This window comes from Oncorhynchus masou, chromosome 2 (genome assembly GCF_036934945.1).
Source record: "Oncorhynchus masou masou isolate Uvic2021 chromosome 2, UVic_Omas_1.1, whole genome shotgun sequence".
Classification (NCBI taxonomy): Eukaryota; Metazoa; Chordata; class Actinopteri; order Salmoniformes; family Salmonidae; genus Oncorhynchus; species Oncorhynchus masou.
The window spans coordinates 26,133,399-26,205,487 of NC_088213.1; the positions used below are offsets into that span (position 1 = coordinate 26,133,399).

The 72,089-nt window shown below is 43.7% G+C and overlaps 3 protein-coding genes across 4 annotated transcripts in view; all 3 read right to left on the bottom strand.

Annotated features, from left to right (window-relative positions):
• Positions 1-12,483: 12,483 nt before the first annotated feature.
• Positions 12,484-32,240, bottom strand: LOC135557602 (collagen and calcium-binding EGF domain-containing protein 1-like). Its single transcript, XM_064991027.1, has 11 exons — positions 31,844-32,240; positions 30,572-30,652; positions 17,838-17,890; positions 17,360-17,491; positions 17,016-17,153; positions 16,623-16,756; positions 16,294-16,414; positions 16,011-16,150; positions 15,807-15,842; positions 15,552-15,587; positions 12,484-15,343 (listed from the first exon to the last, which is right to left on the bottom strand). Exons 1-11 carry the CDS (start codon positions 31,957-31,959, stop codon positions 15,155-15,157), a joined length of 1,176 nt encoding a protein of 391 aa, XP_064847099.1. The 5' UTR covers positions 31,960-32,240; the 3' UTR covers positions 12,484-15,154.
• Positions 32,241-42,567: 10,327 nt separating this feature from the next.
• Positions 42,568-69,535, bottom strand: LOC135557606 (switch-associated protein 70-like). 2 transcript variants are annotated; one of them, XM_064991043.1, is made up of 12 exons: positions 69,374-69,535; positions 67,691-67,831; positions 65,761-65,934; positions 65,405-65,632; positions 64,992-65,138; positions 63,537-63,645; positions 63,146-63,327; positions 47,042-47,149; positions 46,526-46,692; positions 44,673-44,871; positions 44,149-44,245; positions 42,568-43,969 (listed from the first exon to the last, which is right to left on the bottom strand). In XM_064991043.1, the coding sequence occupies exons 1-12, from the start codon at positions 69,470-69,472 to the stop codon at positions 43,851-43,853; spliced, it is 1,770 nt and encodes a 589-aa protein (XP_064847115.1). In that variant the 5' UTR covers positions 69,473-69,535; the 3' UTR covers positions 42,568-43,850. The 2 variants fall into 2 exon arrangements, with proteins under 2 accessions (XP_064847115.1, XP_064847123.1); XM_064991051.1 differs by lacking the exon at positions 67,691-67,831.
• A 370-nt stretch (positions 69,536-69,905) lies between these two features.
• LOC135557618 (wee1-like protein kinase 1-A) overlaps positions 69,906-72,089 on the bottom strand; it is a 5,390-nt gene continuing 3,206 nt past the window's right edge. Inside the window, exons 8-10 of the mRNA XM_064991061.1 lie at positions 71,844-72,014; positions 71,483-71,628; positions 69,906-71,255 (exon numbers count right to left, since the gene is read on the bottom strand). Coding sequence (XP_064847133.1) covers positions 71,102-71,255; positions 71,483-71,628; positions 71,844-72,014 — 471 coding nt within the window. The 3' untranslated portion in view covers positions 69,906-71,101. The remainder of the gene's footprint in view (positions 71,256-71,482; positions 71,629-71,843; positions 72,015-72,089) is intronic.

The following is a 72,089-nucleotide window of genomic DNA, read 5'->3' on the forward strand; positions in this document are numbered from 1 at the left end:
TTGTGCTGGTCAAGGGCAATCTGGAGTGAACCAAGGACTATATCTGTTCTTAGTTCTGCATTTTTTGAATGGGGCATGCTTATTTATGATGGTGAGGAAAGCACTTTTAAAGAATAACCAGGCATCCTCTACTGACGGAATGAGGTCAATATCCTTCCAGGACTGTGAATTAATTGCCCCCCATTTAGCTTCAGAGTTTGTACTGTTAGGTGACCTAAACTGGGATATGCTTAACACCCCGGTCGTCCTACAATATTAACTAGATGCCCTCAATCTCACACAAATTATCACGGAACCTACCAAGTACAACCCTAAATCCATAAACACAGGCACCCTCATAGATATCATCCTGACCAACCTGCCCTCTAAATACACCTCTGCTGTCTTCAACCAGGATCTCAGCGATCACTGCCTCATTGCCTGCGTCCGTAATGGGTCCGTGGGCAAACGACCACCACCCCTCATCACTGTCAAATGCTCCCTAAAACACTTCAGGTCGATTAGAAAAGCCTGCTCACTGAAATGTTTTAGGGTATGGTGGGATGTGAGTACAGTGGAGGTAAACCTAGGCGTTGAGTGACAATGAGAGAGGTTTCGTCTCTGCAGGCACCAGTTCAGCCAGATGAGGTCTCAGCATGTGTGTGGGGTGGGATAAACGAGCTATCTAAGGCATTTTGAGCTGGACTGAGGGCTCTACAGTGAAATAAAACAATTAGAACTAGCCAAGACAGCAGTAGACAAGGCAGTGTAGCCTAGTGGTTAGAGCATTGGACTAGTAACCGAAAGGTTGTAAGTTCAAATCCCCGAGCTGACAAGGTACCAAATCTGTCGTTCTGCCCCTGAACAGGCAGTTAACCCACTGTTCCTAGGCCGTCATTGAAAATAAGAATTTGTTCTTAACTGACTTGCCTAGTAAAACAAAGGTAAAATAAATATTGACATTAGAGAGAGGCATAAGGCAATCACAGGTGTTGATCAAGAGAGCTAAGACAACAATGGGCAAATGGTGATGAAGGGGCAGAGTAGGTCAGTTAGATACATACAGGACCTGAGTTTGAGGCTGGGGCTGACGGGTAATCAAAATGAAGTACCGTGTTATTGAAACAGTCCGGGGGGCATCAGCTGTGTAGCCGAGTGATCATAGGGTCAAAAGAGCAGCAATAGTTGAGTCAGGGTGCCGTTCGGTAGTCACTACTACGCTAGGCGAGCAGGGGACACAGCCTTCAGAAAAGCTAGCGTGCCAGGGCTCATAGATGGTTCTTCAGCGACATTTTAACAGAATAGCCTTTTGAGACCACATCGGGCGATCACGTCGGCAGTCCAGTCGTGATGGATCGGTGGGGCTCTGTGTCGACAATAAAGGGTCCAGGCCAATTGGCAAAGGAGATATTGTAGCCCTAAAATTAGCTGGCATATGGGCCTAGCTCAAGGCTAGCTGGTGCTTGCTTCGGGATAACAGTGGCCACTCGTTTGCAGCTAGCTAGCTGCGATGATACAGTGTAATGATCCAGAGCAGCAGGAATCCGGTGATATGGTAGAGAGAAGCAGTCCGATATGCTCTGGGTTGATATCACGCTGTGCAGACTGGCAGGTGTTGTCCAAGCTAAGCCTGGCTGATGACAGAGAAAAAGGTGAAGACCGCTAGCCATGGCTAACAAAGACTAGTAGCTAGTTAGCTGGCTAGCTCCTGATGGAAGTTCCAGTTATAAGGAATAAAAATAGCAGATCCGTACCACATTGGGTGAGGCGGGTTGCAGGATAGTATGTTTAGTTCGTAGATAGAAAGTAAGATTAAGATATATATGAAAAATACTGTCTATTTACATGGGATAAGACACGGGATAAGGCAAAGACAAATACACGTCCTACTGCTACGCCATCTTGGATCCCACAGGTGAAGAAGGCGGATGTGGAGATCCTGGGCTGGCATGGTTACAGGTGGTCTGCGGTTGTGAGGCCAGGTGGATGTACTGCCAAATTCTCAAAAACAATGTTGGAGTCGGCTTATGGTAGATACATTAACATTACATTCTCTGGCAACAGTGGACATTCCTGCAGTCAGCATGCCAATTGCACACTCCCTCTAAACTTCAGACATCTGTGGCATTGTATTATGTGACAAAACTGCACATTTTAGATTGGCCTTTTATTGTCCCCGGCACAAGGTGCACCTGTGTAATGATCATGCTGTTTAGTCAGCTTCTTGATATGCCACACCTATCAGGTGGATGGATTATCTTGGCGAATGAGAAATGCTAACAGGGATTTAACAAATTTGTGCACAACATTTTAGAGAAATAAGCTTTTTGTGCATATGGAAAATTACTGGGATATCTTATTTCCTCTCATGAAACCTGGGAGGAACACTTTACATGATGCGTTTATATTTTTGTTCAGTGTATATCTGTGTTAGAAAGGCCAGCGGGTTGACATGTGTTTTGACTGCCTGAGTTTACCTGCTAGCTGGCCTGGGCTGCTGTACTGTTTGAACAGGGCAACTGAACAGAGAGACACTCAAAATGCCTGCCGCTCAGCCCTCGGCCATAATTCAATTACACTGAGCGGGGCCCGGCAGTGGGAGCCAAGGGGATAATACACACATCCAGCTCCACTTACACCCCCCTGGTCTGCACGACTCATTATGAACCAGTCTGCTAGAGCATGAACACACACAAACACACAGACGCACACGCACTCGCACAAACACACACAGAACAGGGGCAACTGGGAATGGCACCAGTTGCATTATACAACTTATTCAGTATAATGAGGGGCCCTGTGACGGTATGACTGCATCAAGAGCCTGGAAACTCCATGAACTTGGCTAACTTTATTTAGTGGCATAGATAGTGGTTCTCAGGCATGTCACCACTGCATGTCATTCACCTGACTGTGGCTTGGCCCAAAAATAACAACAATTTTATATGACAGGTACTGGAATTGTGTGATCTCTATAGACAATATGGGAGAGTGGGGTAAGTTGAGTCATTACATTCAGCATCACTCTGTCAATAGAAATATAGTATTATTTGCCTGCTTATACACAGACAGCCCAATTCTGATATATTTTCCACTAATTGGTCTTTTGACCAATCACATTAAATATTTTTCAGAGCTTATCTGATTGGTCAAAAGTGAAGAAATATCAGAATTGCCTTGCCTGTGTAAATGCAGCAATACTAACAAAGATATCTACATATATTTCAGGATGTTGTGTATCCCTGGAAGTAATCAGAATTAATGTAAACATTACAATTTTGAAAACATAGCTTGTCCAAAAAAGTTGTCTCTTTGCATAACGCAAGACAGGGTAAGTTAAGACACCTACAAATTTCTGTACTAAATGAAATATTACTGCTACCTTTTTAAAACCATGGTTAAACACTTTTAACATAGGCCAGGCCCTGTTGTTGTCGCATATCCCAGTGATAATGCCTTGCATTATGACTGGGAAGAAAACACTTACATTTTGTCAACCTGCCATTGGCTCAACCATTAACTCAACTTACCCCAAGTCAAAGTTTTGTACTTCATTTGCCCATTCAGCTACAATGATGCACTTTCATGCTAGTTTTAGGTCCTCATATAGAAGCTGATTGAGAGCCTTACGGATGCATAGAACAATATTAAATGATCTACTTTGATTGAAATACAAGCATTGTGAGACCTCTAACACAATAAATTCATTTGACTTGGTGACAATCTGTTTTTTGGACCGAACTTTCTTACCACTTATTTGCATGTGGTTTCTCCATGAAATGATGACCTCTCCCTAAATATTTGGTCAAACGTTTCCTAGAAACAAGGGTGGGTCGACTTCCCTCTTTGGCTCAACATCCCTCTCTCCCCTACATGTTGCAACTTGTGTTTGCTATATTGAATGTCAGGACAGTTGGGGGATACTCATCAAAGTGCTTATTTATATTAGACTACAGTACCACTATTTAACACATGGAAGTTGTCCTCTTATTTAGCCTACACAGGAAAACACTTGACTCAGTAGACAGAGCCATTGTGCAGATGGATGATTTTAAAGCTTAGTGTGAGAACACAATCAATTTCTAAACTTGGCAAAAGTCAAACTAGTGCATTTATGTAAAGGACAAAGTGTAGAGGCCTCGGCTACTGCAGATCAGCAACAGCTGTGTAACAATATGAAATGGACAACTTGTGTGATATTGACCTTTTGTTTGTGTAGGCTACTTGTTTGATATGTCAAGGCAAATTCTTTCACTAATAATGTGTTTTTTTCACAATTAGACATAACCTGTCTACTTCATGACAGTGTTTGTGTTACATAACCTGGGCTAGGCTATTCATGAAAAATGAATTTATTCAAAAATATATCACAAGTAGGCCCATGTCTGTGCTTCAGAATCTAGGCCAGAGGCATATGGACCACAAGCATATGTTCAACATGGGGACTGCACAAAGAGCAACAACAGCGCAGTGAAGGACAGCCAATTATTACCTGTCATAATCAATAGGTTGTTTGCGGGCCAATGAGAAGGTGGGTAGAAAAAAGAAAGTCTTAAAAATGCCGCCGCCAAAGGCCAGGTTGAGAGGTCGTAGGGAATGAAAAGATAAAGCAGTTGTCCTCACGCAGACCAAGCAATTTCGGAACCAGAGGCAACACACTTTTCCTAAAAACTGAGATGCCCCAGACCTGTCCTGCCGGTTCCTGGTTCTTGGCTGCAAATGTGCATGCGAACAGCTTGTAAATGACAGAGGAAGCCGAGGTGTAGAGAAGAAGGGCCCGGGGCTAGGGGAGTTTACACAACGCCTTAACATTTATCCGCCCTCTCTGATTTTTCTATCCGACCTAACATAACGATGGCAATAAAGCGCAACCTTCCTGAGAAAATATTCAAAGGTTCTTGGCCCTGATTCCTTTTTCGCATAGCCTACACCCTTGACAGATTAGATATATTCTGTTGCTGTTATTGTGCTTTTGACAAGAATAACTGGCGTGCAGAATTAAAGATTGGATTGCAAATGCATAATTTAGCATACATTGTATATAATGCATATAGGCCTACAATCATGTTTTTGTCACCCTATAATAATTATTCTTATCCCTATAATAATTATTTCTGATGAATTCTGATTACCTCCCCTGTCAATTTGTAAGGCCTGCTGCATGGGTGTAGACATAGGCCCACAATGTCCTCAGTTTGGGGTCATACAGCAGTTTATTTAATGAAGTAATAAGTAGCCTACTGTGTTATAAAAAGGCTTCATTAACCAACTTCAACATCTGTCTCCATCCAACACAACCTAATTATCATGAAACATTGTCCTTATTCAAACTTTAAATTTTACTTCCTGTATCATTGTCAAGTCAACTGTTGTGTAGCCATTCACAGACAGCGAATGATGACAGATGACCAAGGTGACATAGACTTACATGTAGTGTGTACAGGTATAACAGAACCACTGATTCACTAAACCTGTACAGGTAGGTCTCAGGCTTACAGTCCCTTCAATAGAGTGACAGTAGTACTATTGGAAGGGGTGTGGCAAGAGGAGGAGGAGGAGGGAGTCAGCTTCAGAGAGGAGCTGTGCTGTTTTCAGCCGGAGGCATGTATCTCAGATTTAAGAATGAGTTAGCGTGTCAAGATAGCGTGTCTTGCTACAGACCACGCCTGCACCTGTCAGGTGTTCAGTGGCATGCCTATGTTTCGTGCGGGAACTCTTGTGTGTACTGTGTGTGCGTGAGAGAGAGCATGTCTGTCTGTGTGTGCTTGTGTGTACTCTTTCTCTCATTTGCTGCACGCAGCTGCATACCCAAGCAGTTATGGACACCTTTGATTTACTTACAGATGTAGGATCTTAATTTGATCACCTTGTTGCAGAAGAACTTTCAAGTAATGTAGGAAATATAAAACTTGTAGTGAATTTGAGGTTCAAAAAGGCATCTGAAGTTTGTAATTTCTACGAAAAATGTACCAACCTCTACAAAAATGTACATTTATTATAATCCACATAATAATTCACATTTCCTGCTGTAGCAAACTAGCTCAAATTAAGATCCAACATCTGTAATGCCTCCAATGACTGTGCAGCCCTGGAAACACCTAAATATTGACAGAGTTATGCAGCACCTCAGTGGCTGAGCCGAGCTGAGGAGCTCTCTTCTTCCTCTATACCTCTACACACAGGTTGGGGCTGGTTATGTAAACAACACAGAGAGGAAGAGCAGGTTTAGTGTTTAGTATCATCTCAGAGCATCTCTCTCCCCTACCGAGCTGAGACACACAGGGGAAGTGTTGATAAACAGGGCAGACAGACCAAGACTAAGATCATTATAACAGCCTTTGACTTTGGACATTTCTCTTCCTCATCTCTAACCACTCATTAGCAAGGGGTAGATCTATGGACAGATGAAAGATGGCCGGTAGTTATATTTCCTCTCTGCCGCTACGGATTTCATTCACATTGGCAACAACACAATACTCAGGGCCAGGGTTTTGTACTGACCACATGAACCAACCTGGTCTCGGAGCATTTAATATTATTCTGTACGTAAATCCGAGACACTCCATTTAGTATGATATGTTACATTTTGCATGGTATGTATTCATTTGTGAATGTCCATCATCCATTTGTAGGATATGTTATGAATTACTTTGTTGTGGCTAATGTTAGCTAGGTGGCTAATGTTAATGTCAGCTAGCTGGCTAATGTTAGCTAGGCTAGGGGTTAAGGTTTAGGGTTAGGGGAAGGGTTAGCTAACGTGCTAAGTAGTTGAAAAGTAGCTAAAAATTAATAAGTAGTTAAAGTTGCTAATCAGCTAAAATGCTAAAACTGTCAGTGATGAGATCCGAAGACACAACCTTTGGGTTCCTAGATGTTCACGTAATAAGCCTACCCCTCTACCCTGACCAACCACCCTCCTTTTGTTTTTACCTCCTTTCGTTTTTACCTTAAAGTAACCATACCAAATGTATCTTATCATACTAATTTGAGTGTTCCGGATTTATGTTAACTATGGCGGCATGAACTGAACAGGGAAACTCTGGACTGAGTTGAGTTGAACTGGGCTGCTTAGTGTTATGACCACTGACAACCTGCTGACATAAAAGCAGCTGGCATGCATTCAGTTAGCCCTTCCCCCTAGCTGAATACAGTTACTTTACCCATGGAGCACATCAAACAATGTCATAAATCCAGACCTTTCAGGTAGGCAGCCCCACCTGCCAAGATATAAAAGTCCCTTGGAGGATGTCAATGCAGAAATGACAGATGACAACAAGATAACCGGCATATTTGAGTTTCTCTTTTGAGGAGTGAACAGAGAGGATGTTAGCTATGCTGTTGGAATGCCAGGTGCCGTGTCTATTCCTGACTACAAGGCCACTGTGGGAATATAATTAAATATAACACTTTCATAGACCACTATCTATCTGGGTATGTCCAAACCTGCATCAGTGACCTCACTGCCTGGCCTGATGTCAGAGCCCTCTGCCTAGGCATGCGTTATGTGCCTTTGGTCACACGTGCGCGCACACACACACACACACACACACACACACACACACACACACACACACACACACAAATACACATGACATGTGTCTGGATGGGCATGGCGTGTCAGGGAGAGAATAGCTCTCCTATCTGAGGCTACCTGGAGAGCATTTCTGGAACAGCTTTATCTGCTACATCTTGGTGCTCAACTGCAGCTGCCAGTGTATAGCTGAGTTCTCAAGGCCATCAGACTGTTAAACAGCAACCACTAACATTGAGTGGCTGCTGCCAACACACTGACTCAACTCCAGCCACTTCAATAATGGGAATTGATGGGAAAGGATGTAAAATATATCACTAGCCACTTTAAACAATGCTACCTAATATAATGTTTACATACCCTACATTATTCATCTCATATGTATACGTATATACTGTACTCTATCATCTACTGCATCCTTATGTAATACATGTATCATGTATCACTAGCCACTTTAACTATGCCACTTTGTTTACATACTCATCTCATATGTATATACTGTACTCGATACCATCAACTGTATCTTGCCTATGCTGCTCTGCACCATCACTCATTCATATCTTTATGTACATATTCTTTATCCCCTTACACTGTGTATAAGAAATTAGTTTTGAAATTGTTAGTTAGATTACTTGTTGGTTATTACTGCATTGTCAGAACTGGAAGCACAAGCATTTCGCTACACTCGCATTAACATCTGCTAACCATGTGTATGTGACAAATAAAATTTGATTTGATTTGGAATTTGAGTTAGGGTGGCAACAACCTCGCCCAGTAGTGCAACAATGGTGGAGGTGCTGTATTGAAATAAAACCTTCAACACATAATAAATAGAATTGTTATTATTCTAAATACTTGGAATATACAATTTCTCTAAAAGTCATTGACATATGAGTGGTAGATGAAATGCATAGGAAGGAAAAGGTCATTGTATAGTTAGAATACTGCAGACCTAAGGAGAGAGAGAGGTAAGTACAGATTGTGGTACATCTTTCCTTTCCCGTCAGTATAATGACATTGTGCACAGTAGAGAGAACTTCTAAAGCCTAGACACAATGTTCATTAAGCATCTCCTGTATATGGCAATGGTAGGGTAGATAAGGGTGAGTACGGTATGCAATGCACATCTGAAGTGCACTTTGTTGACCCATTATAAACTCAGTTGAACTCCTCACTGCTGCCATCTACAGGCCTAAAGGGGGAAATACATTACAATTGCATGACAAGCAGTGAAGGAAATTAGATAATCTCTCACTCCCTCTTCTCTTTTCTCTCTGACATAGTTCTTAAATTGTTTCATGTTGTTTTTCCTGATCTTGGTTGCCGAGCGACGTCTTTACTGTGAGCCATGGCTGCACGGCAGGGGGCGGAGCTGGTAGATGAGAGGCTTGGAGGCTTGTCACGCACATGCGCATCCTCACGCGCACACACACACCTTTCCACCATGCACCCACGCACACACATAGCCTTCCACCTGTTCTATCACCACCAGAGAGCTGACAAGTGTACAACATGTCTGAATCAAAGAGACCAAAAAGGAGTTGTTCTTCACCACAGAACAAACATGATGTGCAGGGGATTTTCCCAGGCTGAACAGAACATACTTTTAACTCATCCATGTGGACTCTCATCACAGGCTAAGTTAGGGAACGAGTTGAGACTTGACAACACAGGGGGTCTGTAATTACCCATCCAGCTGTCTTTGCCAAAGCATTTGAACCCTGACCTCTGGTACTTACACCACTCATAATTACACTGAACCTCACTATGGTTCACCATCTTTACCTGCCAAGCCTGAGACATCATGTGTTACATATCACGTGCATATTGTTTACTCTGTGTCATATAGTGGTGTTAGCAACATACAGCTTGTTAGGTGATGCTGAACCCATCTGTGACTTAGCTCCTCCTTCTGGAGATGACACAGTACCTCTGGAGAGAGAATACCTGCAGAGACAGCAAGTGCTAATAGACTGGATGTCATAAGGTGAATTCACCAATTTGTAAGTCGCTCTGGATAAGAGCGTCTGCCAAATGACTTAAATGTAAATGTAAATGTAGACTGACTGAAAGGCAGGAAAGCAGACAGACAAACAAATAGTCTGGAGTTATTCCCATGAGTGATTGTAACTGGCTGTAGTGTGTAGACCCTGAGGAAAGGCAACCTGCATCTTCAACCAGGGCCAAGCAGCTGGCCTTTTATTCATTACATTTTTTGTGTAATGTTTTGATATTTTTGATTGTCTACAGTCCACACTCTTGGTATTTGTGATTTAATGGTGCATACCATTTGTGATTGGCAGATATTTCCAAGCCCTGCAGTGCTCTAAAATCTTGACTTCATTAGGGAATGTACTGGTGTGTACTATATACATACTTACACACAAGCAGAGACACACATAATGCTTTCGAAGGTGATCTAAGGTGTAGACCAATAAGTAGCATTAAGAGAGTCCACTCCACACCATATATGGACCTATCTTGAGTAGGGAAGTTCAACACTAACGACAACAAAAAAGAGTACGTTTACCAACACTCATATCCAAAGAACTTTCTGAAACTTTCAAATGGTTCCTTTTTTATTTACACTGAATATACAAAAGTATGTGGACACCCCTTCAAATTAGTGGATTCTGCTATTTCAGCCATACTCATTGCTGACAGGTGCAATCGCCATCGATAAACATTGGCAGTAAAATGGCCTTACTGAAGAGCTCAGTGACTTTCAACGTGGCACCGTCATAGGATGCCACCTTTCCAAACAAGTCAGTTTGTCAAATTTCTGCCCTGCTAGAACTGCCCCGGTCAACTGTAAGTGCTGTTATTGTGAAGTGGAAACGTCTAGGAGCAACAACGGCTCAGCCGCGAAGTGGTAGGCCACAAAAGCTCACAGAATGGGACTGCAGAGTGCTGAAGCGCCTAATGTGTAAAAATCATCTGTCTTCGGTTGGAACACTCACGACTAAGTTCCAAACTTCCAGTGGAACGCGTTCTCTGGAGTGATGAATCACACTTCACCACCAGGCAGTCCGAAGGACGAATCTGGGTTTGGCGGATGCCAGGAGAACGCCACCTGCCCAAATGCATAGTGCCAACTGTAAAGTTAGGTGGAGGAGGAATAATGGTCTAGGGCTGTTTTTCATGGTTTGGGCCCTGCCCCTTAGTTCCAGTGAAGGGAAATCTCTAGAGCATACAATGACATTCTAGATGATTCTGTGCTTGCAAATTTGTGGCAACAGTTTAGGAAATACCCTTTCCAGTTTCAGCATGACAATGCCCATGTGCACAAAGTGAGGTCCATACAGAAATGGTTTATCGAGATTGGTGTGGAAGAACTTGACTGGCCTGCAGAGAGCCCTGACCTCAACCCCATTGAACATCTTTGGGATGAATTGGAACGCCGACTGCGAGCCTGGCCTAATCGCCCGACATCATGAAGGCTCTTGTGGCTAAATGGAAGCGTTCCCGCAGCAATGTTCCACCATGTGGTGGAAAGCCTTGCCAGAAGAATTGAGGCTGTTATAGCAGCAAAGGGTGGACTAACCCCATATTAAAGTCCATTGTTTTAGTTTACAATGTTCCACTCTTCATACCTCTGATACCTCCTTTGTACCACCTCCCACACATGCGGTGACCTCACCCATTACAACCAGCATGTCCAGAGATACAACCTCTCTTATCACCCAGTGCCTGGGCTTACCTCCGCTGTACCCACACCCCATCATACCCCTGTCTGCGCATTATGCCCTAAATATATTCTACCACGCCCAGAAGTCTACTCCTTTTATTCTTTGTCCCCAACGCTCTAGGCGACCAGTTTTGATAGCTGGCTTAGGAAGGCCACCAAAAATTCTGAGTTTTCCATACACAACCATAACACTCTCCGTCAAGATAGATCTGCCAAAGGGGACGGAGTTGCAGTCTACTGCAGAGATAGCCTGCAAAGTAATGTCATACTTTCCAGGTGCATACCCAAACAGTTCGAACTACTAATTAAAAAAATTACTCTCTCCAGAAATAAGTCTCTCACTGTTGCCGCCTGCTACAGACCCCCCTCAGCTCCCAGCTGTGCCCTGGACACCATTTGTGAATTGATTGCCCCCCATCTAGCTTCAGAGTTTGTTCTGTTAGTTGACCTAAACTGGGATATGCTTAACACCCCAGCAGTCCTACAATCTAAGCTAGATGCCCTCAATCTCACACAAATAATCAAGGAACCCACCAGGTACAACCCTAAATCTGTAAACAAGGGCACCCTCATAGACGTTATCCTGACCAACTGGCCCTCCAAATACACCTCCGCTGTCTTCAATCAGGATCTCAGCGATCACTGCCTCATTGCCTGTATCCGCTACGAGTCCGCAGTCAAACGACCACCCCTCATCACTGTCAAACGCTCCCTAAAACACTTCTGCGAGCAGGCCTTTCTAATCGACCTGGCCCGGGTATCCTGGAAGGATATTGACCTCATCCCGTCAGTTGAGGATGCCTGGTCATTCTTTAAAAGTAACTTCCTCACCATCTTAGATAAGCATGCTCCGTTCAAAAAATGCAGAACTAAGAACAGATATAGCCCTTGGTTCACTCCAGACCTGACTGCCCTCAACCAGCACAAAATCATCCTGTGGCGGACTGCAATAGCATCAAATAGTCCCCGTGATATGCAACTGTTCAGGGAGGTCAGGAACCAATACATGCAGTCAGTCAGGAAAGCAAAGGCCAGCTTTTTCAAGCAGAAATTTGCATCCTGTAGCTCTAACTCCAAAAAGTTCTGGGACACTGTAAAGTCCATGGAGAACAAGAGCACTTCCTCCCAGCTGCCCACTGCACTGAGGCTAGGTAACACGGTCACCACTGATAAATCCATGATAATCGAAAACCTCGACAAGCATTTCTCAACGGCTGGCCATGCCTTCCTCCTGGCTACTCCAACCTAGGCCAACAGCCCCCCCCCCCCGCAGCTACTCGCCCAAGCCTCCCCAGCTTCTCCTTTACCCAAATCCAGATAGCAGATGTTCTGAAAGAGCTGCAAAACCTGGACCCGTACAAATCCGCTGGTCTTGACAATCTGGACCCTCTTCTGAAACTATCCGCCACCATTGTCGCAACCCCTATTACCAGCCTGTTCAACCTCTCTTTCATATCGTCTGAGATCCCCAAGGATTGGAAAGCTGCCGCAGTCATCCCGCTCTTCAAACGGGGAGACACCCTGGACCCAAACTGTTACAGACCTATATCCATCCTGCCCTGCCTATCTAAGGTCTTCGAAAGCCTATTCAACAAACAGATCACTGACCATCTCGAATCCCTCCGCTGTGCAATCTGGTTTCCGAGCCGGTCACGGGTGCACCTCAGCCACGCTCAAGATACTAAACGATATCATAACCGCCATCGATAAAAGACAGTACTGTGCAGCCGTCTTCATCGACCTGGCCAAGGCTTTCGACTCTGTCAATCACCATATTCTTATCGGCAGACTCAGTAGGCTCGGTTTTTCTAATGACTGCCTTGCCTGGTTCGCCAACTACTTTGCAGACAGAGTTCAGTGTGTCAAATCGGAGGGCATGTTGTCCGGTCCTCTGGCAGTCTCTATGGGGGTGCCACAGGGTTCAATTCTCGGGCCGACTCTTTTCTCTGTATATATCAATGATGTTGCTCTTGCTGCGGGCGATCGACTAATTCACCTCTACGCAGATGACACCATTCTGTATACTTCCGGCCCTTCCTTGGACACTGTGCTATCTAAACTCCAAACAAGCTTCAATGCCATACAACACTCCTTCCGTGGCCTCCAACTGCTCTTAAACGCTAGTAAAAACCAAATGCATGCTTTTCAACCGTTCGCTGCCTGCACCCACACGCCCGACCAGCATCACCACCCTGGATGGTTCCGACCTAGAATATGTGGACATCTATAAGTACCTAGGTGTCTGGCTAGACTGTACACTCTCCTTCCAGACTCATATCAAACATCTCCAGTCGAAAATCAAATCTAGAGTCGGCTTTCTATTCCGCAACAAAGCCTCCTTCACTCACGCCGCCAAACTTACCCTAGTAAAACTGACTATCCTACCGATCCTCGACTTCGGCGACATCATCTACAAAATAGCTTCCAATACTCTACTCAGCAAACTGGATGCAGTTTATCACAGTGCCATCCGTTTTGTTACTAAAGCACCTTATACCACCCACCACTGCGACCTGCATGCTCTAGTTGGCTGGTCCTCGCTACATATTCGTCGCCAGACCCATTGGCTCCAGGTCATCTACAAGTCCATGCTAGGTCAAGCTCCGCCATATCTCAGTTCACTGGTCACGATGGCAACACCCACCCGTAGCACGCGCTCCAGCAGGTGTATCTCACTGATCATCCCTAAAGCCAACACCTCATTTGGCCGCCTTTCCTTCCAGTTCTCTGCTGCCTGTGACTAGAACGAATTGCAAAAATCGCTGAAGTTGGAGACTTTTATCTCCCTCACCAACTTTAAACATCTGCTATCTGAGCAGCTAACCGATCACTGCAGCTGTACATAGTCCATCGGTAAATAGTCCACCCAATTTACCTACCTCATCCCCATACTGTTTTTATTTATTTACTTTTCTGCTCTTTTGCACACCAGTATATCTACCTGCACATGACCATCTGATCATTTATCACTCCAGTGTTAATCTGCTAAATTGTAATTATTCGCCTACCTCCTCATGCCTTTTGCACACAATGTAATATAGACTCTTTAAAAAAAAAATCTACTGTGTTATTGACTTGTTTATTGTTTACTCCATTAGTAACTCTGTGTTGTTGTCTGTTCATACTGCTATGCTTTATCTTGGCCAGGTCACAGTTGTAAATGAGAACTTGTTCTCAACTAGCCTACCTGGTTAAATAAAGGTGAAATGAAAAAATAAAAATGTTGGATGAGCAGGTATCCACATAGTTTTGCTAATATAGTATATGTACTGTATCTCTAAAGATGTTTCAGAGAGTCTGTAGTGTAGTGGCAGCGGTATAAAAGCTGTTGATTTGGGTTGTTGCATGAACAGGTGCAGTCTGGGGCCTGAGTCTGGTTCTAGGCCCTGCAGGGCAGGTAATCAGTGTCAGGCAGCAACCGACCGGCGTCTCCTCTCCTCGGACTGTACAGATTTGACAGGAACAGGAAGAGATGCAGACGATAAAGCCCTTGCTGTGTTTGAAGCTGTTCAGCTCAGAGCGCAAAAAGACACAGTCGCACAGGGCTACAACCATCACCCCCTTGTGCCTTGCACGCAAAGGCATACCCCCTCTCCTCAGACCAGTCAGACCTGGTCAGACCAGACCAGGCACGAAGGAAACATCAAGGCGGCAAGGCAAAGCTTGCAGTGGTTTGGTTTGGACGGTCAGTGGTTCCATCTTTGCCATTCTCTCTCTCTCCCCCCCTCTCTCTCTCTCTCCGTTTGTTTATAGTCTAGGTCTCTGACAGGAGAGAGCTGATCAGAGGTCTCCTCAACTCATACAGTCCTATTTGGGTTTTAGAGACAAGGTTTCACTGGAGGAAAGGAGTCAGTTCAGTCAGTTCAATGTCTCTGCTTTACAAGAGCCAGTTGATTAATTAGTTCCCTTTGGCTTATCGTTTTGAGTGACCGTTGCCGTGGGCAGGGTTATGGAGTTCAGGTATTGAGCATGAGCTCTCCTTGTCCGGAGCTCCACTCTCCGAACCCTGTCTCTCCGCTGGAGTGGGGCGGGTTGTCTAAGGAGAGGCCCCGCCTCTTCCCAAACACTTGCTCCTGCAGCTCGATGATGTCAATGCGAATGTCGGCCATCATGACCAGGAGGAAGTCAAAGGAGCCGGGAGGTCCCTGGGGAAAGATACGGAGGCTTTAATATCTCTGTCCACACATCAGTAAATTAGATTTCAACCTGTAAGACATGTTGCATGCTTTAGGGTGGATTTATTGTATGCTTGGAATCTGATAATACATAGAATAGATCAACAAGATGACTATGATGATAATGCATTTAAAAATACTTCAAAGCCTAGCTGGCAAATATAGAAAGCAGACTCACTGGTAGACCTCTGGGACCAGGTGTTCCCCTGTCACCCTAAAGAGAAGAAAACATCCAGAAAAGTCCAGTTACATATTTCCAACATTCACACAGACTTCTATAAGAGTTCACATCGGCAGCTCAGAGCTCTCAGAGTGGGGAGAAAAGTGTTGGTGTTCCAGTTAACAGCTTTGAAAAGTTTACAGGATAGTTTTAACACATACAGGACACACACAAGCATGTACTAAACACCCACAGACACATGGATAGACTGACCTTCAGTCCATCTCTGCCTGGTGCGCCAGGAGGTCCCTGTTGGAAAAAGGAGAGACAGAAATATGGTTTTAAATGTTTTTATTTGGGAGCTACAGCTCCTCCCATGCAACATTTATTGTAATGATGTATCTCTGCAGCTATGTAGGTGTTGCTTGGACTAATAGGCCCAACAACATGTTATCGTGGAAGCAATAATAAGATTACCACAGCTCCTCTGCGACCCCTCTTGATGTGCTCCAGGTCAGGCTCGGGGCCCATAGGGCCCATGTCTCCCCGTGGCCCCAAGGGGCCGGTCAGGCCTCTCTCTCCAGGCTCTCCCTTCTCCCCCGGCACTCCTGATTGGCCTGGGATCCAAGAATAAAGGGATGTAAGAGGAACCAAGGAGATAACCTGAATGTCAGCCAACAAACAGCTGACATAGGCAGTAAACAGAGAGATACAGAGAGAGAAAGATTAGAAATTCAGAGAAAGAGCAGACAACTCTTACCTGGGACCCCACGGGATCCTGGAGAGCCAGGAGGACCAGGGAGGGCGGGGGTGTCCTGACCTTTCCCCAACCTCCCAGCAGACGGCTTATCACTGTTGTCAGACAGGCCAGGAGACAACACCTACACACACACAGGTACACACACAGGTAGAATAATACAATAACCTGTCTCACTGTGGTCTGAATTTGGTCAGACTTCCATTGTGAGACATCAAGTCTGGCAAGGCTAGTTTACGGTTAGTGTATCTCTGGTTAGTGTATCTCTGTGTTTGTATGGAACAGCAGTGTAAGTAAAATGTGCAGTAGTTAGTGCTGTGATGTAGATATACCTGGTTAGGTGACTGAGTGCTGCCCAGCCTCAGTTTGAGCTGCAGCAGGCTGTTCCTCATGTTGACAAAGTCTTGACAGGTGAGGGAGCAGGAGCCAGCACTCATCAGAGTGTCAGACTTCCCTGACGAGCTCACTGACAGAAAGACACAGAGACAAAGAGACTCTCAGAGAGACAGGCTTGTCATAGAGTAAGTAACACAACAGAATAAGTAACACAAAAACAAAGTCTAGTAGTCTATGTTCACCCTCTCAAACACATGTACAGTACTGTACCCTCAGGCTGAAGACACACAGGAAGGTACTAGTGAGCTAAGCCCAGAGGTAGTGTAGCTGCGGTAGCCAGCCTCATGTAGACAGTAGGACTAAAGTATAGTAGTATACTCAACACCCACGGTTGTGACTGGGTATACAGGAGTGCTTGTCCGGTGCCAGGATGTAACCCCTGTGACAGCGACACAGGAAGCTGCCCACGGTGTTCTCGCAGCTGTGATCACAGACACTACCGTCAGACTCCACACACTCATCGATGTCTGTGGTGTGGGAGACACAACACCAGCTGTTACTTTACACCTGATAAAGGCTGCATTTAGGCTGCTCTAATCAGAGAGAGGGAGAGAGAGAGGTTGTTCTGATGCAGGATGTTAAATTAAGATTCATACAAAAGAAAACAGTGCTGATTGGCTGATAAACAGGCTGATAAAAAGCTGATTGGCAGATAAACAGGTAGTGGACTTACCTAAACAGTAGGTCTGCTGGTTGCGATGCCTCTCTCGATCAAAGCGGTATCCGGGGTAACAGGTGCAGACAACCCGTCCAAAGTTGTCAGTGCACTGCTGTTCACAGGGGGAGCCAGAACACACATCCACATCTGGAGCAGAGAGAGGAGAGGGATTGGTTCAATAGGGGCATGCACAGATAGGATCTTACATGTAAAGCTTACAGCTCCTTAATAACCCTGGATGTCCAATAATAATCCTCAAGGGTATTCCTGTGTAATGTTGCCCTCTATTGGTCATGTTGTGTCATTGTACAATATTGACAATTTATGGAATGAGATGCTATTTTACTTTTGAAACAATTTGCAGTTCAGTAATGAGTTAATTTGGCACCATAATGTGCATTCTGTCTGTGTACAGGTGCCCAGATGTAATTACAGGCACTGAGTAAAGTATCTGACTTGGGGTGAGTAGAACTGCTGTATTTCTTTAACCTACTTTCAGGTATGCACTGGCCCATCACGAACCTGAAGCCCTCACAGCATTTCCTCCTGTGGATAAACACACAGACAGACAGTAGCATGAGCCAATAACTCATTTCCCAGCTGCTTCACATAATGAACAGCTCTACACAGCCACTGAATGGGAGTCGTTGTCCCAAAGGCGGGAAGGCAGACGGTCTGCTTATCAGTCTGCTAATCGTGGACAGATTTTGACAGGAGTAAACCCTCTCGCTTCGCCTCTTCCTCTCTGGTAACACCCAGCCTGTCAATTGTCTTTAGGACCAAAGCTCCTCATTAGCACCAGGTCCCTTACCTCCATCCCCACTTCCTAGCAGCACTAGCCTAGATGGTCAAGAGACAGCTGAACAAAGAGCAGCATCCTCACACACAGCAAGCCAAAACACCACATGTTACAGGCATTAGGGATGGACCTGCGGAATAGGAAACGATGGAAAGGGATATTGGAACACTCATAGAATCACAGGACCCAAATAACACAGACCCTAGACAAGGAGGGGGGAACACAACTCCTGCCCCGAAAACGGCACGCTCTTGATGGAGGGAATTTAGCATGGAAGGTCACTGAAGGTCCCTCAAGACCACAACTTGCTTTTATTCTTCTCCAACCTCCATGCAACATAAACCTAAATCACTCCTCTAAGACCCTCCCCCACTCCCTCTTCTGAATGATAAATAACTTACAAAACTATGGGCCTGGCCAGGGCCTGATTAAAGCCACATGACGGACTGGCACTTTAATCTGTGGCTCATAGCTGGGATGTGCTGTGTTGAGCTGGGGATGGGATGGGACAGTACTGGGGGGCTGCTAGGGGGCTCTGGCCAGGGGCCCGAAGGACATCCCTCTCCAGGCCACCTCCTGTCCCTCCAGTCAGTGTGCCAGCAGAGGAGAGGGCCAGGCTGGGCTAATGGACAGCAGATGTGGGCCCTGTCTGTCTGGGTTGAAGATGTACAGCCAGCAAGGGGAGGCTATGGCTGGCAGCCTCTGGTCTCTCTGAGTGTCCACTCATAACATCAACACACAACCTCTGCTCTCATAGTCCACTGCTTCACTGCTCTACTCAAAACATCAACAGACAGCCTGTCAGTCACACAGTGACCTGACCCCACACTGCCCCTGATCTGATCTGGGACCTGCAAAAAAAAGAAAGAAAGCATTTTGTGAGCTAACTTTACTTTCCCCCACTTTCTTGCTCTCTTTGCTGATAGCTACTTTATTGAGGAAAACGGACTTACTATGACTGAGATATGTGGTTGCCCCACCTAGCCATCTTAAGATGACTGTACTAACTGTAAGTGGCTCTGGATAAGAGCGTCTGCTAAATGACTCAAATGTCAAATTAAATGCTAGAGGTGTCTCTGATTGATGATACATGCTCTTCAGTAGTCTGTATAAACTGGTCAGGTTAATAGTTACACCGTGTGATGACCTGTCTGTTGATGTTTGGGAATTTAGGGGTCTCTGTTGATTAACACTGTTCTCGGATCTAAAAGGGAAAAGACCAAACCATTAAAGCTACATCACTGTCCTCCACAGTGAGATAACCGCTTCTCATGCTCCCCTGCGTGCATGTGTGTGTGTGTGCGTGCGTGCGTGCGTGTGTGTGTGTCTGGGGACCAGAGCAGTCAGTAATTGGGTGCATCTTGTTAATGTCAGGAAACAAGGGCAGGGGTTATTAGTGAGAGTGATGTGTGACACTGACAGGACTGTTAAACACAGCCTTGAGGAGGAGAGCTCCCAGACCAGGCTCTTCCTTCAGTTCTCTGCTCACTTCACAATACAGACAAACATCAAGGTCAAGTGACTAACAAGGTTAGGACAGTACACTCTTTAAAAAAGTTGCTATCTAGAACCTCACAGAGTTTTAAGCTGTAAGGTATAACTCTTAGGTTCCATGTTGAACCCTTTCTACAGAGGGCTCTACCTGGAACCAAAAAGTGCTCTACCTGTAACCAAAAAGGGTTATCATATGCTGAAGAATCCGTTTGGAACCCTTTTTTTTCTAAGAGTGTATCTTTCTCTACTCCGAGGTTATCAACACTGATGGTCGGATTCTATGGTATTTTTGCCCATTCGATTCTTCTATGTTTCTACATTCTTTATCAACATGTCTTTTGCAAGCATATTGTCTGTTTAAGTTTCTTCAGAAGATGAGTGGAGTCCCTGTGTCACCCTGAGGGTATTCCTGCTGTTAGACACTGCTTCTCTTGATGCTCCACACTCTTAACATAGTGCCGACAGACCCCCCAGGTCTGTCTGACCATGCAAGTCACCATGCAAGTCACCTAAGACACGAGTCCGTCTTAGGAGAACCATGCCTGGGTATCCCTGTCCCTGTGTTCTCCCTGGTCCTCCTTTGTGCTGGTGGTGACCCAGTGACTACCTGCAGAGAGAGGGACGTACCAAGGGCCTACACAGGCTCTGCCAAAAACAGCACAGAGACGCTGGAGAAATAGCAAGACAGGATCCAGAGTACAGGCCAGAGCAGGATCACTTTACACTCCAGATTATGTACTTTAGCAAGGGTCTCCCTCCAGGGAGGAGAGCTCAATGTTATTGTTTTCCATCCAGGCTGGCGTGATTTATTTGTGCGTTCACGGCAGGAATGCGCTACAAAGACTGGATATTCATTATAGACCCCCCCAACTGTCTGCAGCCTGGACAGACAGCACTGAGGTTACACAGAGACAGCAGAGCAGAGACCAATCTGGAATGATGCTTTCCATAAACCAGACGGAAGTCACTATGTATTATCAGTTCCACTCACTCAGTACAGGATTGCTCCCTGGACCTCAGATAGTGTTTCTGTTTCTAGATATGAGGAAGATAGTGAACAGGGACAACAGTATCATTAGGTGTCTTGTGACGCAACGTTATGTATCATATTTACTCTGTCAATTCCCAGACTCATCAGAGAGAGAGAGGGGAGATGACTTAAGGGGGTTGTTATGGCGATGGAGGAGGAAACGCAGCGTGGAGGAAATGAGACAGGGAGATGTTGACACGTCGAGGAGAGGAAGAGAATGGACGGAGAGTGAAAAGGAGAGAAAAAGAGAGATGTAGCTTTTGTGTCATTTGTGCTTGATGGTCCTTCATGTGGTGCTCTGTGAGTCAGAAACACAGGATGTGGACCTCTGTGGAGGTCACAGACCCCTCGACACTTCAGGACAGAAGAGACCCTGTCTGTGTGTGTTTCTACTCTTACATATCTGTCATGTCTTTGTGTGGGTGTGTGTGTGCAGTGTGCTTTGCAGTTTTTTAATTAATGTTATACTTTTTATAAGTCTGCCTCTCTATGTATGGATGATTGTCTCAAATCAAATTAAATTGTATTAGTCACATGCGCCGAATGCAACAGGTGTGGACCTTACAGTGAAATGCTTACTTATGAGCCCCTAACAAACAACGCAGTTTTAAAAAATGAATACAAAAATACGAATGAGAATAAGAAATAAAAAGTAACAAGTAAATAAAGAGCAGCAGTAAAGTAACAATAACGAGACTATGTACAGGGGGCCCGGTACCGGTACAGAGTCAATGTGCAGGAGCGCCGGCTAGTTGAGGTAATATTTACATGTAGGTACAGTTATTAAAGTGACTATGCATAGATGATAACAGCAAAGAGTAGCAGCGTTGTAAAAGGGGGGGGGGGGGGGGCAATGCAAATAGTTTGGGTAGCCATTTGACTAGATGTTCAGGAGTCTTATGGCTTGGGGTAGAAGCTGTTTAGAAGCCTCTTGGACCAAGACTTGGTGCTCCGGTACCGCTTGCCGTGCGGTAGTAGAGAGAACAGTCTCTGACTGGGGTGGCTGGGGTCTTTGACAATTTTTAGGGCCTTCCTCTGACACCGCCTGGTATAGAGGTCCTGGATGGCAGGATGCTTGGCCCCAGTGATGTACTGGGCCGTTCGTACTACCCTCTGAAGTGCCTTGCAGTCGGAGGCCGAGCAGTTGCCATACCAGGCAGTGACGCAACCAGTCAGGATGCTCTCGATGATGCAGCTGTAGAACCTTTTGAAGATCTGAGGACTCATGCCAAATCTTTTCAGTCTCCTGAGGTGGAATAGGTTTTGTTGTGCCCTCTTCATCTGTCTCTGTCTTTGTGTTTAAGTAAAAGCGTCAGTCCTGTGTGTGTAATCGATTAGGGTGTTAGTTTTAAGAGGGTCTGTTGTTTCCTGTGTTTCCTCATATAGCAGGGTGTTAGGCTGTTATGTATAGGTGTGTGTGGGTATGTACGGGTGTTAGTGTATAAGAGGGTCTGTTGTTTCCTCTGTGTTTCCTCATATAGCAGGGTGTTAGGCTGTTATGTATAGGTGTGTGTGGGTATGTACGGGTGTTAGTGTATAAGAGGGTCTGTTGTTTCCTCTGTGTTTCCTCATATAGCAGGGTGTTAGGCTGTTATGTATAGGTCTGTTGTTTCCTCTGTGTTTCCTCATATGTTAGGGTATGTTACGGGTGTTAGTGTATAAGAGGGTCTGTTGTTTCCTCTGTGTTTCCTCATATAGCAGGGTGTTAGGCTGTTATGTATAGGTGTGTGTGGGTATGTACGGGTGTTAGTGTATAAGAGGGTCTGTTGTTTCCTCTGTGTTTCCTCATATAGCAGGGTGTTAGGCTGTTATGTATAGGTGTGTGTGGGTATGTACGGGTGTTAGTGTATAAGAGGGTCTGTTGTTTCCTCTGTGTTTCCTCTATAGCAGGGTGTTAGGCTGTTATGTATAGGTGTGTGTGGGTATGTACGGGTGTTAGTGTATAAGAGGGTCTGTTGTTTCCTCTGTGTTTCCTCATATAGCAGGGTGTTAGGCTGTTATGTATAGGTGTGTGTGGGTATGTACGGGTGTTAGTGTATAAGAGGGTCTGTTGTTTCCTCTGTGTTTCCTCATATAGCAGGGTGTTAGGCTGTTATGTATAGGTGTGTGTGGGTATGTACGGGTGTTAGTGTATAAGAGGGTCTGTTGTTTCCTCTGTGTTTCCTCATATAGCAGGGTGTTAGGCTGTTATGTATAGGTGTGTGTGGGTATGTACGGGTGTTAGTGTATAAGAGGGTCTGTTGTTTCCTCTGTGTTTCCTCATATAGCAGGGTGTTAGGCTGTTATGTATAGGTGTGTGTGGGTATGTACGGGTGTTAGTGTATAAGAGGGTCTGTTGTTTCCTCTGTGTTTCCTCATATAGCAGGGTGTTAGGCTGTTATGTATAGGTGTGTGTGGGTATGTACGGGTGTTAGTGTATAAGAGGGTCTGTTGTTTCCTCTGTGTTTCCTCATATAGCAGGGTGTTAGGCTGTTATGTATAGGTGTGTGTGGGTATGTACGGGTGTTAGTGTATAAGCGTCTTGTTCTTGTGCCGTGTGTGTATACACGTGAAGGTGTTAGTGTGCTGAGATGTGAGCACGTCCTCTCTCTGTTTATTTATCTGTCAGCACACTTCCAGCCTGCGGTCTCTCTGGGGACACATCAGAGTGGGGAAGGCTGTTAGTCAAACAGTGGACGCTTTCACTGAGAGCACAGGAGGTCTGCACCACTTCCACAAGCACAGCCACGCTACAGTTACCAAACAGCACCAACACTCCTCAGTCACCTCTACCACACCTCCTACCGCTTCTGTCTTCACAGGTCCTCACTCCATCACCAATGCCCGGTCTAAAATTCCAACAACCTATCTCTATTCCCTCGGCTGACCTGGTAAAACATCAACCATAATGGCTGGAAATGTGCTAGGAAGGACAATGTGAAAATAATATATCAGTGCCAGCCCAGCACAGTATGGTTCGTGTCTGCACAGTAGTGTGAAAAGGGTATAACACCACTCATAAAGCCATAGCCAGTTAATGTTGGGCCAGAGAATGACACAAATCGTCCCCTCTCTCACCCCCTATTCCTCTCTGTCACTCTCCATCTCTTTTATGACCCCTCTCATTACAGGCCCTAAAGCTCCCAGGTCTATTCCCAGTGCCAGTGCCTACCCTCGGTTCCCCCCAGGCAATATGAAGGGCCGCTGGCCTATGTGACCCAAGGTCAACCCAGGGCCGTGTGTCACCCCAGGAATGTGCCATCTCTGACCCTTCTGAGCTTCACAACCTCTCAACGACAGACATGTGAACTGGCCTGGAGCCTTACCTGACGACAGAGAGAGAGGGAGAATGGGAGGGAGTGAGGGATTGGAAGGAAAGAGGGGGAGGTGTAGGGTATGGAGAGAGAGAGAGAGAGAGAGAGAGAGAGAGAGAGAGAGAGAGAGAGAGAGAGAGAGGAGGGAAAGAGACAAGGGTAGAGGGAGAGTGACAGCAAGAGAAAGAATGGACCCTATGAGGACAACAAAGGGCCTAAGAGAGAGATGATGTCCAGATTACATGTAATGTAATGAAAGCAGCCAGTAACTGAGAAGGGAGTCTAAAGCCAAACTAATGATGGATCTGTCTTAATGACGTGTCTGTGAGTGCTCTACTGCCAGGAAAGGAAACCAGGCTACAGACTGGTCTTTTTTAAGGATTCTACGCTGAGATCACACCAAAGTCCTTAACCAGGGCTGAAAGTAATGGACTGATAAGACATGAAAGTCTTCCAGAACCTTCCAGGACTCAGAGGGAGATGACCTGGAGGTGGGAGGGTTGAAATGGCCCCACTGCATGGAGAGATTATGTTTGTTGTGTCCGACTGTGACTCCTCATCTTTACCACTGCAAACTTCCTTTATTTCATCTCTCCCTTTTCTTTCCTTCACCCCTCCCCCTTTTACAATTCTGTGATATAAAACATGTACTGTCTATACAGTACACAGCTGCTTCTCTGTGCTGTACTTCAAACAACATGCTGACGATGCCATTACAGACTTTAATCACCGAGTGGGTGATTTGTATTGTTGACATATTAGTGTTGACATCATAGCCATACAGATTTGTGCTTACCCGAGGGCCTCCCAGGTGGCGCAGTGGTTAAGGGCGCTGTACTGCAGCACCAGCTGTGCCACCAGAGACCCTGGGTTCGTGCCAGGCTCTGTCGTAACTGGCCGCGACCGGGAGGTCCGTGGGGCGACGCACAATTGGCCTAGCGTCGTCCGGGTTAGGGAGGGTTTGTCCGGTAGGGATTACCTTGTCTCATCGCACACCAGTGACTCCTGTGGCGGGCCGGGCACAGTGCACGCTAACCAAGGTTGCCAGGTGCACAGTGTTTCCTCAGACACATTGGTGTGGCTGCCTTCCGGGTTGGATGCGCGCTGTGTTAAGAAGCAGTGCGGCTTGGTTGGGTTGTGTATCAGAGGACGCATGACTTTCAACCTTCGTCTCTCCCGAGCCCGTATGGGAGTTGTAGCGATGAGACAAGATAGTAGCTACTAAAAAACAATTGGATACCACGAAATTGGGGAGAAAAAGGGGTAAAATTCAAGAAAAAGACATTTAAAAAAGAAATGTGCTGCTTTGTGGAACGGTAATGAATAACAGGCATTGTGTTTGTACAGAGCGCTGTTCAGGTGAATGTTAATTAGAAAAAGATGTACAATGATTACTTGATATTTACTGGAGTCCAACAATAATACCAATCTACGCAAATTATTAGACTTATTAGACTTTACCATTAAAGACAGGAAGTGAACCTCTTGTAAAAAAGCGTTTTGTGAGAAACAGAGAAATGGATAATATTTCCCCTGAAATGAAACAGTATTACGGCAGTACTCAGAACAGTGTTGCATTGCTAAGAGAGACACTTATGTCAACTACAAGTGTGAGACAAATTAAACAGTTTCATTTTCCCACAGCTTGATTGCCATTCAAAACACACTGAGGAAGAAATGCCAAATATAAAAAAGTATACTAGTTAGAATAGGACACCCCATGGAATTCCTCAATGCAATGTAAACAATGTGTGATAGATCCCAGTTTCACTATGTGTTTAGGGTGAATGAGCTGTCCTGATGTACTCTTGGCAAGAGAAGACATGTCTCTGTGAACCTTTTATAACCTAAGCTTGTACCATTGGGTGGAAGTGGTGGGATATTTCACTCCTCATTTCGTGGCTAACGTGCTGGTTGCTGTTGGTGTAGTGAGTCTGATGAGGCCTTGGCTGAAGATAGTAACCCTGTCAGAACCTTATTGGAGCACAGCGTTGGGTTCAGACCTGACTGGATACCACACACACACACACACACACACACACACACACACACACACACACACACACACACACACACACACACACACACACACACACACACACACACACACACACACACACACACCTGGTCCTCGTTACTGCTTCGGAGCCAATTGCTCCGGACTTAAATCAAATCGTCTCTGCCCATTCTTCACTATGTGTTTCCTGACCCTGACATGACTCGTTTTAGCACCTATTCTCTGTTTATTGTTGATCAATTTAGTGTCAGTGGTTGACTGACAGACAGGGCTTACCAGGGTAGGTATGATGTATGTGTTATATAGTCCCTTGTTTTATGGCTTGTAGGGGGGAGACCTCTTAGTTTCCTGGACAGCGAATCACAGGGGGGCTTAGTAGAGTTCAGCTCTGCACCCCAGCCACAGCCACAGCCACAGCCACAGCCACACACACACACACACACACACACACACACACACACACACACACACACACACACACGCACACGCACACGCACACACACTTTGAGGACGTTGCAGGCCTGCTTCCTACCACCTGCTTTAATGATAAAACCAGAGCACAAAAGAGAGACGGGACTGTGAGAGCTTGGTTCAATATGTTCTGATCCCCCCCTCTCCTTTTTCCTCTCGCTCCTGTGCTGCCTCCCTCTTTATTCTTCCACGGTGAGCTCAAAAACCGTGGGATAGGATGGTTTCCAGACCTTACAGCAGGAAGCCACGTGTACTACAACGATGTTGAGAGAGAGAGAGGGAGAGAGAGAGATGGTACTGTTCTGGTGTTGAATCCCTCATTACACTTCAACAGCTTTAGCTCCAACACTACTGGCTTTAACTCTACCAGTGTTCCACCATATCAACTGGACTATGGGGCACCAATTGCAGCCGAATACAGAGGTTCATAAAAGCCAGAGCTCTGTCCTATAGAGCTTCCCTCCCTCCTGTGATTTCCCCTTCCTGGTCCTTTTTATAGACCTTGACGTGGTTTTCCAGGCAAGCCCCCTGCCGAGGTGAGCACACGGCATTGCCAGAATCCAGGTTTATTTCATTTGGATAAAAACAAATCTTAACGTTTTTCCCACCTTCTCCCCTCCCTCACTCCCTTCCGTTCCGTCTGTCCTCCTGTTCCCCCTGCCATGCGTGTCACAGACTATTTTACAGCCGGCCCCACCGCGGCCTGCCGACATGTAGGGACCATAGGGGGAGCAGAGCGGTGACGGAGGGAGTACGGAGCCCACAGAGAGAACACTACAGAGGTGAGAGCCAAGTCTAATGCAGTAAATCCACAAGGAAACAAATAAAGAGAGAGAGATGAGAGGGAGCGTAACACTCAGGAGGTAGTAGCTACAGTACGTAGTACATACACTCTGGGCCTGCATGCGCTCCAGGCATCGCTTGCACTATCAGCTGTCAGAGCCTAGGACACAAGCATACAGGCACACTCGAATGACACACACATTATCACTCACTATGTGCTCTTTAACACCAGGGAGGTCAAACACATTGCACTCAGAGAAGGAGGAAAGGAGAGGAGACGAGGGGAATGCAGCCAGTGTGAGTAGCCTGAGTGTTGTTCACCCTGGCCTGGAGGTCCCAGCCAGACTCTGCATCTCCCTGCTCAGTGTTATCTCAGGGTTTAATGGCTGAAATGCTACACATCTCTCTGAGGGACAATGACACCCGAGACCCTCTCCCTGGAGTCATTATCAGCCCCCATCGCCCCCCATCCCTGAGGAGGGAGTCCTGTGTGAGGAGGCCTGAGCCCGTAACACATACACTAGCCCTGGGTTTCTCAACCTTCGTTCCCTGAGATGCTTGATGCTTGTGACCAGTCCCTTAGATGGTTGGCTGACAGAGTTAAAGTCATGTTCTAAGGGCTTATCCAAGGTACTACTACTCCTTGGTACAGCCCCCGGTACAAAATCAGGTTGGGAAACTCTGGGCTACACTGTGACCTGAGGCCTGTCAAGGTTTCAGCCTTCCAAACGAAGGCAGAGTCACAGTTAAAAGAGAAACGCTGTGTCGTGTGGAAGGGCAGATTGTGACCAGGCATGGAGCGGAGTCTGTCTTACTAATGAACACAAACCACTTGAAAGCCAAGTGGTTGACACACAGGGGAAAGGGAATGCTCAGACTTGGCATTTCTGATGGAATCCCGGTCACAAAGGCATATGATTGGGTGCAGAGTCAACCCTGTATAATGAGTTAAGCAGCCGGGTTTAACTGGGGTTTGCAGAGGAAATCTAGTGGTCGGGGCAGGAATGAACTGAATATTATGTCAATTCTTGTGATTTCTTTGAGAGGTTTGATGAGTGTGTGGCAGGCAGGCCCAGTGAGTTACTGAATTCACAACAGTTTTCTTCAGAGTATCCCCACTCAGGCCCAGACATGACAAGATGGATGGAACATTTAGAAAAAAATGTCATGTTCATAAGTGAGTCAAGGTAGAAAAGATCATATCATGGACTCAAGCAAGAACATTTCACTTATGCCAATGCAGCCCAAAGCCGTTTTGACTAAGCCGGTAGATATGTCTGGAAGCAAACTAGACAAACATTAACAGTAACCAAGTTATCATCCACAGTTGTTATGCAAAGTAACAACTGGAAGCCGGAATTTCGGTACAATTTTATAAATGCCGACAGATAATTTGTTTGTTCGAGATGTTGGGATCTGTTTGTGTCTGTAAAATGTAATATGCGACAAATGGCGGTGGAAACGCCTTGTACAAATACTAATATAATAACCATCATGTCAAAGTAAACTTGGAGTCACGTGATGATATGGTGTGTGGTTCTCCCACTACGACTTGGAAAACCATGCAGTTTATTAGGCTACAGATAAAATAAGTTATGATGAACTTTACAGGTTGATGAAAGTGCACTGTGATGAGCTTGATGCTCCTTTCCAATAAATATTGAGGGTCTTATTCTGGTGACATGATGATCTATGCTCGACTGTTGTTTGACAACAACAACAAAAATTCCATCTGGCCACTCTACCATAAAGGCCTGATTGGTAGAGTGCTGCAGAGATGGTTGTCCTTCTGGAAGGTTCTCCCAGCTCCACAGAAGAACTCTGGAGCTCTGTCAGAGTGACCATCAGGTTTTTGGTAACCTCCCTGTCCAAGGCCCTTTTCCCCCAATTGCTCATTTTGGCCGGGCGGCCAGCTCTAGGAAGGAGTCATGGTAGTTCCAAACTTCCATTTAAGAATGATGTAGGCCACTGTGTTCTTGGGGACCTCCAAACCTGCAGAAATATTTTGGTACCCTTCCCCAGATCTGTGCATCGACACAATCCTTCGGCCTCATGGCTTGGTTTTTTGCTCTGACATGCACTGTCAACTGTGTGTGTGTGTGTTTGGGGGGGGGGGGGAACCACCGTGGAGGGGAGGAAAAATGCATCTCAGTGGCTGTGTGGGTTTGCTGCCCGACACCATAACAACCCAGTGTAATTGTGCTAACCACAACCACAGAGGTGGAGACATGGGAAAGCCTGCAGACTGCCAGGACACACTGAGCTATATGGTTAACTCACTCTGCTTGCACGGTTAGGCAGACCAGACAGAATCATTTTCATTGAGTGGCCATCATCTAAAGGATATTTTGCAGCCTGAGGCAGTCCTTACCACGCTTCCCTGGGAGACATGGCAGGAAAAACTAGAAAACTAGCTAAAACTCCACCACACACATCTAGTCTGGAGCCAAAAATCAAATGAGACAACTTCTATTGCTGTGGTATAACCTTGACAGTACACAGATCATATGCTTCAGACTTAAACCAGACCTGCAGACTGGGGGTTTCTCGTGTGTGTGTGTGTGTGTGTGTGTGTGTGTGTGTGTGTGTGTGTGTGTGTGTGTGTGTGTGTGTGTGTGTGTGTGTGTGTGTGTGTGTGTGTGTGTGTGTGTGTGTGTGTGTGTGTGTGTGTGTGTGTGTGTGTAGGATATTGACACAGAGGATATTGGTAGAGTGGTGCGATTAAAACAAGGGGCCATCTGCATCTTTGATTTAAAGGCCCTCGCTCCCTTCAGTCTCAACATAGTTTGATTTGAAGTCATTCCTGTGATTGTGTTTTTGTTATCCATTGTAAATAAAGTGATTGTAGGCCTATATAATGTAGCCTAATTGTATCTATGATCGTATGTTATCCATTCATGCTTTTTTTATATGCTCTATTGATATTTGAAAATCGACCAATGAAATTATGCCACACCCAGCCATAATTACAGACACCTGTGTGTGTCCTTTGAAACTATATCAATTAGTGACCCGCAGTGTTTGTCATTAAACCCTGATGGAAACAGATTGGCTGTCGAAACGTTGCTATTAAATTATTACATCTGAGCTCCTAGAGCAGCATTCCCCAGACGTGGTCCTGGGGACCCCAAGGGGTGCACGTTTTGGGTTTTGCCATAACACTCCACAGCTGATTCAAATTATCAAAGCTTGATGATTAGTTGATTATTTGAATCAGCTGTGTAGTGCTGAAGCTAAAACCAAAATGTGCACCCCTCGGGGTCCAGAGGACCAGGTTTGGGAAAGCCTGTCCTGGAGTGTGCGGCTCTCAATTTCTTTTTAAAGGATGGGACACTCTTACCTGAGACAGGTGCCATCCGTGCCCCTTGCTGTAATACAGGGGTACTCCACTGTCACTACCTTGTTTTCCGGACACTCCTCCCTTTACAAAGCCACGAGAAAGGAGACAAGAGAGATAAGTGTCATGGTAACAATGTTGTTACGATAGTAATAGGAGTGGTATTAAAGAGAAAGTCACTCAATTAAATTGGCAGTTATTTCATAGTTGAAATTTAGTGGAAATTTCATTTCAAAGCAGTTCCCAAGCATTATGGCTACTGTAGTACATCATGCGACAATACATAATCACAATTCTATGGCAGCAACTATTGTATGTGAAGCAGTAAGAACATTTCAAAATGAAAGTAATAAAGAAAACTGATTGTGCCATGCAGTGGCCAGCACATGATTGCATTATTTGTAAGAAAAAAGGTTGTTTAATAACCCTGCAAAGAGGTGCATTTATCATCAGGCTTTGGATGATTTAAAGCAGGTGTGTAGTGCTAATGCAAAAACAAAAATGTGCACCCCCTCAGGGTCCCCAGGACCAGGACTAAGAAACACAATAACTCGTTTGAAAATACAGATGTCTATAATTTTATTGGAAAAATAAACTGAAATAATAATATCATGAAATCGTTTACAACTGGAATGCTGAACTAAGAGGTAATAGGACGGAATTCAATGATCATTTCTGAGAAAAATTAGATGCTTCAAAGTTCTTCTGGTCTATACTTTGCCCACTTCATTCAAACTATTGTATGTAGGCTATGAACTCCCTCTCCCTGGTCCAGACCTCTCTATGTGCACCATAATAACCTGTGTCACGCTATGGGCAGAATTTACAGCTGGCATGCAACTGAGTGATTCCGATAACTACTCCTCTGTATTTGCGTGATCTCATTCAATATTCCAATCACATCACAACCGCCCTTTACTTGCGGACGCACGGATCATTGGGTAGGTAGGCTTGATGATTGGAGCAACGTGGTGGTTTTTCTTTGACTGATTGTCAACGTTTTTCACAAGCAAAGTATTGTTTTTATTGTCTCACACATCACACATAAATATTAAATTCAGTTACTTTTCGGTCTAAATAGAACATTTATCACCATGTCCAACCGGATCGCAAGTTACCGGACAGTTTTTCTAATTCCCTACCAATCCTTCATTTGAATGTGCATGCACTTTTCTTAAACTTTGATCAAGTGTATATTGTATTTATTTTTCTGATATGAAATAACAGACGGATATCTATAACGTTCCCTCACAAATGCGCGGACTGCCAACTTACCCTGAAGTGAGCACTGCAAATCTTGATTTTATTAAAGAACTGGCACCACAATCCCAAATAAAAACAACGCAGATGGCACCAAATAGTAAGAGTGTTGCAGCGCAAAGCTGGCCCATGTCCCTGGCGAGCTCCGTGACAGCCTTGTTTATATTTTCTTGATGCCTCGAGAACGAAGACGCTGCACTTCTGCAAAACAGCTATATGTTTTAATTTATCAATGTGGCACATGTACTGATTTAAACCTAACATAAATTATAATTATACTCAGAGGTCAAACACGTGAGACGCTGTACATTAATTACTACACTCAAAACGTCCTCGCGGTACTGTAGTGCGTCAGAGTCCTGTCCCAACTGTTGCGCACTGAATCAGACCCCCTCGAGCGATTCTGGACGAGTTTATAGACATGCGCCGTGATGAACGCGATTCCTCTCACTAATCCCCAGTGGAATTACCTTCCTGTATTCATGTTTCTAAGAAACTGACTTTGACGAAAAGGAAACATTTAAGACACAGCAGAAAATACCTCTGTCGTCCTCTTGACGAGCGAACTCTCGACCAGAATAATTTCTCTACTTCCACATGAGCCTTTCTCTCATCCTCTCCTCCCTACACATTAGTGTATTGATTTAATGTGATTTAGGAAATACATATGTTGGGGAAGAGGTCCATTTTCAATGTAAAGAGCAGAACCAATTTAGAGGAAATCGTTTGACTGATTGTTTCCTATTCTCCTCTCACCCTCTCTTTCATCAAGGATAAACTGTAGCATAACACATTTACTGATTGCTGAAATTAACTTTTCCGTTTATATTCACCCCATAAATTGTTGATATAGGCACACTCTTTAATCAATGTCCAGAAGATTATTGTTTTGACTTTCTACTCATGTTCATCTGCATGTCATATGCACTATTGGCATATTGAAGTTATATGAAGTCCAATAAAGTCTTAAAAACATATATTTTTAATCATAATCGAGAAAAATACAAGCCTGTATTTGTAAAATATTTTTGTAATTCTAAATCAAAGCTGAAATAACAAGATAACTCTTCAGTTGCTCAGTCCCTAAAGCTGCCACGGTATTCCTAATTAGATTTTATTGCTTTAAATTCAATCTTCCTAAAACAGAGAAGCTGTTGTCACTGAAGGAACTTTGCAGGGGACATCTTTAATATGTTTACACAACACAAGCTACTTTATTATTTTCAGATTCAGTGAGAAAAATTATGATATAATCACACATTTAAATGACTGGTAGACACATTTGATTGCTCATTAAGTAAATCATCAACTGTTGATATTCCCTTGACAAATAATTTAGGAGATGCAAATGCAATATTACCATATTTGTCTGCATGAGGGAAAATGAAACATTTTGTGCTTCATCATTTTTTTGTGCTGCAGTGCTAGGATTGTTCTGGAATCTGGACAGTTTGCAAGGAGAGTGACTTGCATAGTTGAGCTCTGTCTCTGAAGAGGGTAAGGGTTAACCACACTGACAGGGCAAAGCAGACCACCATTCACCCCAGTGGTCAGCCTAAAGTGCCAATGGTCAGTCAGTGTCAGTGGTGATGTTATGTAATGCTGTGTTCAGTTGACTTTTGTCCAGCCTCTCTGCATCTTTTCCTCCAGTGGATTTGTTGGCCTCCAGTCAATTGCAACAGATGGTTTTATTCAACACAAACAAATCTGTCCTTTAGACTCCACTCCCACTTGCTTCCCTAGTCTCCTTTTGTTACGTTCCCACTAGAGTCAAATAAATGTATAAAATATATAAAAAGCATTATTAAAGAACCACAGAGAAAAGCAATGGTATAAACTGCAGTCTCTAGTTCATTATGATGACCACAGAGCCCATGCCTACACATGTTCCCACGGAATGGAGCTCCTCTCTTGGTTTATTTTGGTTTTGGGTTTTATTTGGTGTTTGCCTATCTGCATATATTGAAACCAGTATAAATGTGTTTTTCATTGCAGGCTGGGGCCACATGCTGCACACAGCAGTGGTTTTAGTTACTGTCATATTTTCTGGGTGAAACAGTCCTGAAATGTACTGTATGCAGTAAGAGATAATACTTTGACAATATCCCAGCTAGACTCTCTGTTTCTTTAGTAATGGTTCTCTGACGGTTGTAAGGAATGTATGTCTTCCCTGGTCCTCTAGTCCATGGTTCCACATCACCAGAAAAAGAACACTGATAAACACCCTCTCTGGATCAAGTGGAGAAATACATCATATTATTGAGATGGGCCTCTTTCCACAGTCACTTTAGACAGCTATTTCACTATTCTATATGATGTTTACTTGTTTCTGCCATTTATGCACTGCTGTAGCAACAGCTCCATCCAGGACTGTCATAGGATGAAATACAGCAGTTGAGATGTGTGAAGCAAGCAGGGCCTGGGCTGGAGGCTGGTCCCCCCTTTGTCTTGTATTGGTTGCAATAACACATAGCAGCCTGTTTATCTATTTGTGTTGTGTCTGTGTCACCTTAGAAACCCTGGAAGATAGTTTTCTCATGACTCCAGTACAGCAGTAAACGCTTGGCAGATCCACAGAGTATCACAGAGGTGATTTATCACATCTGGACGTTCAAAATAAATAAATAAATCATGGAAATATGCTTTTCTCACATATTAAGAGTTCCTTATGTAAACTAATGGGGCGATTAGTTTTAGGCATTGGCAAAATAAAAAATGTACCTGGTCAAACTTTGGACAAACGCTTTGCTTTTGTTTTCAGAGAAATCTGTATTTTATAAGACTGTCTGTCTGTACTGTACAGAAGCAATAAGAATGTCCCAACCTCTCAAACTGAGCTGACTCTGACAGCAGATAGATTTTTACATTGTTCTTTATTGGGCCTCATTGTTACATTTATGCATGACCTGAGGTTGAGGGAACACGTGCTTTATTTCTCATGCGCCCTATATATCAGGGTTTTCCAAACTCAGTCGTAAGGGACCCCTTCGGTGCACATTTTGGTTTTTGCCCTAGCATTACACAGCTGATTCAAATAACCAACTCATCATCAAGCTTTGATCATTTGAATCAGCTGTGTAATACTAGGGCAAAAACCAAAACGTACACAATGGGGTGGCCCCGGGACTGAGTTTGGGAAATCCTGCTTTACAGCACTGGGAAAAGGCAAGGACTTGTAAAAGAACAGGGGCATCAACTCCAGTTGTTTAATGAAATTCAAACTGCAAAAACTCTGATTCCTAATTGTGTTGATTTCCTGTTTCTAATAATGTCCAGAGGGTTGATCCTGCTGCCAGTGGAACTGATTTCTTTAGTACGATTTACAGATTTTGTCACATCTGCTCCTGCAACGCCCTCTACAACTCATCCTGTGTCTCCTTGACCTGCCGCCACACCCCCTAGTACTCTTTCCCCTCCCTCTCTCTCTGTGTGTTACTTCATCCCAGTCTCCTCATCTGAGTCTGCTTTTGGGTTGCCCGGTTCCACTCCGCGTAACAGATTTACAGACCTTTGCTCCCTCGTCCTGCTGTTTTTCAGCCCCATGACTCCCAGCTGTGTCTCCAGGCCTTTGCTCCTAACAGTGATTTATTGACATGTCTCCTCTGCACGTGTATGGAGTTTGATAGGGGTCCTAAACTAATTTCCATGCAGCCAAAAACCTGTTCATGTGATGAAATGCATGTTGTTCTTGGCGTACTAGAAAAGGAATGACACTAAGTCACTCTGCTGTTGTTCTTGGCGTACTAGAAAAGGAATGACACTAAGTCACTCTGCTGTTGGTCCCTGTTACGGTTTTGGGTACACTGTAATCTGAATGTGGATCTTCTATCTTCCAGAAATGTCCATGCTATCATAAAAGAGAGAGGGTCTAATGGTTCGCTTATTTTACCCACACCATACCACCTCTTTGGTACAACTGGGGCTCCACCAGCTCTCTCTCTCTGTGTGTTGGTGTGTGTGCTTGTGTGTGTGTTGGTGTGTGCGTGCGCGCCATGTACCTCCATGTTTCTCTGATTTATTAGATGTTGGAGGCTTTTAGCTTTTGAGGAGGCTAGAGAGGACGGTTCCCCTGCTCCCACAGGTGCTCCCAGCAGCCAGCAGCCAGACCAGAGACAGAATAGAACAGACCCGAGCCTCCCAGCAGGTGGTGGAAAAGCTTTGACACGATTAAGACCTCATCTGGAACCCAAGCACCCTGCCTAGCCATCTGCTGGTGTGGATCATGGTCGATCCTACACTCAGGCCCAGGCAGCAGGATGTAGAGAATATACATACTCTAACAGACTGGAAGTGGTGAAGAGCAGGGAGTGGACTACACATCAAATTGAATGAGGTGATTAAAACAAGCGACTCAGAGAAGAGTAGGGAGACTTGAGAGGGAGACTGGGAGAGGGACCGGTGCTAAACCTACAGTACAGTAGCACCGGGGCCTGGCTGGCTGCCTGGCCGGTTGGCTGGTTGGTGCTGAGATCTCACTTTGTGTGTGTGCAGTGATCAGTGGGGTTTAATCGAGCAGTGAGACGGACACTCTCTGGAATGCCTCTCAATACGGCCGTGACCCCCAGGGACGACCAGGGGATTACTGTTCTCTACTTCTCCTCTGGTTCCTACCTCAGACTGGGAGAGAGAGAGCCTCAGAATTGGAGATGGACCAGCCACTGACTTCACACACTTACAGTAACTCAATGGATACTAAAGAGAACGGCTGTGGAGCACTAAACCAGGAGTATGGGGATGGAGTAAACTACGTTCTTATGTCCACACTAGCAAACCACTTAGAATATATTGGGCATTCCTTCTAAGTAGTGTGGTAGTGTGGATATTGGGACGTGCAGTATGATGGGACACATTGCTCAGACACTATAGATAAGACAGAAAACAATAGCAAGCAATTGAAACCAGATCTGAAAAATTATTTCCCCGAGTTTAAAGAGCAAAGCGAGAGCAGACAAAAGGCAGGGAGGCAATACTGAACCCCCCCTCCCTTCACTTCAAACTACTTCTGGCCTATGTCCCTGGTGGAGCTGTGAATTAAGTACCTCTTAAAAGATCACGTGAACCTCTTGTCAATTAATCAGACCTCAGTGTGATGTGCTGTACTTACTACAGCTGAGCTGGGACAAACATTCCCATAGTCACAGGGGTGGTGGTGGAGGAGCAGGACTTTAAGTAGTGGAACACACACTATGACAGAGAAGGAGAGAATTCATCATGTCATTTGCATTAAAAAAAATAGTTCAGCATCCTAGCTCAGTTTGGAGGTGACATAGTCCCAGAGGGAATGGAAGTGTGTGTTCGTGTGTGTGTGTGGTGTAATTTCTCTCCCTGAGACAGAGGTAGTTTAGCGGCTGGCCTGAAGCAAAGTCCTGCTCGTCCGCTTTAATTCAATGAAGGAGAGGAGCAGGGAGCGTCCTTCTCCACATGATCATAGCCTAATCAGATATACCATATAGTCTCTGCCCCCCCCTCTCTCTCTTGCTGCAACAGGAAGCACATATACAGACAATCAACCACTCTAGCTCTGTGATCAATGTTGACATTAACCAACTACCTTAATCAAACAAGCCCTGAAGCTACCTTTCCCTCTGCGATAACAGCACAGCCTATCAGATATACCCTCTGTGCTCCTAACGTTGTTGAACCATAGAAATCTGTGGTCAATAAAGTTCATTTATTTATGTAGCTACTAAGGGCCCCAGTGGACTACAGGTCATGTGTTGAAGGTCTGAAAGGGGCGTAGAGGCCTTGACTTAGTTATGTGCTCAGTGATACCAAACAAATTGGACCGCAGGCTACAAATAAACCCAACAGTCTTTAACAGCAGACCTATTATATAGGACGAGGAGGTACTTTTGAAATGGGTGAGAAGCGGTTGTTTTAAACTGTAAATGTACTGGTAACCAGAAGCAGATGGTGACAGTGAGCAAACCCCCCTCAGAAAGGAGACCTAAAATCCCTCTGTGTAAATGTTTGGTTTTACTATTTCATTCTTGTAAAGTATCCATTTGGAATTTGAGTAGGTCTTGATTGTGGAAGCAGTGGCAGTGTATAAGAAGTTATATCACAATAGGGGTTGTCGTTAGTTTTGAACTATCTGGCTAATAGTCCTGCGCTTTAAGCATTAAACCACGTTAGCATGGGACCAAATCACTTGGGATTCTACAATATGGTTTTCTCAATGACTGTGGGTTCTGTGTGTGTGGTTTAGTTGTAGGGCGTGCTGAAGCATTCAAGTCTCATCAGTGAGAACTGTTAATGTTCACCTTTCTCCACTCCAGTGTATAACTGATCACAGTCCCGCTTTGAAAGATCCAGATTAAGAACAAATACCCTCTGGTCTGAAATGACATGTTTGCGAAAATCAGGAACGAGGATCAGGGAGAAGACAAACAAAATATCTGGCATGGCTCTGTCAGAGATGTCATTCCCACATGTGGAGTTGGAGTTAGAATGTACTGCAGCTTGGGCTCACATAAACAACCATGTTTAGTTTTCCTTATGACAGCCGGCTGTGTGGTATTTTGCTCTCCTCCAGGCAGTGCATGTGGAAATCTCTAGTCTGTGTGGTCTGGTCCCAGAGCAGGTCCCAGACACAGTGAACACCACCCTGAGTGTGGAGGAGATATGGGACAAGGGTTTGATATGAGCTGTGGGGGCGGTGGTGGTGCTCTTATGTCCCTTAGGACACCAGAAAAAGCTCTGATGGCAGCTCCCCAGCATCAAGGCTCACAATCTCTCTTCCTCTCTCCTCCCATGGTCATTGCTCTCTTCCTGTTAAACCAGCCTCTGCTGGCTGGCTGTGCATCACATTTTGGGCTGGATCTCTGCCCCTTAACGACATCACTGTCACATAATATGACTCTCGTATGTTTACTCTCTGTTTTTGGTCTCATTTATTTATTTTGTCTGGCATGGGAACAAAGCCGAAGTGACGCACTGGGAGAGTTGAAGAGAGGCTTTGGAGTGCTTGCAAAAGGAGTCAGTGCCAGAGACACACAGAACTGAGAGTCTATAATGATCGTTATGGGATACAATCATTCCTGTGTGTGGTAACTATGGTCTTGGTTTAGCAATGGCAACAGTACTTGTACGCTTGGCTAACCAGCTAGTGATACATCTGGTACGTGTGTAGGACACATGCTAGGAGAGGAGAACCACAGAACCTGGTATGGCTCTTTTCACCCAGAAGACAAGGTGATGACACTGATAAAGAGTGATGAGAACCAGCAGAGGCATCATGCCCATAGTGAGCACATGTGCCCTCATATTTGTCCTGTTAAAAAATGTTTAATTTTTTGTTTCTCTGTAATACTACTAGCTAGCTATTTTATTCCGTTTGCTTTAGCTATCCCAGATAGGCTCCCAACCTCAACTACATCTACCTGGACCAAGAAGCGATTTCAATCAAGTTAGACTAGTTAGCTTGTTTAATGATAACCATCTTGGCTGACAAGCCTGCTTGCGAGGTTGGGAGACTTTAGAAAAGCAAGCAATTACTACATTTACTGAACAAGACTCATATCCTTTTCAATCTTTTACCCAGATTTTAGCAGCAATGCAGAGAAATATTTTGTTTTTAAAAATCAACCACCAGTCAGAACACAAAAAGCTCAAGATGTTTAGATTTGCAGAAAATATACATATAATTAAGCGTAATGATTATGGATCTAGATTGCAGGAAAAAGCTGTTTCTATCACAACCCAGGATAGGACCCAGATGCAGACAGTTTGAATCAGACGTTAATTAACAAAACAGGGGGCAGGCAGACAACAGGTCAAGAGCAGGCAGAGATCGGTAATCCAGGGCAGAGTCAGAAAGGTACAGATTGGCAGGCAGGCTCAGGGTCAGGGTCAGGGCAGGCAGAGTGGTCAAAGCTACAAAAACAGGGGCTAGAGAGAAACAGAGATCAGTAATCCAGGGCAGAGTCAAGGTACAGAACGGCGGGCAGGAAGAGCAGTCAAAACGACAAAACCAAAACAACCCAGGGGCTAGTGCGAAACACACTAGTAGGCTTGATGAAACAAGACGCACTGGCAACAGGCAAACAGAAAACTCAGGTATAAATGCACAGGTGATAATGTGGAAAATAGGCGACACCTGGAGGGGGGTGGAGACAAGCACAAGACAGGTGAAACAGATCAGGGTGGCATAGTTTCGGTGTTTGAAAAACACAAAATTCTTAAACTTCTGGCCGGAATCACACCCAGCCATCTGGGAGACACTGTCCTGACTTCCAGGGAGCCCCAATTGATTGTATTACTGACTTTCACTCAGATAGTATATGAACATGGCATAAGTCATGGCAGAATGTGTAGAAAATGTGCTTTAAAACAGCAACATTTTCTCAACACCCCATATAAAAATGTGACGAGTTGCAGGAAATGTGCTTTTAAACTGCAAATTTCTCTCTGCCACCAAAATGTGTTGCCTGCAAGGTGTGTGGGGTGGGGGAGGGGTAGCAAACCAAATCTTGCTTAAGGCCCCCAAAAGGCTAGGGCTGGCCCTGACTAGCCCATATGGGTGGCCACATGTATGTAAGTCACACTCTTTACAAACAGTTCCCTTTAAAGTTGATGCAGCAAAAATGTAATGAGCAGTTTAATTCAACCGTTCCCACACCTCGTGTACCTGCTCATCACCAGTCTTCACTCCCCTTCCTGTTATGTCACAAGAATGATCTGAGTCAATTAGTGACTTTTCACACAGGTGTAATTGGCTCAGGGCAAGATGCAGATTGAAAACCCTCAACCACCTTATTTGTGGTTCTTTCATTGAGGAAAATGGAGAGGGAGGAGAGCAAACCGGAGATAGAGAGACTAATGAACTTCTTGTGGTGGAGAAAGAGAAGGGAAAGGGGAAAGGGGGGATGAGGAGGAGGAGTGAGAGGGGAGGAGAGGGTGGAGAGCAAACTGGAGATAGAGAGACTAATGAACTTCTTGTGGTGGAGAAAGAGAAGGGAAAGGGGAAAGGGGGGATGAGGAGGAGGAGTGCAAACCAGAGAGAGACTAATGAACTTCTTGTGGTGGAGAAAGAGAATGGAAACGGGAAAGGGGGGATGAGGAGGAGGAGTGAGAGGGGAGGAGAGGGAGGAGAGCAAACCGGAGATAGAGACACTAATGAACTTCTTGTGGTGGAGAAAGAGAAGGGAAAGGGGGGATGAGGAGGAGTGAGAGGGGAGGAGAGGGAGGAGAGCAAACCGGAGATAGAGAGACTAATGAACTTCTTGTGGTGGAGAAAGAGAAGGGAAAGGGGAAAGGGGGATGAGGAGGAGGAGTGAGAGGGGAGGAGAGGGAGGAGGACAATGGGTGGCAGAGGAGAGAGACTAAGTTCTTGGGGAGGAGGAGAGGAAAGAAGAAGAGGAGGAGATAAAGGGAAGTAGAAGAGAGGGAGGAAGAGTGGCACTGGGCCATTTGTCAGAGCTGGTAAACAGGGAGTGGTGGATGGAATGCTCAGTGTTGAGGGTTGTGGCTTAAGAGTTGGTAGACACCCTTATTGACAGTGTTACTCAGGACAATCCAGGACACCAAGAAACAACCTTCCAGGATTTGAAGTCCTTCCTGTTAAAATTCCTCCTTTAACAGTTCTCAAAAGCCCCATTCTCAACTCATATAATTCTCCTCAAAGGCAAAACATTTATTTCATTTGACAGAGAGTAACGCCTAACTGTACGTGGCTTGGACAAGAGCGTCTGCTAAATGTCTAAAATGTAAATGCAGTATGAGTCAAACTGGTTATTTTCAAACCTCAACCAACCTTCTACTTTCTACTGAGGTGTGGAGCCTGGTGTTCTCAGGTCTCAGAGTCTTAGGTCTGTCAATGATGGAAGTCACTTCACATCCTCTGCAAAACAGCAGATTTCTCCACGATGAAATAAAACAGTTGAACGGAAAAATATATATTCAGCACAGAAAAAAGGCTGGAATGCCCAATTACTGGAGCAACAAGAGAGATAACTACAATAGAATCACATATGTCTCATGTGTTTTTGTTTAGGCCTGCCCAGCTCTTTGTTAACATGGAGAGAGGCACTCTGAGCTGGGTTGGTCTGGAACAATTCTGTCTGGGAGTCTTTGATGGATTGTGTTGCTTCAGCTATGCTTACTTGTATTTCTGTTATTCAAGGGGCTTAGTTAAACTATACTAAGATGTTTAATCCTTGAGTCTTTCCTGAAGAGAAGAATACTCCTAAAGGGAGAAATCATGTTTTATGAAAATTATTTACTATGTGTATCATGCTGTAGGATGGCTGTCATGACAGTGTGATGGGGTTGTTGTGATGTTTACATGTTTGCTTTGCGTGTTTCTCCATCCTGACAGACAGGCCTGTGGTTCCACACTCCAAGCAGCCAGGTCTCCGGTCTCATCCTATCTACATGGCTTTGATCTGCAGCCTCCCAGGCTGAGCCCTCTGACCGGACTGCTCTGTGAAGTCAGCGCACTGTGCAAACCGAGCAGAGTGGACGAGAGCGCAGGTCCGGGTGTGAAAGCGGGTCTGCCCGTGCTGTAGCATTTATTAATCATCATAATTGTTTGTCCGAGCTCTCATAAAGGAAAGGGCTGGTAGCAGTCTGCACAGACTTAGTCACGACTGACTGTTCTTCTACAAGGTCTAGAAGACCTAGACCTACAGTAGTGAGCTCCAGATGTGAAGAGAACATGCTCACGCTCACACACACACACACACGATTTAGCAAATCAAAAGCAGGATTTGGCCCCCAAAAAATAAAATCAGATTGTATTTGTTTCAACATGACACAAAGTAGGACATTACTGTAATGAAAACCACAGGTTTATGAACGAGGGGGATGTCACGATCAGTGTCACATGGTTGGGGTGGTTTGGTCAGGCTGGCTCAGAGAGAGAGAGAGCTGGACCTCAGCCTGCCAGGACAGATTCAGACAGACAGCCAGATGGCCAGGCCAGCTCTTTGAAGCCCTGCAGAACATCCATTACAGAAATCTACAGCGCTAGGCTGAGATGTAGTGCAGACCGAGAGTGGAGTTAAGCAGGACCTAGGGCCCCAAGAGTCTGCAGAGAAACACTAGAGCCCAGCAGTTCCATCGCTGTAGTCAGATCTCATGAGTTCTCACTGCACCAATATTTATTATTACACACAAGCACAGAGCTCAGCTCACACTCGCCTATGTTTGGTTAAATTTAACTTCACCTGACTACAACAACACAAGGGGAACTATAGCTATGGACTCAAGCAGTTCAAGGTATCTACAGTAACTCCCAGCCCACCACAGTATAATATTACCATGAGTTACGGCAGAGCCGTAAACAGATACCTTTACTCATGAAACCACAAGAGGACATCGGCCAAGTATTTCATAGGAATATTACTCAAGGTTCCACAGTTCCCATAGGCAAACCAGGAAATTACATTTTAAACGGTTAGATTGAAGGAAAAAAAATGGAATGAAATGTATCAAATATATAAATCAAGGCTGAGCATATCAAACCCAGAGCCATATATACATGCCATTCTTTGGGGGGGTATAGCATATCTAACCTACCCCCGTTCACTACTCACCTTTTCTAACACATCATTTTCACATCCCTCATCCATTAAAACAGACAGAAACAGTATAAAGAAATGTCTTTAAATATATTTTATAAGATGCGCTACTTATGGGTTGGCATTTTAAATATAAAACATCTTATTACTTTTATCTTATTACTTTAATCTTATTACATTCTCATGACATTATTTAACAAAATGTTTAACATATTATTCACTGAATATATACATCTCTTTTTCCTGGTTAAAGACTTTAGTAGGGTTTAAAAATTCCAGATATCCCAGTCAGAAGATTCACAGAATTAGGAGAAAATAAGCAGGAAATTGAGAATTCAGCAATAAGGATTTCTGGAAATCCTGGACATTTTGGGAAAGTTTCAGGAAATTTGCAACCGTACACATTAGTTAATTTTCAACAACACAAGACAACAGTATCCTGATGCTACACGATCGTGGAAAGACCTCTGGACCATCAGGTAAGAAGCACCATCTCTAGTCTACTGGGATGACTGGTTGTGGTTCTTCCTTTCCTGCCAGGACTTCTTCCTCAGGTCCAGCTCAGTGTCTGTGAAGGCTGCTGGGCCCCAGTTAGTCATCCTCTGTGGTCCTTTATCGCCTTCACAGACATACACAGACAGAAGGAGAAAGAAAACATCACAGACTGTATTCAAACAATAGATCAATAGAACAAAGTCATCAATAGCATTGTAATATGAGTATGGGGAGGAGAACAGAACAGAACATGCAGTGGAGGACATTCTACTATGGTGATGTTGGCCTCTCATTCTTACTTACCTGGCTGGATGAGACGGACCAGTCCCTCATGCTTGGCCACCTTGTCTTTCCAGCTCTTGGTCTTATTAGCTGCCTGCTCCAGTTTCATTCTCACCTCCTGTAACACAAACACACACACAGGGTGTATCCATATATCTCAATGATGGCAAGTACAAGTCTGTTTAAATAATAAATACGTTTTGCTGTTGTTCTTGAAGTAGAGACAGTTCTCAGTGATATCACCATTAGATGGCAACAGAGTGCAAGGAGAGACCTCTATGACGGTTTTGTGTTGCGTCAACCAGGGAGTGTTTCTGGTTCAAACGTCAGGCAGCCTTCCACTGACTCAACACTATGTTCAGCCGAATAAAGACCAGTAGTTGCTCACAGACATATAGGTCTAAAGAAAGTACTTCCTGACAAATTTGTTTTTATCTTGTTTATGAAATGGCCCAGCAATACCTCACTTTAAGTGAAGTGTTAATAGGGGACATGGTCCCTACTAACAGCCATATTGAAACACAGACAGGGTGTTGTTCTCTGACCTCATACTGCTCCAGTGCTCCGTGCCTCTCTCTCTCAAGACTCTCCAGCTGCAGCATGGCTGCCTGCAGGGCCATCTCCTTGGCCAGCCGGTCGCTCTCCAGCTCCTGCTTCTCAGCCTGGGTCTGGGAGATGGCCCTCTGCTGCTGCAGGTGGATCTGCTCTAGCTCCGCTCGCTTGGATGACTCCTCCTCCAGAAGCCTGGGTACATGCAGAAACCGACACACCACATGAACCAATCACAGACAGACACTCAAACAAATGTTGGGTGCAGTTGCCTGAGAATGTGAATGTTAACATCTATACACAGTCTTCTGTTACACAACTGTTTTTGTGCACTAATGTACACTCCATCTGTGTGTGTGTTGTGTACCACATGGCACCAGTTTCCCTATATAGTGTACTACCTTTAACCAGTGCACATACACTGAGTGTACAAAACATTAGGAACACCTGCTCTTTCCATGACATAGACTGACCAGGTGAATCCAGATGAAAGCTAGGATCTCTTTGTCATGACTGACCACGAGAATCCATAGGTCAGATCAGGTTTGCAATGAATAACTTCAATCAGACCCCATTTCACCCGTAGAGGGGGGTGGAAAGAACTAGTGGTTATTGACACTCAAGTCATGTTGTAAATCAAGTGAGAAGATCCAGGCTTGCGCTCTCCAAATTCACCAAAGGAATGTGCTTTGTCTCAACAGACCTTTTCCCGCTGAAACTCTAACACGTTAAAAAGCAAATAATGGAACAATATTTCTAATGTAGAACGTGAGGAATTGTCAGAGGCGATCTATACAACACAAATGTCATATTGTTTGTTATTTTGTGATGTCATTAAAAAAGGAAATACTGTAACTTGGAAAGTATACACACTACAAGGATAAAGTTTCCATACTATTGGTTGTGCATGTAATATGGAAAATTATTCAAGTGTTTTTGAAAAGAGAGGAATGTGATTTGAGAAGTTATAAGAGATAATTGTTTTCCAAAACTTTACACAGTGAGTAATCACCGCCCCAGAGTGAGGTCAGGGAGCGTGCCAGCCAGCCGGAACCGGCTCAAAATATTGAACCAGAAAAAGTGTGAAGCGGCAACTACATGTTTAAAATGGTTGAATCTCAACAGGAGGTGGAGACGATAAACTCACCTCCAGGACAATCACTGGTACGGCTGATTAGCTGTCCTAAGTAAAGTATCTTCAAAAGTGAATTTAAGTAGAGTAACCATCCTGTTACTCTGCTCAAACCATGTAAGGAATTAATTAATTAAACCAATTTGTGGAGTACTGAATCATAAGGGTACCCTAGTGGTTAGAGCATTGGACTAGTTACCGAAAGGTTGCAAGTTCAAATCCCCGAGCTGACAAGGTACAAATCTGTCGTTCTGCCCCTGAACAGGCAGTTAACCCACTGTTCCTAGGCCGTCATTGAAAATAAGAATTTGTTCTTAACTGACTTGCCTAGTAAAATAAAGGTAAAAATAATAATAATTAAGGTTCAGGTTTTTGCAGATGCAAGGAGGTTACGACTGTTCAGAATGATGATATGACACGAGGTTATGATTAATAAGTTGACTGTTTATAGGTGTGATAGGTAAAGACCTTCTAGATTTTAATTCGGGAGATGGTGACTCTTTAAAGAACTGCTCTCGTGGTGCCCCAGATCCTAATCAGTTAATTGTTACATTATTCATTTAATTGTATAACAATTAAACATAGTTAGTTAATTAGATAAATATGAGGGCAAAAGGGGAAGTAACTCAATATTAGAAAGGTGTTCCTAATGTTTTGTACACTCAGTGTAAGGCTATGAGTGTGTCAAGTGTGTGTCAAGTGTGTGTTGCGTCTCACCTGGTCTGTAGTTTGCGCATGGTCTCCTCATCCTGCCTGGCCTGTCTCTCATCCTCTAGTGCATCCTCCAGGCGGTGGTACATGTCCTCCAGCTCCCTGACACGCTGCAGGTACTGCTCCAACTCACTGGACTTCTGGGCCACCTGCTCCTCCATCTGCTGACGAACCTGACAGGGGACAATGGACACACAGTTTGATATGATAATCTGGACACACAGACATGAATGCACACACGCACACACACGTGCACACGCACCACCACAGTACAAAGTAGCATGTGCTGTGCATATGACAATCAATTCTGTTTAGTTTAGATTTTCCCAGATAACTCCACAAATAATACTGTTACTCATAATGTGAGTAATACTAATACTAATAGTAATACTACTTTGTTTTCCATCAAACACAATGATTCAAAGTCATGAGATAAGTCTTGCTGAGCAATATGTTGTTTGCAATGATTTTGAGTATGCACTTTCTGGAACAGAGCTAGAGTGTAACTTTTGGGTTGGTTACCATTTTCTCTCTCTCCAGGTCCGTTCTGTAGCGGTCCTGCAGGTCAGTCTGGGTCTGTTTTCTCCTCTGCTCCTCCAGAGTCGCTGTGGCCACTGCCTCCTCCAGTTTCTGTCAGGAGCCAAGGGAGAAGAAGCCTTAACACTAGAAAAGCCTGGCCTCAAGGGAACAAGTCACCAACACTCTGGATAACATAAAAACAGCCTAACCAGCTCTGCTAGGGCAAGTAGTGAGGTCAGAGTGAGGTGTTCTCTCATGTCTGGAAGTAGCTAGCAAATGTTAGCTTGGGTGCCTGACTGCCATTGGAGTTGAACGCTCGGATCAAACCTACTCCTTGGCCAGAATGTCCAGTGTGCGCTCTGAATTTACAAACAGACAATCTGACAAAACTCTGGATCTACAAACGCCCCGAGCACACTCTGGCACTCCAGATTGAATTTACGAACACACCCAAAATCGTAAAATGTCTAGCTAGTCATTTGTTATGCTAACAAGCTAGCAAGAGGTTGCATAGCAACAGCATCAACTTCCGGTAGACAGGAGAAGCACTAGTGCTCAACTGAAACGATACCGTTTGTTAGAGTATACCTTAATTAACTAAGAGTATGTAGTATATACTCATTAAGTATGTATACAGTATGTTAGTATGGGTATTTGAACACAGAAAGTGATTTATTAGACATGATTTAAATAATAACATTAAAAAGATTGCATGGGGGCTTTAAGGGACATTATGAATTTAAGAAAATGCTTTTCAAAAGAACAGAATGGCATATTTTGAGTTTAAATATATTACTGTGGTTTGAGTGTTGCCATGGAATCGCAGTAAATCTGCCAAAATGTTATATTTTGATATCGAACTCAAGGGGTAATTTTTAAGAGTTGTTTAACAAGGATATGTGATTTAGAATCTGCTTTTTCTAATACTATAATACACATCTAGACATCCAAACGTCATACCTGCTTGTGACTCTGTGGGGGAATTTGAACAAGTCACTTTTTGGCATTCTTTTCCCTGCCTCTGTGTCAAGATGTATTACTACCACTACGCTGCTGTTCATTGGTTATTGGTTTCCATTACCATAAGTATTTATCCATTTATGCTGCTACTGGTCATTACTACTCCTGTTTACATGAATATATTACCATTAGTATATGTCACGGATCCCTCTGGAACTGTGTCATTACGCACACCTGATCCCCATTTCCTTGATTAGTAATTGTTCACCATGGTCTTGTCAATTGTGTATTTATTCGAGGTACTCCTCGCTCTTTCGTTTTGTATACGTGTTTGTTTGGGCTTTGTCCCCATGCCTTGACATGGCACGCTTTTATTTGGGTAAATAAAACCCCCCGTTACCTATTTCTGCACCTGTATCCCGATCCCTTTATACCAACGTGACAGTATATTACCATAGGTATTTATATATTCCTGCAACCAGTCAGTTTTCAGCATTTTACAGCCCTGCCATACTGCCCCCGAGTGGTGCAACGGTCTAAGGCACTGCATCTCAGTGCAAGAGGCGTCACTACAGTCCCTGGTTCGAATCCAGGCTGTATCACATCTGACTGTGATTGGGAGTCCCATAGGGCGGCGCACAATTGGCCCAGCGTCGTCTGGGTTTGGCCGTCATTGTAAATAAGAATTTGTTCTTAACTGACTTGCCTATTTAAAGGTTAAAAAAACAACAACGTATTTGGTACTGGCACTGACTGTATATAGATTCCTCTCTTGTTTTTTTATTATACTATTTTTACATGTCATACTTCACTGTTGATCAGGGATGGCAAATTATGCATTTCACTGTACTTGTGCATGTGACAAAAATCCAAACTTTGAATTCCATGCTGCACTATTAATCAGATTCTTTATATACAATTTATCAATAGATAATATTCTCAACCATCAGCTGCTCCATGGGTGCCCAGTGTGGCAGCCCCCTGCTCCAACCTTTCCAGCCTGCACATGTATGTGTCTTTCGGAGGGGTTGGGATAAAGCAGAAGTCACATTGCAGTTGGACTTTGTGTACATTTGATGAATAAAGTGATATCAATCTTAATCTATTGTCAGTCTTCTCTAACTCGCTTATTATTATTATGAATATTATTATTATTATTATATGTGTGAAATGAATTCGTATATAGTTTAGGTGTAGTTTCGAGGGGCCATCATCTGCCTCGCAGGCTGACTGCCAGTGAATGACTGGCAGTCAGGGGGGAATGTCCTCATAAAATTGTCTATAACACAAATTCTGTTTGTGATATTAAGATTCTAACAACAATAGTGTGTTATATATACTTATTTGGGAAAATTCAAGGACAGGGGGACATCCCTCAATTCAACAGGCTTTAAAAAGGAACTCGTCTTTGAGTTTGGTCTAAAGGAGAAAACAATTATATTGGACAGGCTGCTGCTTTTCAGTGGGACAAGCTACACTCATTAGACTTATCAGACGCCTGTATAATATGTGTATCCTTTAGAATTGTGACAATACAGCAACAAAATAATATAAAAAGATAAGGACTTCTTTCAATTGGACAGTGGTAGTTGATCTGATTTTTAAAACATTTTAGTCATTTAGCATACACTCTTATCCAGACTTACAGTAGTGAGTGCATATATTTTCATACTCCCCCACCCCCTTGGGAATCAAACCCTCACCCCTGGTGTTGCAAGCGCCATACTCTACCAACTGAGCTATACAGGATTTGATTTGAGAACTTGAGTAGAAAAGAATGATGCATAAAAAGAAAAGCTGGGCCTCCAGATGCTGGTGCAAAGGAGGAAGTGGGTAGTCTGAGACAGATCTAAATAACCAGCAGACCAGCACCGGAATACAGGCATCAGCTCTTTCACAGGTGTCCCTGAGCCAGCTACGTTTGCATAAGTGCTTTTCCCCCTCTTCTCAGATCTAATGAAAAACAAGGCAACAGTAAACATGTCGTCCCCCACGAATGATGCAGCACCCCCATTGGGCCAATCAGTGTAATTTTGTAAATTACGGATCTCTATGGCAAGACGAATCATTCACCAAGTTTAGTCAAAATCGGGCCAGTGGGTTCTGAGATGTCGCTTGGGTTAGCTAGACTCATATCCCTGAGCATGTGGGCCAAATTTCATCACTCTGAGCCAAACAGATTAAGCCTTTAAGGTTGATGTCCGCGCCCCGTGGAAATGTAATTAGCATAATACATTGCATTGGATTCGTCTCAATCCACTGCATCTGCCTATGTCACACTTCCACATCTGAGGTGAAAGCTGACAAAGATAGAGTGGTCAGACCATGAGACATCCCAATAATCGGTCTTCTCACAAAATCATCTGTAGCGTCCGAAAGTTTTGGCATACAAACTATTGTTCTGCTCTAGTACGCCCACAGGCCTCACAAGGTCTCCCAGTACCAGTTGAAAAAAATGAATGGATGTACTGTATATATGGAGACTGCTTAGTGCATTAAATACATGTAAAAAAATATATATAAATATACTGATGTTTCCTGATCTTTCTTATATCTCTCAGATATAGGACAGACACTTCAGAACAAACTTCCTTTAGATTTTTTGGGGGGACTATCTGTTGTTCCATGTAGTGAATTTGTTATTTAATGAGTTTGTATGGGCTAATAGTAGTAAGGCCAAATAACAACATTCATCAAAACAAAATGGTATATATTTGTATATATAGGGTTGAAAAGCGGTTCCCAGTTATGGTTAACGTAACCCCCAACAGACACAATCCTGTTTCGGAGCTCTACAGACATTCCTTCAACCTCACGGCTTGGTTTTTGCTTGGACATGCACTGTCAACTGTGGGACCTTATATAGACAGGTGTGTGCCTTTCCAAATAATGTTCAATCAATTGAATTTACCAGAGATGGACTCCAATCAAGTTGTAGAAACATCTCAAGGATGACCAATGGAAACAGGATGCACCTGAGCTCAATTTCGAATCTCATACCGAAGGGTCTTTTATGTTTAATAAACTTGCCAAAAACAGTGTTCGCTTTGCCATTATGGGGTATTGTGTGTAGATTGCTGAGGATTGTTTTTATTTAATCCATTTTAGAATAAGGCTGTAACGTAACAAAATGTGTGGGGGAAAAAAATTAGGGGTCTGAATACTTTCCGAAGACATTGTATAGCTAGCTACATCTATGGGCTATGTTTTAATGAAATGTGTAATGTGCAGCAGCCTATATCATATGTGTATAGGATAATGACACAATAATTTGGTCTTGGGCTAATAAAATGTATTTAATGTATTTAATGAGCTCATCAGGCTCAGGTAGCATCCGATTTCATTTTTGATCAAAGCTCTAATCAAATCCAGACAGGCCTATTTATATGCTTTATAATGACACTTCTGGTTTTGGCGGGAAATACCACACATTTGTAAAATACCAGGAAAATATTCAACCCTATTCATATAAGAAAAGGATCCTTGGTATGACCTTCTTAAAACAATTCCATATAGCTTAGTAACCCCCCCCCCCCCCTGTTTAGTGCCAAAAATAAGGGGTTAAATACATGTAAAAAAAAAAATCCCTAATTTTTCTTATATCCCTTTGTAAGCCATGAGACAATTGAGACATGGATTGTGTATGTGTGCCATTCAGAGGGTGAATGGGCAAGACAAAATATATAAGTGCCTTTGAACGGGGCACGGTAGTAGGTGCCAGGTGTACCGGTTTGAGTGTGTCAAGAATTGCAATGCTGCTGGGTGTTTCCCACTCAACAGTTTCCCATGTGTATCAAGAATGGCTCCACCTGAAGAACATCCAGCCAACTTGACAACTGTGGGAAGCATTGGAGTCAACATGGGCCAGCATCCCTGTAGAATGCTTTAGACACCTTGTAGAATACATGCCCTGATGAATTGAGGCTGTTCTGAGGGTAAAAGGGGTGCAACTCAACATTAGGAAGGTGTTCCTAATGTTTTGCACACACAGTGTCTATGCATTTATGTGCCTGACCATGCCCACATGAATGTTTATTGATCAATAGAGGTCATATTGTTCTATATACTAGTCTGGAAAATATTGCATTTAGATACCTTTGTCCATAGATGCCACATATCAAGTTTTGTGCAGATTGTTCATTTGGTACAAGAACAGTAGTGTTTTAAGTCTTCTTCACAAAATTCAAAATGGCGGAAAATCCATCATGGCGGACCTTATGTGTCCTTAAGGCAGAATTGTTCCTTGTGAGGAAAGGGACTTATGTAACGAATTTTATGACTTTATGTCAAACGGGGTGAGGGGCGTGACCTTTCAAAACTAGCATTTTGAATCTGCTGTTATAGAGCCACCATCTGGCCAATCAGTGTACTTTTGTAAATGCTAGCTCTCTATCGCAAGACGCATCGTTCACCCAAGTTGTCAAAGTCGGGCCAATGCTGTCTGAGATATCGCATCTGACTAATGTATGAACGTACGAACGTACTAACGGACGGAGACAGATCCACAGTCCCCTCCCCGATTTTATCATGGGGGACAATGATCTGCCTCTGAATTTAAGAAACATTTCTAACATAATATGTTTGATTCACTGTAGTTGGGAATTAAAACCTCTTAGGGATCCCCTATGGCTAGAATCCCGTTAACAGGACCGATTTGACAACATCCGGTAAATTGCAGAGTGTGAAATTCAAAAATACTAAATTCGTATTCTTAAACATTAATGACGATACAAGTGTTTTATACAATTTAAAAGATAAACGTCTTGTTAATCCAGCCGCTTGGTCAGATTTCAAAAAGGCTTTACGGTGAAAGCATACCATGCAATTATCTGAGGACAGTGCCTCGCATTCAAAAGCATGAAAAACATTTTCCAACCAAACAGATGCATCACGAAAGTCAGAAATAATGCTAAAATAAATTGCTTACCTTTGAATATCTTCATCTTTTTGCAATCCCAAATGTCTCAGTTACACAATGAATTGTCGTTTTGTTCGATAAAGTCCTTCTTTATATCCCAAAAATGTCAGTTTATTTGACGCGTTAGATTCAGAAATACACAGGTTCCAACTCACCCAGCATGCCTACAAAGGATCTAATAAGTTACCTGTAAACTTTGTCCAAACGTTTCAAACAACGTTTCTAATCCAACCTCAGGTACCCTAAAATGTAAATAATCGATCAAATTTAAGACGGAATAAACTGTTTCCAATACCGGAGAAAAACAACGAGGAGAGCGGTCTCATTCACACGCACCAAAAGACTAGAGTCCACCTGAGTGACACTGAGAAAGAATACAACTACTTCTTCATTTTTCAACAACAACAAAAAAATGAACAATTTCTAAAGACTGTTGACATCTAGTGGAAGACATAGGATCCTAATAATTTGCCTTTCCCATAGAAAAGCATTGGAAAATCCAATGACCTCAACAACAACAAAAAATTCCTGGATGGATTGTCCTCTGGGTTTCGCCTGCCAAATCAGTTCTGTTATACTCACAGACATTATTTTAACAGTTTTAGAAACTTTAGAGTGTTTTCTAGTTTACTTTGGGCACCTCAGTCATCCAAACTTCCAAATACTGCCCCCAAGCCTACAAGTTTTACACTAGTTAAACATGGGTCAAAGTTAAGCATGAGACTTCACGGTATGGTGTTCATTAATGAGGAACTGAAACCCCTTTGGGGAGTAACAGAAACCACAGCATCTGAGCCGTGGTGTGAAAATAACAAATAAACCTTCACTAAATCAATTGTTAATCTAAACAGCAATACTTTACTACTTTGCATTTATATTTGTATACATGTCAAAAGTATATATAATAAAGGGTATAGGAGAAAGCAGAGAGAGCGAGAGAGAGAGAGAGAGATTTTCCTTGACTCGGGAAAGGGAGGGTAGGTAAGCTCTGATCTTTCATTCTATGCATTATAATTGAATGTAGTAAAGAGTAGCGAGAACTCAACCATATAATCAGCCTATTGTCTTAAACTATCACACCTCCTTCACACAGCCACTGGACTTTTCCATCAACTTCTTTCACCACAGACTTGAGAAGTACTGAAGCATTTTACAAATACTGTAACATGCTCATTATAATATATTTTATACCTTCAGGAGTAGGCTACCTGTAAAATGACATCATGAATCAGGTTTACTGAGGTCAATTGACAACTGGTAGTATAATTCCCAAACTACTATAATAACCCTACAATATAACTACTACAATCACCCCTGATGGATCATGAATGTGTCCGATTTAGTCTGGGTTGTCACAGCTGAGAGAGTGGAAGAATGTGTGACAGGTCTGTGTAAAATGCTTGGAAACAGGCCTGGATGAGGACAGAACCTGTGCCTTTGACCATAGAATACAATCAACATTGTTAATTGTTAATTAATTCTTAAGGGGCTACAGCCCCAAGGCAGAGAAGTTAACTGTCATTTACAGCAGACAAACGCTGATTCGGTGTGCGAGTTCATTAGAACGTGCGTTGAAGACGTCGTTCCCATAGCAACGATTAAAACATTCCCCAACCAGAAACCGTGGATTGATGGCAGAATTTGCACAAAACTGAAAGTTTCGAACCACTGCTTTTAATCAGGGCAAGGCGACCGGAAACATGACCGAATACAAACAGTGTAGCTATTCCCTCCGCAAGGCAATCAAACAAGCTAAGCGTCAGTATAGAGACAAAGTAGAGTTGCAATTCAACGGCTCAGACACAAGAGGTATGTGGCAGGGTCTACATTCAATCACGGACTACAAAAAGAAAACCAGCCCCGTTGCGGACCCCGATATATTGCTCCCAGACAAAGTAAACAACTTGTTTGCTCGCTTTGAGGACAATACAGTGCCACTACACAGCCCGCTACCAAAACCTGCGGGCTCTCCTTCACCGCAGCCAACGTGAGTAAAACAATTAAACGTGTTAACCCTCGCAAGGCTGCCGGCCCTGAAGGCATCCCTAGCCGCGTCCTCAGAGCATGCGCAGACCAGCTGGCTGGTGTGTACAGACATATTCAATCAATCCCTATCCCAGTCTGCTATTCCCACATGCTTCAAGAGGGCCACCATTGTTCGAGCTAAACGACTATCGCCCCGTAGCACTCACTTCCGTTATCATGAAGTGCTTTGAGAGACAAGTCAAGGATCATAACATCTACACCCTACCTGACACCCTAGACCCACTACAATTTGCTTACCTCCCCAATAGGTCCACAGATGACGCAATCACAATCACACTGTACGCTGCCCTAACCCATCTGGACAAGAGGAATACCTATGTAAGAATGCTGTTCATCGATTACAGCTCTGCATTTAACACCATAGTACCCTCCAGACTCGTCATTAAGCTCGAGGCCCTGGGTCTCGACCCCGCCCTGTGTAACTGTGTCCTGGACTTTCTAACGGGACGCCCCCAGGTGGTGAGGGTAGGCAACATCTCCACCCAGCTGATCCTCAACACTGGTGCCCCACAAGGGTGCGTTCTCAGCCCTCTCCTGTACTCCCTGTTCACCCAAGACTGCTTGGCCATGCACGCCTCCAACTCAATCATCAAGTTTGCGGACGACACTATAGTGGTAGGCTTGATTGCCAACAACGATGAGACGGCCTACAGGGAGGAGGTGAGGGCCCTCGGAGTGTGGTGTCAGGAAAATAACCTCACACTCAACGTCAACAAAACAAAGGAGATGATCGTGGACTTCAGGAAACAGCAGAGGGAGCACCCCCCTATCCACATCGACGAGAAAGTAGTGGATAAGGTGGAAAGTTTTAAGTTCCTTGGCGTACACATCACGGACAAACTGAAATGGTCCGCCCACACAGACAGAGTGGTGTAGAATGCGCAACAGCACCTCTTCAACCTCAGGAGGCTGAAGAAATTTAGCTTGTCACCAAAAACACTCACAAACCTTAACAGATGCACAATCGAGAGCATCTTGTCGGGCTGTATCACCGCCTGGTACGGCAACTGCTCCACCAACAACCGTAAGGCTCTCCAGAGGGTAGTGAGGTCTGCACAACGCATCACCTTGGGAATATTACCTGCCCTTCTTGACACCTACACCACCTGATGTCACAGGAAGGCCAAAAAGATCATCAAGGACAACACCCACCCGAGCCACTGCCTGTTCACCCCGCTAACATCCAAAAGGTGAGGTCAGTACAGGTGCATCAAAACTGGGACAGCTTCTATCTCAAGGCCATCAGACTGTTAAACAGCCATCACTAACACTGAGTGGCTGCTGACAACATACTGACTCAAATCTCTAGCCACTTTAATAATAAAAAAATTGATGTAAAAAATGTATCACTAGTCACTTTAAACAATGCCACTTTATTTCATGTTTACATAACCTACATTACTCATCTCATATCTATATACTGTACTCTATACCATCTACTGCATCTTGCCTATGTCATTCGGCCATCGCTCATCGATATATTTACAGTGGGGCAAAAAAGTATTTAGTCAGCCGCCAATTGTGCAGGTTCTCCCACTTAAAAATATGAGAGGCTTGTAATTTTCATCATAGGTACACTTCGACTATGACAGACAAAATGAGAAGAAATAAAATCCAGAAAAATCACAAAAAACCTTGTGCACCAGGCTGGGAAGACTGAATCTGCAATAGGTAAGCAGCTTGGTTTGAAGAAATCAATTGTGGGAGAAATTATTAGGAAATGGAAGACATACTAGACCAATGATAATCTCCCTCGATCTGGGGCTCGACCCCAGATCTCACCCCGTGGGGTCAAAATTATTACAAGAACGGTGAGCAAAAATCCAAGAACCGCACGGGGGGACCTAGTGAATGACCTGCAGAGAGCTGGGACCAAAGTAACAAAGCTTACCATCAGTAACACACTACACCGCCAGGGACTCAAATCCTGCAGTGCCAGACGTGTCCCCCTGCTTAAGCCAGTACATGTCCAGGAAGTTTGCTAGAGAACATTTGGATGATCCAGAAGAATATTGGGAGAATGTCATATGGTCAGATGAAACCAAAATATAACTTTTTGGTAAAAACTCAACTCGTCGTGTTTGGAGGACAAAGAATGCTGAGTTGCATCCAAAGAACACCATACTGTGAAGCATGGGGGTGGAAACATCATGCTTTGGGGCTGTTTTTCTGCAAAGGGACCAGGACGACTGATCCGTGTAAAGGAAAGAATGAATGGGGCCATGTATCGTGAGATTTTGAGTGAAAACCTCCTTCCATCAGCAAGGGCATTGAAGATGAAACGTGGCTGGATCTTTCAGCATGACAATGATCCCAAACACACCGCCCGGGCAACGAAGGAGTGGCTTTGTAAGAAGCATTTCAAGGTCCTGGAGTGGCCTACCCAGTCTCCAGATCTCAACCCCATAGAAAATCTTTGGAGGGAGTTGAAAGTCCGTGTTGCCCAGCAACAGCCCCAAAACGTCACTGCTCTAGAGGAGATCTGCATGGAGGAATGGGTCAAAATACCAGCAACAGTGTGTGAAAACTTTGTGAAGACTTACAGAAAACGTTTGACCTCTGTCATTGCCAACAAAGGGTATATAACAAAGTATTGAGATAAACTTTTGTTATTGACCAAATACTTATTTTGCACCATCATTTGCAAATAAATTCATTAAAAATCCTACAATGTGATTTTCTGGATGTTTTCCCCTCATTTTGTCTGTCATAGTTGAAGTGTACCTATGATGAAAATTACAGGCCTCTCTCATCTTTTTAATTGGGAGAACTTGCACAATTAGTGGCTGACTAAATACTTTTTTGCCCCACTGTATATGTACATATTCTTATTCATTCCTTTACACTTTTGTGTGAAAGGTAGTTGTTGTGAAATTGTTAGATTACTTGTTAGATATTACTGCATGGTCGGAACTAGAAGCACAAGCATTTTGCTACACTCGCATTAACATCTGTTAACCATGTGTACGTGACCAATACAATTTGATTTGATATTAACAAGTTGAATTGTCGAGGACACAAGAACATTCTGCAGCACCCAACCTCACCTACTAGAATTTGAGTCAAATGTCTACTGTTTGCTTATGATCTGGTGCTTCTGTCCCCAACCAAAGAGGGCCTACAGCAGCACATAGATCTTCTGCACAGATTCTGTCATATCAGGGCCCTGACAGTGAATCTCATTAAGACAAAAATAATGGTGTTCCAAAAATGGTCCAGTTTCGTGGATCACAAACACAAATTCCATTTAGACACCATTGCCCTGGAGCACACAAAAAAACTATACCTACCTCGGGCTAAACATCAGCACCACAGGTAACATGCACAAAGCTGTGAACGATCTGAGAGACAAGGCAAGAAGGGCTGTTAAAAGGAACATAAAATGAATTATCCCAATTAGGATCTAGCGAAAAATACTTGAATCAGTTATAGAACCCATTGTCCTTTATGGTTGTGAAGTCTGGGGTCCGCTCACCAACCAATAATTCACAAAATGGGACAAACACCAAATGTACAAATTCAAACACTAAATAACGCATGCAGAGCAGAATTAGGACAATACCCGCTAATTATCAAGATCCAGAAAAGAGCCGTTAAATTCTAGGACCACCTTAAAGGAAGCGATTACGAAACCTTTCATAACAAAGCCATCATCTACAGAGAGATGAACCTAGAGAAGAGTCCCCTCTAGGGACTGGCATGAGAAATAAAGTACTTAGTATTTGAACTGACATCAAGAAATTATCTTTAAAAAGAGATCAAATTTTTTCCAATACTGTAAAACTATTTGGTCACAAATGACAATGTTATTTTACCTTGACTCAAGTGTTACATTTGTACATGTGCATTTGCAGGACACAATAAAAAATAAACCAAACCGAGCATTGCACAGTTCTGCTCCCGAAATTCCCTTTACCCTCCTTGTCCCACACATTCAAAATGGACTGGTTGACTGAAGTAGGAAAATATGTGTTCCAACAATGAGCTGCAGTTTTGGAATAATTGAGTCACTAACACACTGCTTGCTTAACCCGGAAGCCAGCCGCACTAATATGTTGGAGGAAACAAGTGCATGCGCCTGGCATGCCATAGGAGTCGCTAGAGCGCAGCGGGACAAGCACATCCCGGCCAGCCAAACCCTCCCCTAACCAGGACAATGGTGAGCCAATTGTGCGCTGCCTGTGGTGGAAATTACAACATTATGTTATTCACATTGCTCTATATTAGAATGTATTCTTATATTAGTACTTTCACACTGTCTGTTCTTCTGAGAGGATCCTCTGAGGCTTAACGCTGACAGTTGATTTACGATGCCTGATAAAACCTAAAGACTGCATTCCATGATTAGTGTCTGTGTGAAATGTTGGCCTGTCTGCCAGGAATAGGCAAACCCTCCCTCCAGTTTATTTCTCCCACATCGCAGATGAACTGGACTTCATAATTTGAGAGACCTAGTGTCCTATGTTGCATTAGTATTTATGAATAAACAAGTAGTATATGACCTAGAGATAGAAACCTTGCGCAATGTAAATCTTGCTGTCTGTTGCTTGATAGCACAATGTACCTTTGTATAATTCTACACATCTGTTGTTTGTCATGAACATTCAGGAGGATGTACTTTGCTATAAAGAGCTATAACCCAAATCTGTTCGTTGGGCTCTCAGCAGTCACTTTACACCATGCCAAAACCGGACCAGCGCGTGCGCAAATTGATTTTGTCCCCCCACACCAAACGTGATCACAACACACAGGTTGAAATATCAAAACAAACTATAAGCCAATTATGCTAATTTGGGGACAGGTCGAAAAGCATTAAACATTTATGGCAATTTAGCTAGATAGCTTGCAGTTGCTAGCTAATTTGTCCTGTTTAGTTGGCTTGCTAGCTAATTTGTCCTGGGATATAAATGTTGAGTTGTTATTTTACCTGAAATGCACCAGGTCCTCTACTCCGACAATTAATCCAAACATAAAACAGTCAACCGACTTTAAATGGCGATTGGCATCTAACTTTCATAATAAGGTGTGTTATCACAACCGACTGACCGACCTCATTTCATCTTTCAATCAAACCACGTGGGTATAACCGATGAGGAGATGGGTATATGCTTCTAAAAGCCAATGCGGAGAAGGAAGAGGCAGGACTTGCATCGCGTTCAGTGTCACAAATAGAAGCAACTTCCATTTTAGAGCTTGGCAACGCAGATGCTCGTTGGTGCGTGCGAGCAGTGTGGGTGCAATGATTAAATAACATGTATGAGTACATTTATTTTGCAACGCTCACGCATGCGACACATCCGGTTTGGGTAGCGTGTAACTTAGGGTGGTTATTGACCAGCTCCATTGTTGCAATAATTAATAATCATGTTTGTTTGTTTTTAATATATCTAAAAGTCTCTCTCCTTTGAATCAGAAATATTCCACGACACGCCTCATGGATCTCCCGGTCACGGCCGGCTGCGACACAGCCCAGGCTGGAACCCAGATCTGTAGTGATGCCTCTAGCACTGCCTCAGACCGCTGCGCCACTCAGGAGGCCCATTTGGTCTTCATTTAAGGTTAGGGTTATGCACTGCTAGCGTTTAGAACTTGTTAGCCTAGGCTACTACCCCCCCTAAACATAGACAGGTTCCACACTGAAAATATGCTGAAACTTTTGCTTGTTAAAGACAAAGAGCGTATTTCCATCATAATCATTGAGCCTTGGCCTACTCACTAAACACATGTCCTGGCCATAATTCCTCACAATGTAAAATTGTTCATCCATTTGGAAAATTCTAAGGAACTCGCATAATAAACTAAATCGAATGTCTGTATATTGAAAAGAAGACAGATTTTGGTTTGTATCCTTTAAAAATGTGTCTTTCAACTTGCCAAATTGAGCCCTGTTTCAAATGTTAACTCTTTGAGAACAACTGTTCCAGACATGAGATGCGAATCACTTCGCACTATTCTGTTATCTTTTATTTTGTTATATTACATCATGTTTTTTTACTATCAAATAGGTGTTGAGTGTAATAAGGGCTTAGGAAAAATGAGCATCTTGTCTGCTAAATTAACAAAATAAGGATATGCCATTGCACAGCCATAGACCACCTTTTTGAAGAATGTCTTTGACGATATAATGTAACCAGTTGTTATTACAGTGTCAATAAATTAAGCTTAAATGGCACTTGTTTTTTTATTGACTGAATATATTGAAGGCAATTTAGCAATTAGGATTCGTTATCTGTAACATTCTGATAAATTAGGCATTATTGCTCTCTGTTTTTTTTATTTTTTATTTTATTTCACCTTTATTTAACCAGGTAGGCTAGTTGAGAACAAGTTCTCATTTACAACTGCGACCTGGCCAAGATAAAGCATAGCAGTGTGAACAGACAACACAGAGTTACACATGGAGTAAACAATTAACAAGTCAATAACACAGTAGACAAAAAAAGGGGAGTCTATATACAACGTGTGCATAAGGCATGAGGAGGTAGGTGAATAATTACAATATTGCAGATTAACACTGGAGTGATAAATGATCAGATGATCATGTACAGGTAGAGATATTGGTGTGCAAAAGAGCAGAAAAGTAAATAAATAAAAACTGTGGGGATGAGGTAGGTGAAAATGGGTGGGCTATTTACCAATAGATTATGTACAGCTGCAGCGATCGGTTAGCTGCTCAGATAGCTGATGTTTGAAGTTGGTGAGGGAGATAAAGGTCTCTAACTTCAGCGATTTTTGCAATTCGTTCCAGTCACAGGCAGCAGAGTACTGGAACGAAAGGTGGCCGAATGAGGTGTTGGCTTTAGGGATGATCAGTGAGATACACCTGCTGGAGCGCGTGCTACGGATGGGTGTTGCCATCGTGACCAGTGAACTGAGATAAGGCGGAGCTTTACCTAGCATGGACTTGTAGATGACCTGGAGCCAGTGGGTCTTGCGACGAATATGTAGCGAGGGCCAGCCGACTAGAGCATACAAGTCGCAGTGGTGGGTAGTATAAGGTGCTTTAGTGACAAAACGGATGGCACTGTGATAAACTGCATCCAGTTTGCTGAGAAGAATGTTGGAAGCAATTTTGTAGATGACATCGCCGAAGTCGAGGATCTGTTGGCATATACCGTAGACAAATACTCACATATTTTTTCCAGTGCCGCCCTTGTTCTAAAAATAACTTATTTAATTTTGAGTACTCCAGAAAAAAATAATGAGAGTACTCGAACAGAAGGTTAAATTCCCATCCCCAGTTCCCTCAGCAAGCTGGTCCTGGGGCTCTGTTCACAAACACAAACAGACCCCACAGAGCCCCAGGACAGAATCACAATTAGAGAAAACAAAAATATACTTGACACATTGAAAAGAACTAACCAAAAAACAAAGCAGAATACCTGACCACGGTGACATCGGCAAACTTAATGATGGTGCTGTAGTCTGGCCGTGCAGTCATGAGCGAAGAGGGAGTACAGGAGGGGACTGAGCACGCACCTCTGAGGGGCCCCTGTGTTTAAAAGTGCCTCAATGTACAAATAATTTATAGAGTTTTTTTGTGTGTTCCGTTAAATGTTTGCTCAGCCCACATGTTCTAAGGAAAGCTTTGACTTCCGACTCAGTGGGCAAAGCCTTGCTATTGAGAGGCCGCCGTAGGCAGACCTGGCTTTCTCTCTCAAGAGAGAGAAAGGCTATGTGCACACTGCCCACAAAAAGAGATGGAAAGTGAGCTGCACTTTCTAACCTCCAGCCAAATGTATGATCATATAAGAGACATATTTCCCTCAAATTACACAGACCCACAAAGAATTTGAAAAAAAAATAGTTTTTTGATCAACTCCCATATCTATTGGGTGAAATACCACTGAGTGCCATCACAGCAGCAATACTTGTGACCTGTTACCACAAGAAAAGGACAAGTGAAACACAAAAAACAATGTAAATACAACCCATATTTATGTTTATTTATTTTCCCTTTTGTACTTCAACTATTTGCACATTGCACAAATGTCTACTATTTTACTGTTAATTTCTGATTTTTTATTTCACTTTTGTTTATTATCTATTTCACTTGCTTTGGCAATGTAAACATATGGTTCCCAAGCCCTTTGAATTGAATTGACAGAGAGAGGAGAGAGGGACAGAGGGAGCGAAACACAGAGAGAGAGAGAGAGAGGGAGGGACAGAGAAATAGACAGTACCTTCGTCATGGACTCCAGCTGTCTATGCTTGTTTTCATTGGCTATCTGCAGCAGCCTCATCCTCTCCTCCAGCTCCCCCTGCTCGGCTTGCTGTTTCTGCCTGAGCTCCCTGCGCCGTAGCCTGGCCTCACGGTGCGGAGAGGGCAGGCCCAACCTCAGCAGCTGGATGCATGTTTGGATGGCTGGGAGGGGAAGTGAGGAGAGGAGAGTCAGATAAAGAAAGGGTGGCTGCTTTATCGAATGCAGCGCCCTCACACCCTGATACACTCACATCACTCTGGCCCAGCTGTATGTTTAAGTTGCTCTGAGATTTAAAATAAACCCTAATGTGGTGAGAGAAAAGCTTTGCTGTTTACAGAATATGTTAAGATGGTGGTGAGGGATTGGTTACCTTGAATCCATTCTTGTTTCCTCTTCTTATCTGATGCGCTGATCTCAAAGCTTTTGTCGCTGCACTTGACTATAAAGAGGCATTTCTTCCCCTCCTTGTCTGGTAGAGACTGCAGAGAGAACAAGAGGTCACACACTCACTGCACACTTCCTTGCGTTGACCACATTAACCCTCGAGAGTTTGATGAAAGATTGAATTTGTGACTCATTTCAGGAAACTAGGTGTATGTCGTGTGTCACTACTTCACAGGAGAGCCCTTTCAACGTAATTTTTTTGGGGGGCAGAAATGCCTTCTGGAACATGTGAACTTTCATGTGCCTTAATAACAAACTTGTGGGCTTCCCGAGTGTGCCACTAGAGATTCTGGGTATGAGTTCAGTCTCTGTCCCAGCCGGCCGTGACCGGGAGACCCATGAGGCGGTGCACAATTGGCCCAGCATCGTCCGGGTTAGGGGAGGGTTTGGCCTGCAGGGGTATCTTTGTCCAATCGCACACTAGCGCCTCCTGTGGCGGGCCAGGCACTGTGCACGCAGACATGGTCGCCAGGTGTGCGGTGTTTCCTCCGACACATTGGTGTGGCTGGCTTCCGGGTTAAGTGGGCATTGGGTCAAGAATGTCAGTGCGGCTTGGTTGGGTTGTGTTTCGGAGGACGCACGGCTCTCGACCTTCGCCTCTCCCGAGTCCGTACAGGAGTTGCAGCGATGAGACAAGACTGTAACTACCACAAAATACCAAAATTGGGTAGAAAAAATAAATAAATCAAAAGATAAAAAAAAACATTTACAAGCTTGTATGCCATCTGTAAATACTCATAAAATTGTTAAATTATGAGCCTCGTTGGTTTAGCCACAGAAAAAGACAGGAACGTTCCCGCTAGCCATGATTGGCTAAGATAATGGATGGGCTGGACATGCCGAGAGATGAGTTCGGATTGGTCTGCCATGTAGCACGATTCTGTCTATAACATGAGCTGGTCAGAATGTGTAGGTAATCCTTTCTAACACAGCTTTTTTGAAAGATATCACGTAGTAGAACTGCAAAGGTGTTCGTCTCCACTTTCTGGAGGACCGAGTTTTGAAATCAGAATGCAGACGCTACAGACGTTTTCGTGAAAATACTGTTTTTTCAGGATGTTTCATGGTCTGACAAACACCGCTCTAGCCCTGCCACCTTTCAGCGCAGATGCGGAAGAGCGATATCGGTGGATGGGGTGGATTGAGACACAGCCCAAAAACATATATCTCTAACTTAAACAGGTAGATTTAGATGGGGATTGTTTTATTATGTTAATTACATGTACGTGGGGCCACGGAAATCGTAGGCTATGGGTTAACAATGCCAAAGGAAGCTGGTTAACAAAGGTGGGCTAGCATGCATTCCAACGCTTCACACAATTTATTTAGGAGTTAAATGATAGCATTAAGAGTGACCAATGGAATAATACATTGTTCTTACCTCCACACAACAGTTGCGGTCCAGCAAAATTTCCCCCTTCTTGTCAGTGAGGTCCTCACTCACATAGTATGACATAGAGTTTGGTCCAAGCACAAACCAGCGCTCTGTCCAATTTTTCCTTTTGTGGCCTTTTTTCATCATGTAGCCCTTCAGGAAAAAATACAGGAATCTGTCACACTCAGGATTGTAATATCTTATCTATATCCATTTTATTGTTACCCCCAGCAGAGGTCTGAAAGAGGTCAGTGTAGAGTAGACAGTCACTGTGTCCCAACTAGCACCCTATTCCCTATGTAGTGCAGTACTTTTGAACAGAACCCTATGGGTTCTGGTTAAAAGTATTGCACTACATAGGGAATATGGTCCCATTTGGGATGCATAAAGAGTAGAGAGAGAGGGTACCGCAGGCAAACCTGTCTGAGAACATCCAGTATGAGCTCCTGGAAGACCTCGGAGATGCCCATGGACAGGGTCTGGCGGTTCATGCCCTTACTAAAGTGGCCCATGCCAACCAGCTCTATCAGCTCCCAGGCACTCGGGCATTGCTGCTTCCTGTTCAACATGAGCTTGTAATCATCAAACCTCTCCTGATTCCAAATGCCTCCCATGGCCTCCATCAGCTTCCGCAGGAAGTACTCAATCTGGGGGGGGGGGGGGACAGCTAGTCAGTCCTGTGGTATGAATGGGAATTATTTTAACTGGAAGATCATAATTACTGCTGAACAAATAAGATATGTATGTGCATTAGAGGTGTTGTCTTGTGTCTCACTTCCTCTGTGATGATGACCAGTGGGTACCGGTCTTCAGACAGGAAGTTGAAGATGCACCAGACCTTGAAGGCATCATCGTTGGAGATGAGAAGATGGCTCATGTTGATGTTTTTCTTGAAACACAGGGTCCAGCACACATTGTTGAACTCCAGTATGTCAAAGTTATCCCTAACCTGTAATTAACATAAACAAAGCCAACATTTACACAAAACAACTTCCCCTATTTTTCTTCAACATACTATAAGTAAGGGCAATAAGATTAAAAAGGGTCAGTAGTAGCCTAATATTTCTCTGCCCTACGTTTTAGCCCACATGATGTGAAGTACAAACATAATGTTCTTCGTCTCTTCATTTCAATTCAAGTCAGATTCCGGAGGAGAAAGGCAAGGAAATAGCCCCCAAGTACAAATAGCGCTAGGACTAAAGCAGTTTACTAATTGACATCAGTGTTGGTGTTATTGCTATGGAAACAGTTGGCAAGCCTTGCAAGTCTACAGATGTGGGCTGTATCTGATGGTCTGCCAAACTCGAGAACGGAGGACAAAAACTTTGAAGATCACTTCTTGCTTTATCACTGGTGTTTACAAAGTCAGTGCATTCATTACCAATGATGACTGCTTGAATATTAATAAGGACATCAGTAATTATTATCTCTCCGATGCCAATAGATGGGCCTTTAAAATCTTACTTCCCATGCACTGCCGAAGTCATAATAAAACTCCTTGTATGCTATTTTTTTTTATCTCACTCGAGTCGTGTTCTGATTGAGTCGGTCTCTATAAATTTACTATCACAAAAAGGCTCCCAGGCCCCAAAAAATTTGAGAACCCCTGCAATACGAGTAACAACAAAGTGTTTACCAATCAGATTGTGAAGCTTTTCTAGAGAACAAACTCAGCGAAAACCAAAGACTCTGCATCATGCAATCATCATGTTCTGGAATAGATCTATAGTAGTGTGCATGTTAACCCTTCACTTCTAAATGCAATGTATGACACATGAGGAAATGGTAGTAGCGGATGTAAGTTGAATGGACGTTTGTTTTGAAACGAAGGCTATATTTTCTTGTACTCGTTGCAGTAATTTTCAGCACACATGTTTTTTTCATTCGATAACTCACAATGGTGGGTCTCACACCTCCTTGATGGCTGTGAAACAGAACGATTCTGCCACTCACACAGTAGACATACCATAACAATGGCAGCCTTGTTCAAGGTCAAACAAATCCTGTTTGCTCCATTTATTTCTCAAAAACCAATACATTTTAATATGAGTGACATGCATATCTTAAAAACTAAGATAAATACTGAAAATAGCAATAATGCTAATCATATTATGAGCAAGGAAAGTTATATACAGAAAAACATTGATTTAATCTATTTCTAAAGGCACCCATAAAACACTTCCCATGAAGTCTTATCATCCCCTATGGGGATACGGCACTCCAGAGTTACACCTCATACTCCTAGAGATCTAGAGGCTATGTCCATTCTAGTGGTTATATTTCTATGGACCTAACATCCCAATGAAATCCCCAAACAGAGCCCTCCACTAACAAACCCACTGAGGTGAGGATGACGCAGGTGCTCAGCAGCCTGAGTGCAATTGTTAGGACTAGTAGCTGCACTTGCTACAACATCTACTAAACTGTGATCAGATAAACTTTGATTTGAAGTCTGCCAACTCCTTGTCACTTTAATTTAATTTAAGTTAGTTAAGAACAAATTCTTATTTTACAATGATGGCCTATCTCAGCCAAACCCTCCCCGGGTGTGATACAGCCTGGGATCAAACCAGGGTCTGTAGTGACGCTTCTAGCACTGAGATGCAGTGACTTAGACTGCTGCGCCACTTGGCATGACAATGAGTAATGGAGTTGGAAAGAGTACAAACAAATCTGGGACCAGGCTAGGTGCTCTTACTGCTCACCTTGTCCAGTATGAATCTATTGAGGTAAGGCATGTAACCCTGGTTGGACACAGGGCCCTCATCATCATCCTTAAAATGCTCCTCCAGTGCCACCGGGTCATGGGGTACCTTCATCACGGTGCACAGGTTATGAGAGAGCACCTGTAGAGCCACAGTCAGATCAGATCATGCAGTCAGGGAAACCGTTGCCGTCATAGTAATATCATTCACCAGATATTTCCCCCCCAATGCTCAGAAGCATTTTATACAGGATGTGCACAATGAGTCTGGGGGAGAGGCTACTGTCATACTGTTGGTATTCACTGGGCATAGTAGAGAGATGTTACAGTAATATCGGGGTGTCCAAAGGGATATCAAAAAGATTCCTCATACAAGTGGGCATCATACTTCCATTAACACAATTACATGGAGATTTTTCAAAAGGATCTCTGTTTAGTCTAAGATCACATTGACATGCATGACTAAGCATGTGTTGCTGTCAGTTCAAGCATTGCTGCCCAAGCATTACTTCTGTTCCTTCCTGGAAACATTTACAAAAAGGGTGTTGAAAAGTTCCTTGTTGAGATGTAGAGTGAAGTAAATATATAAAAATAAATCTTATGATATTTATAAACAAGCCACTCATGAACATCTATAATCTAGACAAACGGAACAGACTGGAGTGTCCGAAAAATAATATTAACAATGGATGGTTGACAACATTTCCCGAGTCATGTTCACTATGCAGTGTTGCGATAGCTCAGGTGGAATTTAGGTGCTGAATGAAAGGTGGAAAGACAACATTTCCAGACATTGAAAATATTTATTTTCTGGATGTCGAAAGTATGTATATACGTCTATGATTGGTTCAGATTTTGTCCAGTCCGGACCAAAAATCAACGTCCTTGGATGTTGAAATCAAGGCCGGTCTGGACTGCACCAAAACAAAACACACACAAAAATACAGTTAGTGCAGACAGCACTAAAAAAAACGGACCAAAGAAATACGTCCAAGATACGTTGAGATCGGTAAATGTTTAGTGGAGTGTCTTCATCAGAGCCTGGCTGGTACACAGACCACCAGGCAGACAGACAGACCCAGACAGGAAAAGACCTAGCCTTCCAAAGCAGTGCCCCTTGCCTTTTACAATCTCAACACTCTTACTGTAGATTATTTTTCAAATTACAGAATATCGTGTGTAAAGCAAGATTATCATCAAGGCATGCATGTCCCGCATTCATGGGTATCTGTCAATCAACAAAGGCTATTTCCATAGAACCATTGTTATTCCTGTTTTTGTGAGAAAATGCTAGACATAGACATGAGTAAGAGAAAATACTACTGATAGAAGCAGAAACTGAGTAGCCTGTGAGTTGAGGGACAGCAGAAGTTTGTCTTTACTTTGCTGTCGATGTTGCCGACTGAATTATCACTTGGCAGTTGACACAAAATTCCCTAATGTGAGGGAAGCGAAGCAACACCAAAGTATAGTGCATAGTGAATTATACATGGTCAAATATTTTTTTATCCAACTGATCAGAACTTTTTGTTTGGGTGTGATATTCGGATCAGCTAAATGAGAAAATATTCCACGGTTAGAATTAATTTAGATTTCGGTTAATTTATCAAAAAGCAAACAATCGTCAATTTTACTTCATTATGAAATAATACTGTAGGCCTAATAACTACGCTTTAAAGCCTACCTTAAGCTGTGATTTGGACACTTTCCCACTTTGATCTACGTCCAAGGCTGTGAATGCGTGCCATATTGACTTCAGAAGTTCATCTCGTAGTAGTCCCATGTTCGTAGCCCCTGGTGCGCTCGATGTCAAAGTAAAGCTGCAACTTTTTCGGACACTGACACTTAAGACAGTCACGTGATCGAGTGTCGCAGCAGGAAACTGACACCGTATCACCCAATGACTGTGGGCTTTACATAGCGCATAGTTGTGAAGCGTGTTGAGCTTTCATCAGTATTCAATTGTACAGAGTAAACGGTCAATTGGCATCAAATAATAGCTTAATAAAAACATGTCCCAACAATGAACAAGTCTGTGCATAATGGTACAGACGATCAATTTACAATAAACTGTGAAACAAAGTTTGCATAATCTGAAAGACCACCATCTCTAATTTATCTTCCTTAGATAACGCGGTCTTTCCCAGATGTGTAGCGCCAGTTGTTTTTGTTTACAGCAACATCCATCCACAAACATGACAGTTCCAAGGCATCCATATTATCGGGAGTGAATTTATTAAAATTGGAACAAGTAACATGAAACCAATAGCAGTCAAAATAATCTACATTGTTGTAAAACATGTACAAACGTAAATGAGTCAATAATGCTACAGTCGCGATGTTAGGTGCAAGCTTAAAATACTGACTAAAACAATTGTCCAGTGGCTCTATGCATCATATATAAAATGACACCGGGGCTTGACACAATGATCCACTTCGACCAACCCATTACAGATTGGATTACTCATCATGAATAATTAACATGAGTAAAACATCTTAAACAATCAGTGTACACAACTCAGTACATAATGAACTTCAGATAGGAAATGTATTACAGATGCAACACATTGAAACACCAGATTTTAAAGAAGAGATTGATTACTGAAACTATTCTAAACATCTGAATGGAATTTATAAATTCACTTAACTCCACTCCAGTTCAAGACAAACCAACATATATAGCAGCAGTATGCATTTTTACATCTAGCAGACACTCTTACCTAGAGCGACTTACAGTAGTGAGTGCATACACTTTCATACTTTATTTTGTACTGGTCCCCCGTGAGAAATGAACCCACAACCCTGGCATTACAAGGCCATGCTCTACCAACTGAGCAAAACAGTTTACATAAAACAAGTTCAAAGTGCTCATTGTATCATTCCTAGTCAATGGTCCAGTTCCACTACCTGATATCAGGTATAACAGACTAAGGTGCAAATTTGTATCACACCATCCCAAACCCTCACACTGGCTACAGAATGTTCTAGCATCCGCCCACATTTCATTAAAAACAAATATCGGCTTTGTTATTTAATGGAAACTGGCAGAAAATGCCAAATGCTTGGGAAGGTAACAACCCTTTCACTCTTTAGTCAAATAATTTTTGTCCACGGTCTTACTAACCGTTTCCAAGTGCCAAACAATAAGAAATATCACAGTCGGTTTTGACACTGAAGCCCATCTTTCCATGTCTGCCTAGGGAGGCCTGCCCAGTTCACTGTTGAGTGCAACCAGGGTCGTATTCATTAGAGCACACAGTAGGAAAAAGTTTTGCAAAAAAAACAAAAAACAAACAAGCATTCTCATTGGACAATTTCAGGTAGTCCCACTCTGTTTTGGCCTGTCCCCCCCATGTCACATCTCGTGAACACGACCCTGTCGGATACCCATTTGGGTTGGCAGTTGGCCTGCTCAGTAGATAGTCAGGCTGACTGAGCGGTTCATCTTCTTGCCGATGAGCCTGGAGCTCCTGCTGGACTGAAGGGTAGAGCGCGTTAGGACCCTATCAGAGATCAGAACCTTCTCCTCTGCAGCTACTTTGGCCTGCTGGGCCTTCTTCAGCTCCCTGCATGAGGACAAACACATTGTTAGAGAAGCCATTCATAACTACCAAGAACATAGTAATTGCATCTGAAATGGATTCCTGAATCAATAAAGAGTAGGTAGCATCTAGGCATTTCTTCACAAAACAAACACTATATCGCAGTATTATCCATAACAGTCCTACTTACAATATGATAAATGAAAAAGGAAGGAAAGCCTTGAGACATGACATGTGAAGAGGGTACGTACTTCTGTAGTAGTGCATTTTTGAACTTCTCTGCGTTGAGTTCCACACGGAGCTGGTCAGCGCTCATGCGGGAGGCAGTGAGGAGGACGGGGTGCTTGGTGAGGGAAGAGGCAGACGGCCTACTGGCAGGGTCAGGGTGGATCATCAACTGCAGCACACAATACATTAATACCACTAATTAAACATTATTACTACTGCTTGTCCTGCACACAAAACACCATTACAGAATGAAGCACTGCATCCAACATGGCACCCTAAACCCTTTATAGTGCACTACTTTCGACCAGGGCTTAGGTCAAATATGCGCACTATGTAGGGAAAGTGTACCATTTGGGAAGCACCCCTGGTCATTTCTAGTCATACCTTCAGTAAACTTGGGAATTCCTGTGAGAGCACTTGAGGTATAGCAGGTAGTTTTCCTTGTCTGATGTCATGCCACTTGTCACCATTAGTTGGGAGTGGTTCAGCTCCTGAAGCACTGATCACAGTCAGTGCTAGGGCAAAAATATCTGCCCTGCTGAGGTTTCTGTAGTCCTGAAAAACACATTGGTTCAGTTGTTACGTCACATGATTTTGGATAATTTAACAAATGAGGTGGTATGGGGAGGA

Excerpts from the sequence above, each read along its gene's own strand:
- LOC135557602 (XM_064991027.1), bottom strand. The coding sequence starts at position 31,959 with ATGGGCCAGCTTTGCGCTGCAACACTCTTACTATTTGGTGCCATCTGC. Across the intron at positions 15,843-16,010 it reads GGGGTCGCAGAGGAGCTGTG|GGACCTCCTGGCGCACCAGG; the intron begins GTAATCTTATTA and ends TTTTTCCAACAG. Across the intron at positions 15,344-15,551 it reads CTGGTCCCAGAGGTCTACCA|GGACCTCCCGGCTCCTTTGA; the intron begins GTGAGTCTGCTT and ends ATCTTTCCCCAG.
- LOC135557606 (XM_064991043.1), bottom strand. The coding sequence starts at position 69,472 with ATGGGACTACTACGAGATGAACTTCTGAAGTCAATATGGCACGCATTC. Across the intron at positions 44,872-46,525 it reads ATGCGCAAACTACAGACCAG|GCTTCTGGAGGAGGAGTCAT; the intron begins GTGAGACGCAAC and ends GCATGTACCCAG. Across the intron at positions 44,246-44,672 it reads GAGCACTGGAGCAGTATGAG|GAGGTGAGAATGAAACTGGA; the intron begins GTCAGAGAACAA and ends TTTGTGTTACAG.